Genomic DNA, 60948 nt, shown 5'->3' with positions numbered 1-60948 from the left:
CAATTATTATTATTATTATTATGTGAGGGTTGTGTCTTCTGCACTGCTCCTGTCCGGTGTTTGTCAGGCTCAGCAGAGACTCGGAGGCAGACTGTCTCAAAAGTTCACAATTTATTAATAAGCAGACACTACGTGCAGCTATATACAGGTGAAGGTCGCAGGTAGGGATCTCCGGGAAACACAGGCATGGCGAGGGAAACATAGGGGGCTATGTACAACGATCCTCCTCAGAACGCTCAGGTTTAGCTCTTGTACTCTGGCTCTTACGCTCACCGTAGCGGCGGTCCTCACGCTGGAAGGTTGGGTCTGACACAGGGAGAAAAGCACAGGTAAGTCACGGCACGAATGAAACTCCAGCGATGATGCATTCCCAGCGGCCGCCTTAAGTAGTTATTGTGATGATTAGATGATCGTTTGCAGGTGTCAAAGGCAGGGGCCGGAGTCGCCAAGACTCCGCCCCGGTAGAGCGCAGAGCGCGGGAGGAGACAGAGAGAGAGAGAGAGAGAGAGAGAGAGAGAGAGAGAGAGAGAGAGAGAGAGAGAGAGAGAGAGAGAGAGAGAGAGAGAGAGAGAGAGGGAGGCAGGGAGGCAGGCAGGCAGGCAGGCAGGCGCAACACACAAGAAAACACTTGTGGCCAAACTGAGTCAGCTGAGCAGGCACAGGGGCCATGACAGTGTTCCTTGTGTACTGGCAGGTGTGTATGGGTGTGAGCGTATGTGTGAGGGTGCGGCCGTGACTGGCACTTTCAGGCCTGGGTGGTGTGGCCCTGCCAGCTGACCGGTCAACCCAAGAATCTCCACACACACCTGGCACCGATCAAGCCTCGTCAGAGGAGCTACAAAACAGTGTGGCTGATTGTTGAGTAACTTCTCGTCAGTCTTAGTAATATGTGCAAGGTTAGTGCCAGTTTGCCGGTATGCTAAGTACTCACGGCTGCCTTTGTATGCATGTTTCCCCAGGAGGATTTGTGGTAGTGATGTGACGTTCTGTATCGAGGCTTCGAAGCGTGTGTCGAGTAATTGAGGGGACGTTTCCGCGAAGCGCGTATCGAGGCTTGCTTCATTTATGGGAGGAGCTGAAAATGATGACGTCCGAAGCCTCGCTGCCCGGCTGTACCACGTGACTGGTTCATGAAGCGGTTCAAACTTTGCCGCGAGATATGACAGCGATATGAACCCCTCAGACTTCATTCAGAAATGTAGGTGTTTGATGGAGAGTTGCGGTTAGTGAGAGTTAGAGACAGTTTGGAGAGAGTTAGGAGGTTTATGAGAGTGAGGAGAGAAAGTCAGGAGAGAATGGAGCCAGCTAAGAAGAGGAGGATGTCCTCCCCTGTGTGGGAACATTTTGATTTTATTCCTCCCAACAAGTTATGTAAATTTCTACAGAAGATGTATTTTCATAATACTGATGGTGCAATAAAACATATGTTAAGCTGTCTTTACTTTTGTACAAGTTGAAGTGTTTGCTATGTGCCAGGGAGCTGGGATATAACAACAACACCTCATCCATGCTTAGGCACTACAGAGCTTTGCATGAGATTAGGGGGAACACCGATTGTGGAGCAAGACCAGGTGAACCATCAAATGCCATGATAATATAGCATGCAGTAATGTTACTAAATGATATAACAATATTATACAATGCAATAAGTGACGTGTGTGATATTTATATTTGTGCTTTGTTTTTGTTGTCTTTCCTCAGGAGAACAATCTCAAATAGATGAAGACCTGGTTAGCATGGTGATTGAGGACTCCCAGCCATTTAGCATTGTGGAGGACAAAGGATTTAAAAGATTTGTTAAATCATTAAATCCTAGCTATGTTCTCCCCACTAAAAAGGTCATAAAAGCAGTGAAAATTTAGTTTTTACAGAATAAAATGTGGGCAGGACTGAGGCTCAAAGCCTCAGTGTGTAGCTGTCCATACCTGAACGTTACAAAAGCACAACCACTGTCCACACCCCAACCACACCTCACCTCACAGTAAATGATCATTTCCATTTTAAGCATTTCCAAATGATCATTTTCCATACTGCCAGCATAAATATACACAGTATACTGCCATCACTACAATATACATGTTTTACACACTCCTTTTGTTGTTGACATTTACAGGCTGTGTGCAAAAGGCCACACTCTTCAAATTCATGCCAACTAATATTTTTACGTCCAGTAGGTGTCCTACTAGAGCAAATGAAGCTTCAAGAAGCTTTGTGCTGGGGTGAACCAATTGGATGAAAAGCTTCAGTGCTTCATGAAGCTTCATCTGCCCATCACTAATTTGTGGGAACCAGGAAGCAGCACACAGACGGTACACAGGGAACGGAGACTGAGCACGGAGCACGGGAGTAGGGAGAAGACACGGAACGGGAGTTGGGATCGCACTGGGGATTTATTGTTGTTTGGATCTACACCACTGTAAATAAACGCACTGCCTTCATCAAGTCCGGCATTTTGGGTCCTCATTTCTCTCATCCCCACGGTTGGCCATCGCCAACCGTGACAACAGCTCCACAAAGGTAACTAGAAAGTGAGGTAAAGTGACATTTCTTTCTTTTTGTTTTTATGCTCACTTTTTCCTACAAAAATTGTTTGTAGCATAACTAACTTTCTTTAATTTATTTAAAAATGTAAATCAATTATTGTGAGTCTGTTGTTGTAATTCCAGGTTATTAATGCTTATCTGACAGTCTTGGTAAGCAAATTCAACCAAGACTGTACTCTAGTACTAAATGTTGAAGTACAGTAAAACTCTAGTACTTCAACATTTAGGTGATCAAACCTGGAGAAAAGAGAAGCGTGTTTCTCGATCCACTTGGTGAAAGCCAAAGGAGAGTCAAACAATGCCAGGACATTTCAAGGGAAATTTGTCTCTGAATATATGTTAACACAATGTAAACCCAGTAGAAGAAAAACATTTAAAACTCAGAAATTGTCATTTTAAGTTACCATAAAATTGTAGTAGTTGCAATGATCTTTAAAATAATCTGTCTAATGCATCCTCATCTGACATTTAGGAGCTGCTCGATGTTGCCAAAAATACACAACCTGACACATTCCATTTATTTTTAAGACTTTGATGTAGAAGTTATAAGCTCAAAGACAATCATTTTTTAAAATATAACATAAATAACATAAATCTGTCAATTAGAAAACTCAACTTTTTCTGTTTCGGAGCACTGCACCTTCTGTGTATACAGTATTTCAAAATGACTTATGTAATTACATTTGTAAGTTATGCCTCATTTAATCTAAAACGCAGTTTGTCGGGATCCTGGGTCTCTCGACCCAGTGTTTTGAGTTGTCTTGTGTCCCTGGGATTTTGTATTATGGTTTATGTTCAAAGCTCACTTTGTTACGCTTAGTTTATTCTATAGAGAAAAGTGTCATATTTTGGGTGTTTTATTTAGTAATTTCCTCTCGGTTTTCGTCCTGTGTTAACTTTAAGGTCCCAGTCTTGGGTCAATATTTTTATTTCAGTGTCCTCCCTGTCTTGTTATGTGTAATTGTTTCCATCTGTAGTCCCCGTACGTTCACACGTCCCTCATTACCTTCTGTGTATTTATGTCTGGATCTCTCTCTGTTCTGTGTGGCGTCATTGATGCGAGCGTTTCCTCGTGTTTTCCCTGTGTCTTAGCTTTATGTTGAAAGATTTTGAATTATATTACTTTATTATCTTTATTCAACTGTGATAATTGTTTATGTTTAGCTTTATTTGAATTGCACAGTAATGCCTGTACATAGCGTGTCAGCAAATTCTTTAGCTGCAACAAAGTGATCACATGAGGAAGTTGCTCAAGTTTAGACAACACCCACATGTATTGTTCTAACCCACTACAAGATCGTTAATCAACTTGTCCATCTTCGTCTTGCAAGGCTGCATCCTGTACAGCCTCGTATGCAATCAGCAGATAAGAAGTTGTTTTTTTCCTAACTTGTACTCCACCCATGAGTGTTACGTGAGTAAGGCAGTATATAATAAAGTCTGACCAGATGCCTGGGTGCTTTTCCTGCACAGGATTCGCCCATGTACATGAATTAACTCTGGGCCCGTGATTCTTTGCTTTCCTGAGGTTTTTTTCCTTACACTTTAGTTCATCCCAGTGAAGTTATTGGATCGCCGCTTGCCTTTCAGTTAATAAAGATGTGTTTTAAAGTTTACCCCGTGTGTTGTGAGTCCAGCGTTCGGGTCCTTGCCTGCCTACACACAGCTGCTTCCTTGACAGAGTTGTTATTTTATTATTCTCAAATGTCATTCTTCCTTTATTTGCAGTATTTATACATTTGATATAACCGTTTATGCTTGAAATTTTAATGTTATTTTTTAGAAGTAAAGTTTATGTGTTAACACACTAATTTTTATCTTGTTATTCTTTCAGCTTATTCATGTGGGGGTCAACACTTTGGATCATCTGCCTATATCTCATACTATCCCTACATATTTTTCTGTCACACCAACCCTCTGCATTCGCTTCTTTACCTCTCTTCTGCATTGTCTGTTGCTTTGGATGTTTAACCCCAAGTTAAATTCATAACTCTCCATCGCTACCTCTGTGGTCAGTCATTCACACATGAAAATTTTGTCTTACTGCCACTGAACTTATTCGTCTTCTCTCCAGGGCATACCTCCACCCCTCCAGGCTGTCTTTTAAAACATTAAAATTTGGTGGATTTTTAATTTCTATTCTCACAACCGATCACAATGTCATCTGTGAACATGACTCAGTGGAGATTCCTGCCTAACGTTATCTGTAAACCTAGAACCAAACATCAACATGGCGAAGAAGAATGGGTTTTGACACAATCAGTGATGTAATCCCACTGTCTTTCTCTTTACCAATCATACTGCGTACATTGAAATTCCCTATTCTGACCCCCACCGTATTGCATGTCTTTCTGTTATTGCCCCACTGGCACACTTCCCTGGAACATATATTCCCCCTCTCTTCCTCTGTGTTTACCCAACTGTAGCACAGTTTCCACCTTCTGGTCAACAACACTGGTGTTTTGTTTTGTTTTTCTAATTTGGCCAAGATGTCTGCTGGATGTCCTTCCCCTGGCTTGTACCAGTACCCCACACACACCTTACATGTCTAGGTTTAACATGTAAATTGTTTATACTGAACAACTTATGAATCCTTACTACATATGTCTTTCAGATTTTTCATGAGACACAGAGGGCTTAATGCATCAAGATGGGCATGTGACACACTGCCTCATCCTATTCAACAGGATGCAACTTCATGTGGTGCCTACGTATTGAAGGTATGTGTAAGAGCATGACTGAAATAAATATAATGTTAGTTTTTGAATAAAAGGCATGTAGAATCTGAAGCAATAAAGACCAGCTCTTGGATCACAAATTATGATAAATTATATGATCAAATATACATATCACAATTATTTACAGTAATTACCATATGGCAATGATGTTAACTACATAACTAATTAGCTGGTGTAAGAGTAAACGTTTCTAAGATTTCAGCTTTCAATATTTTATGTTCTGAGTATGTAACCATCCATGGACTTCAATTTTTCTTTTGAACTTCCTCAATTCTTGTTGAGAGATGCTCTATTGCCATCCCTGGTTGTACATGGTCAGTTATGTTGTGTTTATGTAGTCCTCCTACCAGCTGTAGCAGTCAATGCATTCTCTGGTATGTATCAGCTAGACAGTTTGTCCCAGAGAACTGCCACTCACTAAATTAATTGAGTTTTTGCAACCATTTTGTTGTGAGATGTTTGCGAAAATCTCAGTTGATCATTAGTTCCACAAATGCTCAGCCCAGCCTATCTGCAAGTAACAACAATGCTACGCTCAAATTCAATTCAGTCTACTTTTTTCCCATGCTGATGCTCAATGACAACCTCCGAACTTCATTTTGACCTTGTCTACATGCCGCAATGCATGTCTGCCATGTGAATGGCACATGATTAGGTATTTGTGTTAACGAGCAGTCTTTTAGGTGTAACTAATAAAGTGTCCAGTAAGTGTATATGCATATGTCAGCTACGATGTCTGAACATTTAGCATAAAGCTTTGTCTTTGAATTAGAATTAATCTTGTATTTTTTGAATTCTCATATTATATTAAAAATATGTTAAGTCCTGTGTTGGTAATGTCAGTTAGGAATTACTTGATTGATAATACTTTATTTATCCTGAAGGAAACTACTTGAGTGTTAGTTAATGTTATCATCTATATCCCATTGTGTAAGCCGGTTCTTGTCCTCTGAGTTAGTATGACATGTATTTCTTGTCTGTGTGTTTCATGTTGTCAAGCCTCCCTTGTTGGTTCGTGTCATGTCTGCATGTTGTTAAGCTTGCTGTTTTACTTTGAAAGTCCTGTGCTTCTTTGTTCTTAGTGTTTAATTTTACTCTGCTACTGTGATGTCATTATTTTCATTTCATTTAGCTGTTTCCCTGTATGTTTCCAATTTCCATCACCTACTGCCTGTATTTCAGACCTTTTTTTTTCTTCCTTTATTTTGCTGTCAAGTCATCGGTGTATTTTACCTTCACGTCTCATCACAATACTCATTGTACAGGGTGGGCCATTTATATGGATACACCGTAATAAAATGGGAATGGTTGGTGATATTAAAGTCCTGTTTGTGGCACATTAGTATATGTGAAGGGGCAAACTCCTCAAGATGGGTGGTGGCCATTTAAATTCGGCCATCTTGGATACAACTTTTGTTTTTTCAATAGGAAGAGGGCCATGTGACACATCAAACTTATTGGTAATGTCACAAGAAAAACAATGGTGTGCTTGGTTTCAACGTAACGTTATTCTTTCATGAGTTATTTACAAGTTTCTGACCACTTATAAAATGTGTTCAATGTGCTGCCCATTACATTGGATTGTCAATGCAACCCTCTTCTCCCACTCTTCACACACTGATAGCAACACCGCAGGAGAAATGCCAGCACAGGCATCCAGTATCCGTAGTTTCAGGTGCTGCACATATCGTATCTTCACACCATAGACAATTGCCTTCAGATGACCACAAAGATAAAAGTCTATGGGGGTCAGATTGGGAGACCTTGGGGGTCATTCAATTGGCCCACGACGACCAATCCACTTTCCAGGAAACTGTTCATCTAGGAATGCTTGGACCTGGCACCCATAATGTGGTGGTGTACCATCTTGCTGGAAAAACTCAGGGAACGTGCCAGTTTCAGTGCATGAAGAGGGAAACGCATCATCATGTAGCAATTTCAAATATCCAGTGGCCTTGAGGTTTCCATTGATGAAGAATGGACCCACTATCGTTGTACCCCATATACCACACCAAACCATCACTTTTGTTGTTTCAACAGTCTTGGAGGGATCCATCCAATGTGGGTTAGTGTCAGACCAATAGCGGTGGTTTTGTTTGTTAACTTCACCATTCACATAAAAGTTTGCCTCATCACTGAACAAAATCTTCTGCGTGAACCGAGTGTCCTGTTCCAATTTTTGTTTTGTCCATTCTGCAAATTCTGTGCGCCGATCTGGGTCATCCTCGTTGAAATGCTGCAGTAGCTGGAGTTTGTAAGGGTGCCATTTGTGAGTAGTGTTGTGAAATCAGTTTTACCCCGGTTCTTTTATTCGTCGAAACTTCCAGAGACGGCACCGGAACTCAGTAGCCTTTTATTCATCTTCATTTAAGCATGCACTTCTAGAAGGGAAGACGAGGCCGGTGTGTCCCTCTGCAAAATCTTCACCCCTTTGTTAGTTACAGCCAGCTTTATAGAGGCGACCCCATCATAAAACCCCCATGGTGTGCTCCAAACTCTGTGTCTGTGTGTATGCACGAGCACGTGAGTGCCTGTATGTGCGCGTACCCGTATGCCTATGTGAGCGCACGTGAGTGAATGTATGTGCGTACCTGTATGTGTGAGTGCATGTGAGTGAGTGTGCGTGTGGGTGCGGGTGCGTAACAGTTAAAGCACTGTGGGTGTAGGTGACTCCCTAGGTCATAAAAACCCATCTCCCTTCCAGACCACAGTTATCCAGTTACAAATGTTGAGACCCCCACCCAGATATCCTCTGGGGAATTTCCACTCAGCATTTACTCCCCTTTGTCTTAGTTTCACAGTCCAACTGGGGAGGGCCTCCTAAAATCTACTCCTAAGTTCATGACACAATCAGGCCTTTATTACATTGAGGGCAGTGTCAGTGTCTCTACAATAATTCTAGATTCTATGTTAACACATTTCTCAACTCTAAAACAGCTAAAGATTCCTACAGTAGCTAATATCCACCGAAGGGATGTTCGACTAATGCCACTCTCCAGTGACATGCGGCGAGTGCTATGCTGTTATGCATAGCACTCGCCGCATGAAACCGCCAAAGCGCTTTACAATGCCACTATTCATTCACTCTCACATTCACACATATTTACAAATGTCATGACATAGCAACAGTTTTTTTTTTAAAAACAGCTGTTAAGTGAAGAAAATGAATTATAGAAATTTTTTTTTTTTACAAGGTCAACAGTTGTCCATCTGTATGGTGAACATGAGATATTTGTTATTGTGGGGTTGTGTTTTGTGACATCATGAGCAAATGTTAGTGCAAAAAGTGGAAGAAAGAAAAATACCATATCATCAGGGGTCGGCAGCCTATCTATATCATTCCTGCACTGTAAGAATCAGGGAAATTTTCAGGTCTTTTGGGAAAATCTATGTAGGAGATTGGAAATGAAGCAGTTTGTTCTCTCGTCCTTAGTGTGAAATCACAGGAGGACAGATTTGGTACCCTGAAACAAACTTAATTTCCTAGCATACATAATATTTTTTACAATGGACGCACTTCTTAGACAACACAAAAAAATCAGAATAAAGAAAATTTCCATGTGAAAAATTCATGTCTTTCTGTTATACATGTAGCATACAAGTAGCCAACTTGTGATATGCTAAGGTTAATTGCCACTCTGTTTCCGCAGAACACTGAATGAGAGAGAGAAAGACGACAACAGAAGATAACGGTTCAATTTTAATGTAAGGACTGTTTGTTGGGCTTTTAAGTGGTTGAACATGTAAAACTTGCATGTGCCATTCTCCTCATTTTTAAATCACTTTTCTTTAAGTTTTTTTTTTTGGGGGGGGGGGGGGGTGGAAGCAAAGTTTGTGTGTGGATGTTTTGTTGTTGTTCTTTGTTTAGTTTATTTTGACAGTATGAGAAAACAAAGTGATATGAAGAGATTTTCTCTCTCACTCTTTGTACTTACAGTGCAAACAAGATGGAGAGAAACATTGTCTATTTCCTGCTTTGTAAAAAGCCCCAACAGTCCATTCGCATACACCTGAGCAGAGTGTGCTTGAAAGACTGCACACCACAGGAATGTGAGGAAGAAGCTTTGCTTCACAGAAGCTGTTTTCTACTGAAGGTAGTCTGGAACTTCTCAGAGCTCCAGGAGTACTGCAAGGATTAAGAATCTTGCATTAAACTCTGCACTCACCTTCAAACACGTGGCTTTATCATCACTGACAGTCCCCAAGCGTGCCCGACAGTCGTGCCAACAGCGAGGTATGATGACCTTATTGCCACTTCCACATATTGGATGACACATACACACTTTCAATAATGTTTTACCTCGGTCACATTTGCAATAAGGCTGATAAGAAGGAAATTCTTGCCGTGGCCAAGAAGGGCATTGAATATTTCCACGCAAGACTTTCAGGCGGTGATTGCATCCCCACATTTGCAATGACTACCTTCAGACAGTACTGCGAGGCCATCCTGATTCTACAACATGGACTGACAGCAAATGCTGTTCAAGAACTTTGTGTAAGTGCGCCGCCAACAATAAAAGTGCACGATAAGTGAAATGACAGTTGATGTAAGTCCGTATTTCTTTAAGCCCCCCCCTCTGGAGTTGTTGGACTGCTATTTTAAGAACATCCGTGCAGTGTCCTTGCAAAATCAAATTGCTGCAGCGATGACAGGGGCAAGTTCTTTCTAGGAGAATGTGGGGTCCCACTGTCCAACCCAGCATTAGATGTACAACGCCGGAGAGCAAGGTGAGTGCTTGACATAACTGGATCAAAAGCATATTAAGAAAGATTGTTTCTTTGATCTGATAGAGAAACCCTAACCCTGTACTCATAACAGTCAACCACATATGTTGCTGTATGTCAGATGTTCGCCCCTTGTATTTTGGCTTTTTCATCTCTCCTGGCTCTAATTCATTTGCATGCATTAAAAACCACAGATACCTGAGCACTGAACCCGAGGATGCCATGGCTGAGTCAGCATCAAGCTCAGTAGGAGGACTACAGACACCAGGACAGGCCAGGTACACTTTTTTTAAATTTAAAAAAAAAAAAAAAAAAGAAAATCACACACTACCACAAGTCAACCTGTGGTACAAGTTTCCACATTTAAAAACTTTTGATAGATTTCCATCCCCCTCCTCTACACCTTTCGTGTAGCGCATCATCTACGCACCTGCCACTCCAAGAATGGGATGCCTTCCTCCAGGCCTTTCCGGTCACCCTGAATGGAGAGCCACCATCCAAACGCCAGTGTGTACAGGCTGGCTTTCCACAGCACAGGTGCCACTACAAGAAATGGAGGGATATTCAGCTGAAGAAAAGGGTTGGGTACATTCTCGGTAAGGCCTGGGCATGTCATGTTAATGGAGCCTTTTCTGTTGCATTGATTTGTTTGTTTTGTGTGTATTTCAGAATGAAAATACTTTAATAATCTCTAAGAAAATTATGTGGGTTACACTTGTGTAGAGACAACAAGTAGCAGACTGAACTAATTAAATAATACAATAGATGTAAGTACAACCCACCCAATTTTTCAGTATATTAATGACTAACCAAGTTTATGGATGGATTATCTCAGCTGTTCTTCTCAATGAAGTTTGGTCCGTTTAAAGAATCCTGCCATGAGATTGCATTTGTCCCTAACCACCAGAAACCCTCACGTTAACTCAGTGTGTTTTTCAAAAAAAGTTAGCTTTCATCCTCTAGCTTCAGTGTGTTTATATAGCTCTGTAGCTAGCAACCACGTAGTACATCATTACAGGGTGGGCCATTTATATGGACACACCGTAATAACATGGGAATGGTTGGTGATATTAAAGTCCTGTCTGTGGCACATTAGTATATGTGAGGGGGCAAACTCCTCAAGATGGGTGGTGACCATGGTGGCCATTTAGAAGTCGGCCATCTTGGATACAACTTTTGCTTTTTCCATAGGAAGAGGGCCATGTGACACATCAAACTTATTGCTAATGTCACAAGAAAAACAATGGTGTGCTTGGTTTCAACGTAACTTTATTATTTCATTAGTTCACCACTTATAAAATGTCTTCAATGTGCTGCCCATTGGATTGTCAATGCAACCCTCTTCTCCCACTCTTCACACACTGATAGCAACACCACAGGAGAAATACCAGCACAGGCATCCAGTATCCGTAGTTTCAGGTGCTGCACATCTCATATCTTCACACCATAGACAATTGCCTTCAGATGACCACAAAGATAAAAGTCTAAGGGGGTCAGATCGGGAGACCTTGGGGGCCATTCAACTGGCCCACGATGACCAGTCCACTTTCCAGGAAACTGTTCATCTAGGTATGCTCGGACCTGGCACCCATAATGTGGTGGTGCACCATCTTGCTGGAAAAACTCAGGGAACGTGCCAGCTCCAGTGCATAAAGAGGGAAACACATCATCATGTAGCAATTTCAAATATTCAGTGGCCTTGGGGTTTCCATTGATGAAGAATGGACCCGCTATTGTTGTACCCCATATACCACACCAAACCATCACTTTTGTTGGTCCAACAGTCTTGGAGGGATCCATCCAATGTGGGTTAGTGTCAGACCAATAGTGGTAGTTTTGTTTGTTAACTTCCCCACTCACATAAAAGTTTGCCTCATCACTGAACAAAATCTTCTGCGTGAACCGAGTGTCCTGTTCCAATTTTTGTTTTGTCCATTCTGCAAATTCTGTGCGCCGATTTGGGTCATCCTCGTTGAGATGCTGCAGTAGCTGGAGTTTGTAAGGGTGCCATTTGTGAATAGCTAATATCCACTGAAGGGATGTTCGACTAATGCCACTCTCCAGTGACATGCGGCGAGTGCTACGCTGTGGGCTCTTGCTGAATGAAGCTAGGACAGCCACTGATGTTTCTTCATTAGTGACAGTTTTCTGCGTCCACATTTTGGCAAATCCAACACTGAACCAGTTTCACAAAACTTAGCTAGCAGTTTGCTAACTGTAGCATGGGAGATGGGTGGTGCCGTAGGGTGTCATTGAAATCTGCTGCAATGACCCGGTTACTGCCTTCACCAGATATCAACACAATTTTGATCCGCTCCTCACGCGTTAACCTCTTCGGCTTTATGGCTGTGAACAAAGAGAAACTTGTAAATAACTCATAGTTAACTCAAAGAATAAAGTTGAAACCAAGCACACCATTGTTTTTCTTGTGACATTACCAATAAGTTTGATGTGTCACATGGCCCTCTTCCTATTGAAAAAACAAAAGTTGTATCCAAGATGGCCGACTTCTAAATGGCCACCATGGTCACCACCCATCTTGAGGAGTTTGCCCCCTCACATATACTAATGTGCCACAGACAGGACTGTAATATCACCAACCATTCCCTTGTTATTACGGTGTATCCATATAAATGGCCCACCCTGTATACTAGCTAACCCAACTTCAATAACCTTACAAACGTCATTGCTGTTTAGTTTCCCGTCTTCCTTTATGTCAGAAGTGATAGCAGGACAGTATGTTTTTAATTTTTCAGAAATCCCTCAATCATTACATGATATATTATTTCATCTTAGAAATTTTTGGGAGACTTCCCGCATACCACTAGATGGATTCCACATAGTGAAACGCGTACCACAATTTGAGAACCACCTATCAAATATACACAGATAGCTCAATTATAAATATAAGCAATTTTTCAAGGTACAAATATGTGATTTTGGCATTTTCTGACAATGCATATGGTTGATTCTTCATTTTTAAGCTGCACTAATCACTTGCATTATTTCTTGGGACCACTTGAGCAGGTCAGTCAATTGCCAGAAGAGGTAACCCACCTAAACCTGCACGAGTACAGATGGCTTTGGACAAGGAGAAATGGCACACCAACAAGCCCACTGTCAATGCCATCTTGCAGGCCTGGATTGCTCCGCAACCCAGTATACAAGACAACGAGTCCCTCATGTCTTCGATTGCAGAGCAGAAGTGGAAGGGCCTGGCTTTGCAAGACTTTGGGGAATGGAAGGGCAAAGGTCAAATGCACACATCATTTAGACTACACGGTCTTTAAATTGCAAATGAACGTTTCTAAGAGCCCTGTCATGACCGATGGTCTCTTTCAACTTACAGGTGTGATCGCACTTATGCCTTTCTGCAAAGGGGATGTTGTGTGCGATTTCCACGGGACATACATCAGTGAAGCAGAAGGGAAACGGAGGCCCCAGTCGGGGTATCTGTTCTTCTTCAGGGACGAGTGTGACTGAGGTATGTGCATCGATGCCACTGCATTCCCCTATGCCTGTCATCCCGACATTGAAACCTATGGAATGCAAATGAACCAATCCTGGAAAAATCCCAACATCAAGCCCCAGAAGTTTACAATGAACTTCCCTGCAAGACCTTAGGAGACAATACTTTTCATTGCCCTGAAGGACATCACAGTTGGTGAGGAGTTGTTTTGGGACTACGGAGTAACTCACAAATCTTATGGTGGTGAAGGGGAAGACTTGGAGTGGCTGGACAGCTGGCTTTGATTTAATCTGTTCTTTTTTTTTCTTCTTTTTGCTTGGGTTTTTTGATGCAGTGATTTTATTCTTCCCTAAGATGGCAGTAGTTTGTTTAAAACAAACAAACAGCTGTTTTTACATCGTCTTGCCTGTAATTTAAATGTGGTTTGAGGGTTTTTGTTTGTTTTTTTTGTTTTTTTAAATTTACGTATTGAAATGAAAAGTGTCATGTTTCCAAATTTCACTCTGTTTTATATTGTATTATATACGTTCACCGTTTCGTGTTTTATTGTGAAGGTCTTGTGTTTCCATGTTCAGGTGTCTTGTTTTCCTTCCTTTGTGGCTCCATTTTAATTTCTCATCTGTGTTCCCCGCGTCCTGACGACTGCTGAAGAGCATGATGATTAACATAGCCAAGGCGATTATGAAACACGTCAGGTTTACAGCTGAATAATAATAATAATAATAAAAATAAATGTGAGATACTAGCTCTACATGAGTGTCTCCTGCAGTCAATATGTAATATACAGATGAAAGATGAGGTGAGATATCTAGGCATTATCTCTTGTCATTTGAAAGATTAACTATTAACAGAAAATAAGAATATCTCAAGAATAGACTTAGAATAGAAAATTCTAAGTCAATTTTAAACAGGTAGTTGCAGATTGTTTGGGAGAATTTGGACAGTCTGTCTGACCTCGGCATTGACTCATACTTGTTTAACAGCCCGGGTCTGTGCTCAGGTGTTGCACTTTGGATAAATAAGAGCCGCTAAGCAGCTTAGCAGTAAATGAAATGCGCAGGTAAGTCTGACGTGAAAGCAGTTTCTCAGTAGTCAAGTACACGAGTCTGTACAGTGCAATCGTTTGACAGTGTACTTGATGACATCTCCGTCATAGAGTTTTTACTGCCACCCCCTCTTAATTTAAATATGAACAGAAATTACACAGATAATTTTAAAAAAGTATCTTAAGCACGTTGGGATCATTCGCTTACATGTATTATGAAACAGATGGTTTGGCGACAGTGATCCAGGTAAATGATAGATGGACACCTGATCAGAGGAGAAGGCCTTAAAAGGTGTCTGTATGTTTATGTAATTGTATATATGGAGGACAGATAGCCGCAGCGATATGTTGCTCATCAATGACCAGCAATTAAGGGAGAGCTACCAAATGACAGTTTGCACAAAGATGGCATTACATCCCAAGCCTCCACCGTCCCGGTAACAACAGATTACCATGGAGAATATGGTTTTCAGCTGAGATTTTAGAAGGCTGGTAAAGCAAAAATAAATACATAAATAAATAAAAATAATAATAATGAAAATGTCATTCTGCTGCATTCAAAACTTCCTTAAACTATACTGGCTGATCAGTTACTGTACAGTGACAAACTGTTTTCTTACTCAAGTACATAAAGGTTGACTAGATTATAAGAGTTAAAGGTGATCAGTCAAGCTGTTAGCATGTTATTTGAAATCATAACAAATGCACTTTATAAAATAAATACCTAAAGGTTTTTCAGAAATTATTACATAGGATAACAAAGCCATACTTTTACATATATTGAAAACAAAGAAGCTTTATATTAAATGTACATAGTATTGGGGTAGGGGAGCTTGAAAAGAGCATGAAGGGTTTTTGATATGCATGTGTCTTTTTTCACTAAACCAAACATGGCCGTATTTATATTCTCGATTTATTGGTCCTTTCCCAGTGGAAGCAATGTTAAATCCTGTTAGCGTTTGGCTGGTTCTGCCTCTTAACATGAAGATGCATAATATTTTTCATGTCTCCCAGGTGAGGAGAGTTCACACCAGGCCTTTGAAAGATATAATAATTCTGTCATACACTACAACTTATTTCTGCACAATTATTGTTTATTCTGTTCATTATACAATCAGCTACTGTTCTGTCAGACCTGAGAAACATGTTTTGTCCCATCCTTTGTGTTCCGATTTGGCATATCTCCAGAACCTCAAGAGTCATCAAAATTGACCGGTCCTTGTTAACTGCTCCTAAATTAGCACAAAAACCATTTTCAACACCAATGTTATATTCAGCCTTGTTTAGCTGTGAACAATATCTCAAAGTAGTGTTTAACATGAATAAATAGAATTCGACATAAAAAAAAAAAAAACTACAGTGAAAATACAAATAGGCACTGAAAGGGTATTACAAAATGAACAATGTAAAAAAATTAATTTATAAAAAATAAATTGAAAACCAAAGACCAAACTCAACATGAAGGTAGGTGTGTGTGTGTGTATTCATGCGTGTGTGTGTGTGTGTGTGTGTGTGTGTGTGTATTCATGCACATGAGACACATGTGACACTCAAGTGACAGTGAGCCTTGCAAACATAGGCATCACATTTTCAGCATCTCAGGCTTCTTTTGTTGTCTCTAGGGGCACAGAGGATAGGCACATGGGAAAGACATGTGTACCTGTGTTTGTTCATTCAATGGCTATTCAGTGGGTGTCGTTCACTGGCTCATTCAATGGGTCGTTCAGTGGCTAATTCAGTGAGTGTTGTTCAGTAGCCCATTCACTGAACGACCCATTCAGTGGGATACCATTAATTTCCTATGGCGATAACTTTTGACCGGGACGTTTTTCAAAAGGTATTTCTTACACTTACTAAACAGACCCTATATAAAGGGGAGGAGTGCTCAGCTCAGTCATTCGGGCCCTGAAACTCAGAGGACCAGTGTCTCTTGATTTATGACCACAGTGTCTTGGTTAACTAAGACAACTTTTTTTATCTGCTGTCTTGAAAGACTGTATTTACAGTACAGGTAATATTTTTGCATATTCTTAACTGTGGCAAATTGCAATTTCCTGTTCTTTACTTATTTGATTTTAATGTGTTTTACTTACCTGATTACACTTTGTGTTCTTTCCAGAACACAACAGCCATGGAGGACATTGGTGTCAAAAATATGAAGGGTTTGGTGGATGCTTTCCGCAGATCTCAAAGTGTTGAGTATTTCCTCCTGGACCCCAACATTTTCATTCCACTGAAGGCAACGACGGTTGATCATCCCACGAGACTTACGATTGAATTTGATGACGACGGAGTGGTGGTGGAACTAAAAACATTGGAAGGCCTGAATATACCCTTTTCTAGGTTGAACATGGCACCCTTCAAAATGCACCAGCTGAAAAACACCTGGCACACCATAAAGAAACACTTTGACCTTAGTAAGGTGTCTGCGGAGGGCTTAAAAGTGTTCCGAAAGGTAAGAGGCTTTGATTTTGCCTACCTGGACGGGGGATTCAAGTTAGAAGCTATAGTAATTCCCAAATCCCTTGTGGTGGTGGACAGAGTCTGTAAAATGCCTGACTACTTACCAAGGCACACGGTGGACCTTGTTAATGGCATCTTAAAAAAAAAAAATTGGTTGAGTTGCTCAAAGACCTTCCAATGGAAGACCTGACCCGACCCACGCTGCAGAAGACCATCATTCAAAACAAGGGTACCATGAACGTATTGTCGCAGGATCAAGCGTTCACGCTCTCCAAACTTGATGAAGCGAAGAGGATGTTTCGGAGCATCCAACGTTGGAAGTCCGGTTCTTCGTCTATAAATTTGGACACAAGACAAAGGACCCTTCAATTTGTGGGAAATGCTGACCCTGACGACATCGTACGATGTTCTCTGCACGTGGCCTGCAACCTGATACCACTGGACCCTCACACAACACTTTTCTGGTCAAGAGCAGGACTGGAAAGGATGCTCTTCACGTGCATGTCCATGCACGAGTGTGTTAACGTGCAGACAGAACTCGACCAGCACCCACCGGACATCTTGCCAGCTTTGGCAGAGATTGCCACTAGGCCTTATGTCACCATCTGGCAATTTTATGTGGACAGCCCACACACGCATTATATGTCCACATTCTGGCACCCCATTAGTGGCTTGATCGTCACTGATGGCCTCAGACACCCGAATTATGTTCAGGCGGTGGCCACCAGAGCTGAGGACTAATATGTCCACATGATGGACTTGGCCAGGAAGGCAGCAGGTAATTATAACCTGAGAATAGAAATTGTGGAGGGGAAAGAAGGGGAGGAACTGGCAGACTTCCCACACATAGTTGAGGCATGTTCATTCTTCAACATGAGGACATTGCAGAAGTGCCTGACGGACTTCCCCCTCGTTGTCCCCTTTAAACGGGAACAGGAACAGCCAAGCGTGAATGAGATACTGTCTCGCTGTCTAAAGCATATGGCTGACCAGCTCCGGCAACGCAGGGAAAAGCACACAGGCAAAGGCGGCTTCCTCCCAGTGTGGAAGGCATTCCAGCTGGAGCTTGCGCTGGAGGAGGCATTATACGGGCACCCCTTGTCCAACATGGACAGACAGTACTTGGCATCACTGGGGACCAGCTCGCTGCACGAGTTCAGTGCAACCAACATGAGGGGCTTCATGGGCCTGGGTGCAGCAACTGGTGCAGCTATTGACAGAAGCTTTACAAGGACTTGAACTTTGAAAGCTTCTGCTGAAAGACGGCATCTTTATCTCAGAGCTGCAAGGGGAAAAATGCCCAGAGAATCTCAAGGGACACATTAATCTGACTGCACTGATGAAGAACTTGGCCACCAGAGACTCCTTCCCGACCCCATTCACCTTTGCCCGGGCAAGGAAGCTTGTTGAAGAGGAAGGCAAGAACGTACAAGAATGCCTGAGAGCAGGATTCCTCGAGCTGAAGATCAGGTGGTTCCTGGACAATAAGTACTGTGACATAAAGGGAACAAGGAGGGCTTCTTGGAACTTGATGGATTATGTAAAGATACATAATGACAACAGGGAGCCTTCCATCGAGTCCCAGGCCATTGCCATAGGGGGGGAGATGGAGTGCCGTGGACTGTGCTACGCCAGGACCCTTGAAAGGTACAGAGAGCATGGAATGCCACGGCTGCCCCAAGTGATGAAGAGGATTCCGGGGAAGACTGAAAAGCACACGTGGAACAAGGTCTTAGTGCTGGTCAGCTCAGTGGGACTTATGAATAAGGATTTTGTGTCCTATGAGAAACGGAAGGACCTACTCCTGAAGCTGAAGATGACACAGGCAGAGCTCCAAAAGTACAGGATCCTTTCGACATCAGTTTGTGAAAAAGTTTTCGGCTTCATTCTCTATAAGCTCCACTACGATATCCTTTATTGAATGCGGAAGATCTGAAAACAGCTGTTCACAAACGCAGTCCATCTAATCTGACTGAGCTGGAGCTGTTTTGCAAAGTAGAACGGGCAAGGATTTCAGTTTCTAGATGTGCAAAGCTGGTAGAAACATACCCTAAAAGACTGGAAGCTGTAATTGCAGCAAAAGCTGGTTCTACAAAGTATTGACTCAGGAGGCTGAATAATTACGCACACCCCACTTTTCAGTTATTCATTTGTAAATAAAATTAAAAAAAGACTTCTCACGTGTACACCACTTTGTATTGGTCTTTCACGTGGAATTCCAATAAAATTGATTCATGTTTGTGGCTGTAATGTGACAAAATGTGGAAAAGTTCAAGGGGGCTGAATACTTTTGCAAGCCACTGTAGATGCTGCCCTCTCAGTCCTGAGACCAGATCCAAACCTGCACCAGGTTAAAGAGTCAATAAGGCTTAAAAAGTCCTTATGTATACATATAGGGCCTCAGGGCTGGGCACACTGAACGGCTCCTGTTCATTACTCTTATTACTATTCCTCTTTTACTCCTTACATTTTAAAACAAATATCTGAACTTTGTATTCAGAACAGGCTTGTTACTTCAGGTTTAACTCATTTGGCTCGAGTTGTCATTTCATGTCACTGCAAGCCTCCAAACCGATCTGAGCCTAAACAGAAATCCTGTTCATTCATTAATCACCAGGAGATGGAGCATGAAAAGAGATGTGTGCCAAAATCAGGGATTAAAGTGGGACAGTGTTGTTTTTTTAAATTCTTTTTTCCCCACAACATCTGAAGGACTGCAGGTGTTAAGTTGTGTTTGTGGTATTTCGGCATCCAGCCAGCCCTACAGAAGGAGGGAGTGCCAGGTAGTTTTAAATACAGCGTTTCTATCAGCTCTACAAAGATCAGCAAACACACAAATTGTTTGTGTGCAGTTTGTCTCGCAGTGTGTTGCAGCTAAAGGTCCAACTGCTTATTTCACAGGGTGAGAAAAGAAAGAGCGAACTTCTTCAAAGTTCTTCGAACTTTATTAATCCCTCGGGTGGGTTCCTCCAGGAAATTCGGTTTCCAATAGCACAGCACCGACAGAAGTTACAGGATGCATGTGAGCAGAAATATACCATATATACACACATATATAAATACAGAGTATATGAAAGGAATAAATAGGAGTAGGAATACAAGGGAATTGCTCATTTCAAGTATTGTGAGTCTAGTGGACCGTTGGATATTAACAAAAGTATTGTACAGTAAAAAAAAGCACTACAGCTCAGTTGTTCCCCCCTCCTTTGTCCTCCTGTCTCCCCTCCCTCTCCCCTCCAGAGTGGAGTTAAACAGATTGATGGCATGTGGGACAAAAGAGTTTAAGTCTGTTGGTTCTTGTCTTTGGGAAAAGCAACCTGTCACTGAACAGACTCCTCTGGTTGTTGATGGCCGTGTGCAGAGGATGCCCAGCATTATCCATAATGTCCAGCAGTTTTAGTGTCCTTTTCTCTGCTACTGTCACCAGAGTGTCCAGCTTCATGCTAACAGCAGCCATCCTTCCTGATCAGTTTTTCCACCTTTTAAAGCTCACATGTCCTCATGTTTTCAAATCTGTACATGTCACATTATGTTTGTTCATACTGTGAAATCAAACTGAGGCGACGGTGACATTTAAAGCCTGCATGAAAATCCTCTGCAGGTTAGTGCAGGATAAACAGGTTAGTTTGCTGTGATGGTTTAAAGTAAAGAACAGTGTGTGACTGCTGCACAGTGGCTGTGGATGCGCACAGGTAGCTTACATCATGTGTAGCAGAGATTCAGCCGACTTAGCTGATGATGGTTGTATAGTGTTTAATATAAAGACAGCATAAACTGTGTACAGTCAGTGTGGAGGATGAAATCAGGACAACTCATGAAACATCTGCTCACATCTGGTTGGATTCAGGTGTGTCCATCCACAGAGAGCAGCAGGTCACCTGATCACACTACGAAAATCTACTGGAGCTATGAATAGGTTCCGTGAGCTCTGAACTAAAGTAGAAACATCCTGCAAACAGCTTCTTTTACTTTCTTTCTCCAAATACATTTCAGTACTTTTACTTGAGTAATGAAGTTGAATCAGTACTTCAGATTCTACTACAGCACTTTAGTACAGAACATGTGTATTTTTGCCTATGCTGGTATGGGGAGTGTATTCAGTCCTTTAACAGTAGTATGTGTACTGAAGTTACAACCTCTGTCTGAGACCTCCTTCAGTGTCCACCTGCAGCTCTCAGTCTGCTGTGGAAAAAGGAAATCCAGGTGAGTTTCTCCTGATCACCTGAGGCCATCATTACTGTGTGAACGTTACCCACACACATTGTTGGGAAGGTTACTTTTAAAATGTATTCCACTACAGATCACATGCCCCAGAATGTATTTTGTAACGTATTCTGTTACGTTACTCAATGACAGTAATGAATTCTGAATACTTTGGATTACCTATAATACTATCATGCCTTTTACAACTACATGAATGTACTATTGCTGTGTGAATTATGACTTTTACTGAAGATTACTCGCCATACCTGACTACATTTTAAAATCTTAATATAAATGAGTACCAGTAGGGTGGACATTAGGTAAGGCTGCACTTTTTGCAGCGATCTCGTATAGAAAACTATTCCACGCGTATATTAAACAGGTCCGCGGCTCCGAACCGTAGTAAAGGGACCTGGCTAATACGGTGGGTTCGTGTCGGGCTTGTAGCCGAAAACTAGCTTTACTTTGTTGTCTGGGTCAACTTTGCTAGCAAGAGACAGAGAGGCGTTGAAAGGCTGCTCCAACAGAACTTATTGTTTGGGAGGAAAACACGAACACAGTGTACAGTCGAGTCTTTTGGCTGCAGTGATTGTTATTATATTTGCATGCTTCCAGCTCCCATTTCTGCTCAGGTACAGCTCGTACTTTTCCTTTTTCCTCACTCCCTCGCTCACAGACACATAATGGGTATGGCAGTCCATTCTCCCTGCAGCATGGACTACAGTGCCCATGAAGCTACATTCTTTAGTGCGATGCCTGTAACACTCTTCATATTGCCTTCATATTAAATAATTTTTGAGAATAATTTTTAAAAATATTTCTTCAAGTCATTATACGGGGGGGGGGGGGGGGGGGGGGGGAGTAGAGGTGACATGGCCACGAGATTGAGACACAGGCCTCTTAATGCGTGTTTTGTTTGGGGCGTGGAAACCAAAAATAGCGAGGGCACAGCCGTACATATGAAACACAAAAAGACCGCTGTGTAATCACTTTGGTGTGTCCAAATTCATGGACTGCATCCTCCTGAGGACCCGGTCTTCGCGGTCTATGTGGGTTGGGTGCTCAGAAGGTTGGGTAGGCCGGAAGTAAACGGCTGGGGAAATTGGACGGTCTAGCCTTCTGATTAGCGTCACCGCTGTCTCGGTGGAGTTTAATAACTCGGCCGTCTGCTCCTAAAATATAACAGCTTCTCACACTTCTGTTTGACGTTTATTCAGCTTTGTAAAAACCACCTGGGGGATTAATAAAGTTTTATTTTCTCTAATCTCATAACGTTAATCTCAGCCAAAACAATTTACTCACGAACAAATTAAACAGAAAAAAAGCCAAACAATAACATTTTTAGGTTGTCTAAGTGCCTTATATATTACATTTAACCTGAGTAGCAAAAGACCGCGGTGATCTGAAAAATATGTGCCGGGAGTTGCGCTGTTCTCGGCGGCTTCAGTGACCCTCCAGCTCCCGAGCCGGTGGGTAGCAGACGTCTCCGAAAACGTCGAAGCACTTTCGCAAATATGTGATATCTTGATAAACAGAGCAGATATTTAATGTTAACACAGCTATATTCTCGCCTGAAAATATGATAAAAGTTTATTTTGTGACAATTTTATTTATTTTTTTTGATGGGGAGGGGGGGGGGTGGAAGCAAAGTTTGTGTGTGGATGTTTTGTTGTTGTTCTTTGTTTAGTTTATTTTGACAGTATGAGAAAACAAAATGATATGAAGAGATTTTCTCTCTCACTCTTTGTACTTACAGTGCAAACAAGATGGAGAGAAACGTTGTCTATTGCCCGTAGTACATCATTACAGGGTGGGCCATTTATATGGACACACCGTAATAACATGGGAATGGTTGGTGATATTAAAGTCCTGTCTGTGGCACATTAGTATATGTGAGGGGGCAAACTCCTCAAGATGGGTGGTGACCATGGTGGCCATTTAGAAGTCGGCCATCTTGGATACAACTTTTGTTTTTTCCAATAGGAAGAGGGCCATGTGACACATCAAACTTATTGGTAATGTCACAAGAAAAACAATGGTGTGCTTGGTTTCAACGTAACTTTATTCTTTCATGAGTTATTTACAAGTTTCTGACCCACTTATAAAATGTCTTCAATGTGCTGCCCATTGGATTGTCAATGCAACCCTCTTCTCCCACTCTTCACACACTGATAGCAACACCACAGGAGAAATGCCAGCACAGGCATCCAGTATCCGTAGTTTCAGGTGCTGCACATATCGTATCTTCACACCATAGACAATTGCCTTCAGATAACCCCAAAGATAAAAGTCTAAGGGGGTCAGATCGGGAGACCTTGGGGGCCATTCAACTGGCCCACGACAACCAATCCACTTTCCAGGAAACTGTTCATCTAGGTATGCTCGGACCTGGCACCCATAATGTGGTGGTGCACCATCTTGCTGGAAAAACTCAGGGAACGTGCCAGCTTCAGTGCATAAAGAGGGAAACACATCATGTAGCAATTTCAAATATCCAGTGGCCTTGAGGTTTCCATTGATGAAGAATGGACCCAGTATCGTTGTACCCCATATACCACACCAAACCATCACTTTTGTTGGTCCAACAGTCTTGGAGGGATCCATCCAATGTGGGTTAGTGTCAGACCAATAGCGGTGGTTTTGTTTGTTAACTTCACCATTCACATAAAAGTTTGCCTCATCACTGAACAAAATCTTCTGCGTGAACTGAGGGTCCTGTTCCAATTTTTGTTTTGTCCATTCTGCAAATTCTGTGCGCCGATCTGGGTCATCCTCGTTGAGATGCTGCAGTAGCTGGAGTTTGTAAGGGTGCCATTTGTGAGTAGCTAATATCCACCGAAGGGATGTTCGACTAATGCCACTCTCCAGTGACATGCGGCGAGTGCTACTCTGTGGGCTCTTGCTGAATGAAGCTAGGACAGCCACTGATGTTTCTTCATTAGTGACAGTTTTCTTGCGTCCACATTTTGGCAAATCCAACACTGAACCAGTTTCACAAAACTTAGGTAGCAGTTTGCTAACTGTAGCATGGGAGATGGGTGGTGTCGTAGGGTGCCATTGAAATCTGCTGCAATGACCCGGTTACTGCCTTTACCAGATATCAACACAATTTTGATCCGCTCCTCACGTGTTAACCTCTTCGACATGTCAATGGCTGTGAACAAAAAGAAACTTGTAAATAACTCATGAAAGAATAAAGTTATGTTGAAACCAAGCACACCATTGTTTTTCTTGTGACATTACCAATAAGTTTGATGTGTCACATGGCCCTCTTCCTATTGAAAAAACAAAAGTTTTATTCAAGATGGCCGACTTCTAAATGGCCACCATGGTCACCACCCATCTTGAGGAGTTTGCCCCCTCACATATACTAATGTGCCACAAACAGGACTTTAATATCACCAACCATTCCCATTTTATTAAGGTGTATCCATATAAATGGCCCACCCTGTATACTAGCTAACCCAACTTCAATAACGTTACAAACGTCATTGCTGTTTGGGTTTCCCGTCTTCCTTTATGTCAGAAGTGATAGCAGGACAGTATGTTTTTAATTTTTCAGAAATCCTTCAATCATTACATGATATATTATTTCATCTTAGAAATTTTTGGGAGACTTCCCGCATACCACTAGATGGATTCCACATAGTGAAACGCGTACCACAATTTGAGAACCACTTATCAAATATACACAGATAGCTCAATTATAAATATAAGGAATTTTTTAATGTACAAAAATGTTTCATTTTTAAGCTGCACTAATCACTTGCATTATTTCTTAGGACCACTTGAGCAGGTCAGTCAGTTGCCAGAAGAGGTAACCCACCTAAGCCTGCACGAGTACAGATGGCTTTGGACAAGGAGAAATGGCACACCAACAAGCCCACTGTGTTAGGGTCCCTGGGTCGTCGACCCAGTGTTTTGTGTTTTTGGTTCTTTGATTTTGTTATTTCATTATATTCTAGCTTTGCTTTATGGGTTTTAGGATTATTCTTAGTTTAGGTTCTCTGGGTGGGGTTTTGTTAGAGTTTTAGTGTTCTGGTTTTCTGTCTGTGTTCCATAGTTGCTGTCTCCCCTGTCTGCTGTATCCCGTGGGACCAGTCAGTGTCTGTGTCTGCCCTGGTCCCACGTCTCTGTTCCCTTTGTTATAGTGCCTGCCTGTGAGTCTGTTATGTTAACTGTTTTACTTTGAAAGTCCATGTCTGATGTTAACGTGTCTGGTTTTGCTTCCCCTTGTCTCGTTAGGCCTGATTTGCCCCTGCTGTGTTTCCCTCCTGTTACCCATTCCCTGATTGCTCCCTCTGTGTATTTAAGCCCTGTGTTTCTTTGTGTCTGTGTCGTGATCTACCCTCATTTATGCTGTGTGTTCTGGCTGTCTGCCTGTGTAAGTTTATTTTGTATTTTTTGGGTTTTTGTTACGTTTTGCCATCCAGCAATAAAGCTGAGTTTTGGAAGTACACTTTGTGTGTTCATGCACATGAGTGACAGTGGGCCTTGCAAACATAGGCTTGATGCCTATGTTTGGGCCTTGCAAACATAGGCATCAAATTTTCAACATCTAAGGCTTCTTTTGTTCATTTCCTATGGCGATAACAGACAAAGGAGTGAAGATTTTGCAGAGGGACACTGGCCTGGCAAGTCTTCCCTTCTAGGAGAATGCATGCTTGAATAAAGTTTTTGTGAAAATGGCTACTGAGTCTGGTGCATCTCTGGAGGCCCGAGGAATAAAAAAAGAACTGGGGTAAAACTGATTTCCCAACACATCTTAACAAAATTTGTTGAGTTGCTCAAAGACCTTCCAATGGAAGACCTGACCAGACCCACGCTGCAGAAGACCATCATTCAAAACAAGGGGACCATGAACGTATTGTCGCAGGATCAAGCGTTCGCGCTCTCCAAACTTGATGAAGCGAATAGGATGTTTTGGAGCATCCAACATTGGAAGTCCGGTTCTTCGTCTAAAAATTTGGACACAAGACAAAGGAACCCTTCCATTTGTGGGAAATACCTGACGACATCGTACGATGTTCTCTGCACGTAGCCTGCAACCTGATACCACTGGACCCTCACACCACACTTTTCTGGTCAAGAGCAGGACTGGAAAGGATGCTCTTCACGTGCATGTCCATGCACGAGTGTGTTAACGTGCAGACAGAACTCGACCAGCACCCACCGGACATCTTGCCAGCTTTGGCAGAGATTGCCACTAGGCCTTATGTCACCTTCTGGCAATTTTATGTGGACAGCCCACACACGCATTATATGTCCACATTCTGGCACCCCATTAGTGGCTTGATCGTCACTGATGGCCTCAGACACCCGAATTATGTCCAGGCGGTGGCCACCAGAGCTGAGGACTACAATGTCCACATGATGGACTTGGCCAGGAAGGCAGCAGGTAATTATAACCTGAGAATAGAGATTGTGGAGGGGATAGAAGGGGAGGAACTGGCAGACTTTCCACACATAGTTGAGGCATGTTCATTCTTCAACATGAGGACATTGCAGAAGTGCCTGACGGACTTCCCCCTCATTGTCCCCTTTAAACGGGAACAGGAACAGCCAAGCGTGAATGAGATACTGTCTCGCTGTCTAAAGCATATGGCAACGCGGGGAAAAGCACACAGGCAAAGGCGGCTTTCTCCCAGTGTGGAAGGCATTCCAGCTGGAGCTTGCGCTGGAGGAGGCATTATACAGGCACCCCTTGTCCAACATGGACAGACAGTACTCGGCATCACTGGGGACCAGCACAAGTTCAGTGCAACCAACATGAGGGGCTTCATGGGCGTGGGCGCATGCAGCAACTGGTGCAGCTATTGATGACTGCCCACCTCCTCTGGCACACTGGACAAGGGACACACTCCAAATGAAAAGAATCGAGAGGCTATTTGCTCTCACATTGAGTCTCAAGTGCGAGCCTTCCATGCTGGGACCTGAACTTGGAAAGCTTCTGCTGAAAGACCTCTTCAGGAGGAACGACGGAACGCAAGGGGAAAATTGCCCAGAGAATCTCAAGGGACACATTAATCTGGCTGTACTGACGGAGAACCTGGCCACCAGAGACTCCTTCCCAACCCCATTCACATTTGCCCGGGCAAGGAAGCTTGTTGAAGGTGAAGGCAAGAATGTACAAGAATGCCTGAGAGCAGGATTCCTCGAGCTGAAGATCAGGTGGTTCCTGGATATTAAGGGAACAAGGAGGGCTTCTTGGAACTTGATGGATTATGTAAAGATACATAATGACAACAGGGAGCCTTCCATCGAGTCCCAGGCCATTGCCATAGTGGGGGATGTGGCCATGGAGATGGAGCGCCGTGGACTGTGCTACGCCAGGACCCTTGAAAGGTACAGAGAGCATGGAATGCCATGGCTGCCCCAAGTGATGAAGAGGATTCCGGGGAAGACTGAAAAGCACACGTGGAACAAGGTCTTAGTGCTGGTCAGCTCAGTGGGACTTATGAATAAGGATTTTGTGTCCTATGAGAAACGGAAGGACCTACTCCTGAAGCTAAAGATGACACAGGCAGAGCTCCAAAAGTACAGAATCCTTTCGACATCAGTTTGTGAAAAAGTTTTCAGCTTCACTCTCTCTAAGCTCCACTATGATATCCTTTATTGAATGGGGAAGATCTGAAAACTGCTGTTCACAAACACTGTCCATCTAATCTGACTGAGCTGGAGCTGTTTTGCAAAGAAGAATTGGCAAGGATTTCAGTCTCTAGGTGTGCAAAGATGTGGCAGCTGTAATTGCAGCAAAAGGTGGTTGTACAAAGTATTGACTCAGGGGGCTAAATAATTACGCACACCCCACTTTTCAGTTATTTATTTGTAAAAAAAATGTTTGGAATCATGTATGATTTTTGTTCCACTTCTCACGTGTACACCACTTTGTATTGGTCTTTCACGTGGAATTCCAATAAAATTGATTTATGTTTGTGGCTGTAATGTGACAAAATGTGGAAAAGTTTAAGGGGGCTGAATACTTTTGCAAGCCACTGTAGATGCTGCCCTCTCAGTCCTGAGACCAGATCCAAACCTGCACCAGGGGTTTGTTTCAGAAAGCGGGTTTAGAAAACTCAGAGTTAAAAATGATACTCAGGGTTGAGTAACCCCGAACTGTCCAACTCAGAATATTCGGTTTCAGAAAGGCTGATAACAATTAGTTCAATCAACGCGGAGTTGCTTTAACCCCAAGTTAAGCGCGCGCACGAGGATACATAAAGCCCTGATTAGTGGAGCACAGATTAAGCGAGTCACCATGGAGACGGAGGGAAAGAAGGCGCGGTCAATGTATTTTACAGCGCTTGAGGCCAAAATTCTGATGGCAGCATATGCCGATAACATGTGTTGAGAATAGATTCCTTAATGTACATCAACGTTAAAGAGAATATAGTTGTGATTGCTTGCAACATTATAATATTGTGTAAGGATACAAAATAGAAAATAGGCCTGGGATGGGAACAAAGAACTGAGGTGCAGGGCAGAAGGACAATCAACCCCCACCCCCAGGACGGTAGCAAGAGTTACTGAGGGTGAGAAGCAGACAAAGGGCAAACGGGCACTACCATAAAAAGAGATGGGGGTCAGGGTGTCAGCACCCTTGGCCACTGTACTAGTGTATTTCCATTGTGGGGGTGTTTACTGTAGGGGGGAGGAGACCAGAGATTATAACTGTTGTGTGGAGTTCTTTAGATCAGCCTTTAGCATAGGACTGCATAGAAATGCAGTGTGCTGATCTCCAGATGCATCTGTAAGAATAATGGGTAATAAAAGGATTGTGTAAAACATGGAAACATCTCAGCGTGATCTCTACCAGGACCAAAAGAATCGCAGAGACCGGCGTTGTCTCAACACATGCAAATTTTGCGGGAAAAAAGTAACACAGCCTCAGCTGCAAAAGAAAGGGAGCATGCATGGCAAAACATAGCCGACAGAGTCAATGCGTGAGTGTTAATTTAAACATTGATCTAGGGATTTCCACCCATTTAACACGTTATTTTATTATATTTTATTTTATTTTATACATTTCATTTTGTGATGTGAGCGCAGGTGCAACCCAACAGGCCCCAAACGTTCCTGGCAGCAAGTAAAAATGAAATATAAAATATAGTCCAAACAGGTAAGGTGTAATTGTATTATGAGCCATAGTGCTTGGTCTGTTTGTCCTATGTAAATCAATTGCAGTTAGAGGCTACATTAATTTTCTTTCTGTAAGCACTTATTGAAATTATCTGAGCACATTACAAGTACATACAGTGGGGCAAAAAAGTATTTAGTCAGCCACCGATTGTGCAAGTTCCCCCACTTAAAATGATGACAGAGGTCAGTAATTTGCACCAGAGGTACACTTCAACTGTGAGAGACAGAATGTGAAAAAAAAATCCATGAATTCACATGGTAGGATTTATAAAGAATTTATTCGTAAATCAGGGTGGAAAATAAGTATTTGGTCACCTCAAACAAGGAAAATCCCTGGCTCTCACAGACCTGTAACGACTTCTGTAAGAAGCTTTTCTGTCCCCCACTCGTTACCTGTATGAATGGCACCTGTTTGACCTCATCATCTGTATAAAAGACACCTGTCCACAGCCTCAACCAGTCAGACTCCAAACTCCGCCATGGCCAAGACCAAAGAGCTTTCGAAGGACACCAGGAAAAGAATTGTAGACCTGCACCAGACTGGGAAGAGTGAATCTACAATAGGCAAGCAGCTTGGTGTGAAAAAAATCAACTGTGGGAGCAATCATCAGAAAATGGAAGACATACAAGACCACTGATAATCTCCCTCGATCTGGGGCTCCACGCAAGATCTCATCCCGTGGGGTCAAAATGATCATGAGAACGGTGAGCAAAGATCCCAGAACCACACGGGGGGACCTGGTGAATGACCTGCAGAGAGCTGGGACCAAAGTAACAAGGGTCACCATCAGTAACACACTACAACGGCAGGGAATCAAATCCCGCAGTGCCAGACGTGTTCCGCTGCTGAAGCCAGTGCATGTCCAGGCCCATCTGAAGTTTGCCAGAGAGCACATGGATGATACAGCAGAGGATTGGGAGAATGTCATGTGGTCAGATGAAACCAAAGTAGAACTCTTTGGTATAAACTCAACTCGTCGTGTTTGGAGGAAGAAGAATACTGAGTTGCATCCCAAGAACACCATACCTACTGTGAAGCATGGGGGTGGAAACATCATGCTATGGGGCTGTTTTTCTGCCAAGGGGACAGGACGACTGATCCGTGTTAAGGACAGAATGAATGGGGCCAAGTATCGTGAGATTTTGAGCCAAAACCTCCTTCCATCAGTGAGAACTTTGAAGATGAAACGAGGCTGGGTCTTCCAACATGACAATGATCCAAAACACACCGCCCGGGCAACAAAGGAGTGGCTCCGTAAGAAGCATTTGAAAGTCCTGGAGTGGCCTAGCCAGTCTCCAGACCTCAACCCCATAGAAAATCTGTGGCGGGAGTTGAAAGTCCGTGTTGCTCGGCGACAGCCCCAAAACATCACTGCTCTTGAGAAGATCTGCATGGAGGAATGGGCCAAAATACCAGCTACTGTGTGTGCAAACCTGGCAAAGACCTATAGTAAACTCTTGACCTCTGTTATTGCCAACAAAGGTTATGTTACAAAGTATTGAGTTGTATTTGTGTTATTGACCAAATACTTATTTTCCACCCTGATTTACGAATAAATTCTTTACAAATCCTACCATGTGAATTCATGGATTTTTTTTTCACATTCTGTCTCTGAAAGTTGAAGTGTACCTCTGGTGCAAATTACTGACCTCTGTCATCATTTTAAGTGGGGGAACTTGCACAATCGGTGGCTGACTAAATACTTTTTTGCCCCACTGTATTTGCTTACTCTGTATGCTCAAATGTGACCCGTTATAGCCAACAGAAAAAAAGCGGAGGCCCGAAAAACAGGTGGGGGTCCTCCACCACCACCACTCAGAGGCTGAGCAGTTGGCCCTCAGCCAAAACAGTGGGCGCCCTGTGGCTGAAGGCATCCCTGCGGGGACATCCTCTGAGTCAATAACCCCGCAAGACACAAGTGCCTACATAAGAGGTAAATTCAAAATAATACATGATGTGCATACATCCTTTCTTCACAGTCACCTTTGCAGTGCTACTCATTCATTTGATAAACTCTTTACCATAATGAATTATTTTGTAGTGAAGTTATTTTCCTACTGATTTTGCCTTCCCTCAGTCTTGGTTGTCTTTGAGAGCATAATGACAATGAAGTGTAAGGTGATTGGTATATGTTTGTTAATTGCCATTTGTTCCCCTGTAAGTTATAAGTGACCTGTATAAACCTCATATTCTATCAGTTGATGGTGATGGTGTACTGCATCTGGTGCAGCCTCCTGTTGAGCCAGACCAACATGCAGTTGTGAGTACTCTTAATACTCCACAGATTATATGAGTTTACAGTAGAACAGCAATGTTGTTAATTTCTTTACTACAGGAAAATAATGAAGAAACATTGACAGCTGTTACAGAGGAGGAAGCAACAGAGACACTTAATGAGGTTTACATCTTACAATGGAAAATATAACAATTGAATAAAATGTGGTACTATAATAAAACCATGGACTTTCTATGCCTCTAACAGAGTGATGATGGAAATGAAGAGGAAGAGGGTCCAGCCACTTCTCCAACAAACCTTTCCTCAGTAAGATGTTCAGCACTGATTTACAACCAACCTAAGTAGGCATGTACTATGAATGTCAATGCTATTTTCTGTGTTTCAATAGCTCCCTGTAAAGCAGCTGTACAAGACCTATTTGATCAAGAAAATAAAAAAAAATGCGACTTGGAAATGGAACACTTCAAGCAGCAGATCCAAAAGACCAAGATTGAGATTTTACTGCTGGATCATCAGTTAAGGGTGGGTGAAGTGGTCAGAGATGGACGAATTATTTCAGTGTTTGAACAACATAATAATATACTTATTAATACTTTGTGTACAGGAAATACAGGCGACCAATAAAGCCAATTGAACAAAAAATCTGTTTATTCTTCTTTCAACATGTGGAGGTGATGGGTCAAAGGAAATGATTGTGACATATGGTGTCTCTGACAAATTTCCCAGAGGAACCTACCATAGGGATTAATAAAGTTTTATCTATCTATCTGACTGCTCTTCCATCTTGTATGTCCGTGGGAGGGTCAGGATGTTCATGGTTTGGATCACTGCTGATGTTTGGTTCAGAAGGACAGTGTTCTCCTCTAATTGTGGCAATGTTGTGAAGAATCACACATGCCACAATAATTTCACATGCCCTTTCTGGGGTGACCCTGAGTCTTTGAAGGCACTGGAACCGGGCCTTAAGCATTCCGATAGTCATTTCAACTCTGGCTCTTGTCCTGCAATGAGCCAGATTATATCGCTGCTGTGGGCCCGGTTCAGGGTCAGGGTAAGGGGTAAGCAAATAGGGTAAACATGGATACCCCCTATCACCAAGCAAGTAGCCAGTGAACTCTCCTAAGACAGAAGGATACACTTCAGTTCAAATGTCCCTGTAGCAATTGGTCTTTATATATTTTAAAGTATTTTCAACTCACCATGTCCAAATTTTGTGCTCAGTGTACATTCACGAAAAATTTGTGAGTCATGAACAGAGCCTGGCCACTTGGCTTCCACATTTGTGATAATGTTGGCAGCATCACATATGATCTTCACAGTGCAGAGAACACAAATTAGCATCCATTACTATAATGAAATAATTTGTTAGTTTGAAATGCTACAGGGAACTATGTACCTGTACATTAATGCTGTGGAAAGACTTTCTGTTCACATAGTCTCCTTCATTTACTGAAGGAGCAATGATTGGAATGTGAGTGCCATCTCTACAGCCAATCACGCCTGGGAACCCTGAAAATAAATGTAAAATTTAAGTAGTAGTTCAAGTATCACCACATCATGAATTAAGTTTTGTTCATCCCTCTTTGATAAATCTTGTGGGTCTATGACCGGGGAACACCACAAATGAGTACAGGAGACGTTTCAGTGCAACTGTAACATTCCTGACTGCCCGACAGACGGTAGTCTTGGAAACGTGCTCAGCGTCACCAATATTATACAGAAAGCTCCCGTTTGCAAAAAAACAAAGTGCAATACAAATAATATGTACAGAACTGAGAGAGTGTCCGCGATGTGTCACATGAGCAATATTACGCCTGAGGATGTTATTCAAATAAATTATAGATTGTGCTGAAAAACGGTAACGTTCACACAGAAAATCATCAGGAAATGATAAAATGTCCAAACGCGCTCTAATCACTATCTCCCAGTGGAGAGCTCTGCGGAGAATTTGGGCTTCAACATCTACTGGCTCTTCAAGGAAGGGGCACGCCATGTCTGACACTTCCTACAGTCAGGTTTCCGACAAAGAGGCGGAGAAAGTCAGGGTTAGTTGAAGTAAACCTGCTAGGGGGCAGGTTAGCTTCACGGAGTGTGTCGTCATAGTAACTCACTCAGAATTAATCTAAACTCGCTTTGTGAAACCAAAAACCCAGTGTTTTCGTTAACTCAGGGTATACTTACTCAGAGTTTGCACTAAACCGGCTTTCTGAAACAGGGCCCAGGTTCAAGAGTCAATAAGGCTTAAAAAGACCTTATGTATACATATAGGGCCTCAAGGCTGGGCACACTGAACGGCGCCTGTTCATTACTCTTATCACTATTCCTCTTTTACTCCTTACATTTTTAAACAAATATCTGAACTTTGTACTCCTCACATTTTCAGAACAGGCTTGTTACTTCAGGTTTAACTCATTTGGCTCGAGTTGTCATTTCATGTCACTGCGAGCCTCCAAACCAATCTGAGCCTAAACAGAAATCCTGTTCAATCATTAATCACCAGGAGATGGAGCATGAAAAGACATGACGTGTGCCAAAGTCAGGGATTAAAGTGGGACAGTATTTTTTTTTTTAATTCTTTTTTCCCCCCACAACATCTGAAGGACTGCAGGTGTTAAGTTGTGTTTGTGGTACTTCGGCATCCAGCCAGCCCTACAGAAGGAGGGAGTGCCAGGTAGTTTTAAATACAGCGTTTCTATCAGCTCTACAAAGATCAGCAAACACACAAATTGTTTGTGTGCAGTTTGTCTCGCAGTGTGTTGGAGCTAAAGGTCCAGCTGCTTATTTCACAGGGTGAGAAAAGAAAGAGCGAACTTCTTCGAACTTTATTAATCCCTCGGGTGGGTTCCTCCGGGAAATTCGGTTTCCAATAGCACAGCACCGACAGAAGTTACAGGATGCATGTGAGCAGAAATATACCATATATACACATATATAAATACAGAGTATACGAAAGGAATAAATAGTAGGAATACAAGGGAATTGCACATTTCAAGTATTGTGAGTCTAGTGGACCGTTGGATATTAACAAAAGTATTGTACAGTGAAAAAGCACTACAGCTCAGTTGTTCCCCCCTCCTTTGTCCTCCTGTCTCCCCTCCCTCTCCCCTCCAGAGAGGAGTTAAACAGTTTGATGGCATGTGGGACAAAAGAGTTTAAGTCTGTTGGTTCTTGTCTTTGGGAAAAGCAACCTGTCACTGAACAGACTCCTCTGGTTGTTGATGGCCGTGTGCAGAGGATGCCCAGCATTGTCCATAATGGCCAGTGTTTCTTTAGTGTCCTTTTCTCTGCTACTGTCACCAGAGTGTCCAGCTTCATGCTAACAGCAGCCATCCTTCCTGATCAGTTTTTCCAGCTTTTAAAGCTCACATGTCCTCATGTTTTCAAATCTGTACATGTCACATTATGTTTGTTCATACTGTGAAATCAAACTGAGGCGACTGTGACATTTAAAGGCTGCATGAAAATCCTCTGCAGGTTAGTGCAGGATAAACAGGTTAGTTTGCTGTGATGGTTTAAAGTAAAGAACAGTGTGTGACTGCTGCACAGTGGCTGTGGATGCGCACAGGTAGCTTACATCATGTGTAGCAGAGATTCAGCCGACTTAGCTGATGATGGTTGTATAGTGTTTAATATAAAGACAGCATAAACTGTGTACGGTCAGTGTGGAGGATGAAATCAGGACAACTCATGAAACATCTGCTCACATCTGGTTGGATTCAGGTGTGTCCATCCACAGAGAGCAGCAGGTCACCTGATCACACTACGAAAATCTACTGGAGCTATTAAAAGGTTCAGTGAGCTCTGAACTAAAGTAGAAACATCCTGCAAACAGCTTCTTTTACTTTCTTTCTCCGAGTACATTTCAGTACTTTTACTTGAGTAAAGAAGTTGAATCAGTACTTCAGATTCTACTACAGCACTTTAGTACAGAACATGTGTATTTTTGCCTATGCTGGTATGGGGAGTGTATTCAGTCTTTTAACAGTAGTATGTGTACTGACGTTACAACCTCTGTCTGAGACCTCCTTCAGTGTCCACCTGCAGCTCTCAGTCTGTGGAAAAAGGAAATCCAGGTGAGTTTCTCCTGATCACCTGAGGCCATCATTACTGTGTGAACGTTACCCACACACATTGTTGGGAAGGTTACTTTTAGAATGTATTCCACTACAGATTACATGCCCCAGAATGTATTTTGTAACGTATTCTGTTACGTTACTCAATGACAGTAATGAATTCTGAATCCTTTGGATTACCTATAATACTATCATGCCTTTTACAACTACATGAATGTACTATTGCTGTGTGAATTATGACTTTTACTGAAGGTTACTCACCATACCAATACTGACTACATTTTAAAATCTTAATAGAAATGAGTAACAGTAGGGTGGACATTAGGTAAGGCTGCACTTTTTGCAGCGATCTCGTATAGAAAACTATTCCACATGTATATAAAACCGGTCCGCGGCTCCGAACCGTAGTAAAGGGACCTCTGGCTAATACGGCGGGTTCGTGTCGGGCTTGTAGCTGAAAACTAGCTTTACTTCGGGGTGTAGTAGAGGTGACCTGGGCCACGAGATTGAGACACAGGCCTCTTAATGTGTGTTTTGTTTGGGGTGTGGAAACCAAAAATAGAGAGGGCATAGCCGAACATATGAAACAGGAAAAGACCGCTGTGTAATCACTTTGGTCGTGTCCAAATTCATGGGCTGCGGTCTACATGGTCTGGGACCTCAGAAGGTCGGATAGGCCGGAAGTAAACGGTTGGGGAAATTGGACGGTCTAGCCTTCTGTTTAGCGTCACCGCCGTCTCGGTGGAGTTTATAAACTTGGCCATCTGCTCCTAAAATATAACAGGGCACAGGCGTAAATTCTCGACCATCTCACACTTCTGTTTGACGTTTATTCAGCTGTGTAAAAACCACCCGGGGGATTAATAAAGTTTTATTTTATCTAATCTCATAACTTTAATCTCAGCCAAAACAATTTACTCATGAACAAATAAAACACAGAAAAAAGCCCAACAATAACATTTTTAGGTTGTCTAAGTGACTTATATATTACGTTTAACCTGAGTAGTGAAACTCCGCGCTGATCTGAAAAATGTGTGCCGGGAGTTGTGCCGTTCTCGGCGGTTTCAGTGACCCTCCAGCTCCTGAGCCGGTGGGTAGCAGACGTCTCCGAAAACGTCGAAGCACTTTTGCAAATATGTGATATCTTGATAAACCGAGCAGATATTTGATGTTAACACACATACATTCTCGCCTGAAAATATGATTAAAGTTTCTTTTGTGACCCAGAAAGATTAGTAAGAGTAATTTTAAAACTTAGTAGCTGCCGCCATTGTTGGAAATTGGAGTTTGGCTGGGCCGCGCTATGAATTCACGAAGGACACACCCGACCCATCCTTCAAATTCGGGGAAAAGGAGGACGCATTTGTCGGCTGCATTCGGAGGATTCTACAAATTTGGACAGCCTTCGGCGCGTCGCTGTGACGCAATCAGTCTACAAATGCGTCTCAGGAGGATGCAGCCCATGAATTTGGACACGACTTTTATTTCAGCAAAGTAAGTGTATTCTAAATACCACCTTTTTAAATGGTAACTGTAACGGAATTCAGTTACTCATATTTGTATTTTAAATACGTAACACTGGTACTTGTATTCTGTTACTCCCCAAACACTACCCACACACCACTCCTCACTCCTTCCACCCGCTGTACACTGCGGCTTTGTCCAAATTCAGGGGTTGCATACTTCGATGGCCGCATTTGTGGGCAATGATGTCAAAGCAACGCGACAAAGGCTGTCCAAATTCGAAGAGTCCTCCAAATGAGTCCTTGTTTTCCATGAATTTGAAGGATGGGTCCGGTGTATCCTTCGTGTCCCACCATATCCCAGGATTTATTGCAGGCCATACAGGAAATTTTTTTCTGATAGTGATGGCGGTTGAAGCGGAAGAGGAAATCATTTTCAAATGTAAATATATGAAAATCTGGTGTTAAAGTTAAGTATTTATAGGAGTTGTGTTGTTAGGTTTTGGGCAGTTGGACATTTAATAGAGATTATGTATCAAATTTCAGGAGCAGGACCACGCCTCCAAACACGCTCCTTCTGGTTGTCATCTAAAGGTTGGGCCATTTATATGGATACACTGTAATAAAATGGGAGTGGTTGGTGATATGAAAGTCCTTTTTGTGGCACATTAGTATATGTGAGGGGGCAAACTCCTCAAGATGGGTGGTGACCATGGTGGCCATTTAGAAGTCGGCCATCTTGGATACAACTTTTGCTTTTCCAATAGGAATAGGGCCACGTGACACATCAAACTTATTGCTAATGTCACAAGAAAAAACAATGGTGTACTTGGTTTCAACGTAACTTTATTCTTTCATGAGTTATTTACAAGTTTCTGACCACTTATAAAATGTCTTCAATGTGCTGTCCATTGTGTTGGATTGTCAATGCAACCCTCTTCTCCCACTCTTCACACACTGATAGCAACACCACAGGAGAAATGCCAGCACAGGCATCCAGTATCCGTAGTTTCAGGTGTTGCACATCTCTTATCTTCACACCATAGACAATTGCCTTCAGATGACCACAGTGATGCGGCCGATCAATGATCGGTGACTGATTGTGATAATCCTCAGTGTCACCTGCTAAATTGCGGCTAACACAGATCATCCCCACCCACAGATACTGTAACGGCCACGTGTTTGAAACGCACTCATGTACTCTGATCTCCACAAAGTCAATCACTTAAACATTTACAAAATCCAAATCCTGCTTTTTGTTAGGGTGTCTTGGTCAAAATTTCGAGTTGGCTCTGCCAATCAGTAATCTGCGTGAATGAGGTCACTTTCTTTTTACCCAGAAGCATATGGCGCAGAGGAACGCGCACTCAAAACCAGATTGCAACAAATTGGCTCTTTCATGAGTACGTTTGCTGATAGTAATGCCATGTGATTCAGCTAATAACATAAGGACTTCATCATTTGTGAAGCCACGCTGAAAATACTCAGCAATCTGTGCATTCATGACTGGATGTAATACCGGTAGCTTAGCTGTAGCATTTGGAGCTGAGGGCTTTGTTAATCAATTGGAAAATCTAAATTGCCCATAGGTGTGAATGTGGGAGCGAATGTGAGCGCGAATGGTTGTCTGTCTCTGTATGTTGGCCCTGCGACAAACTAGCGACCTGTCCAGGGTATCCTTATCCAGGATAAGCGGACAGACATTTATTTATGATGTTAGCTCACTCATGTGTCCCTGGTTCCAGGGACTCTGGGTCCGTGAGCAGTATGGACTATGATTATTATCATTATATGGGTGTATTTGCATCGCAGAGTCCTGCATCTTGGGTCCTCCTTCCCCACACACCCCACACATTTCCAAGGTTTACTCTGTGTGTGGTTCACTTTGTGAGGGTTGAAAAAAAATACTGAAGTAGCAAAGATTTAGAGGTATGTAAAAATTGAAAGCAAAAGCATTAAGAGGTGAATGTAAGAGGTGAATAATTTCTTTGCTGATATCAAAATGCAAAAAGATTACATGAAAGTAACAGGTGTTATTGTATTATATTACAAGTGAATCCAGCAAAATGTATTAACCTGTTAATGTGTTTGTGTTACTTTGTTGTTTTCAGAATGACGTTGAGAAAATTAATTGTCAGTCGGCCTGACACCCCTTATTTCCGCCCCCACCGTTGCAAATTTGAGTTTTGAAAATGGGCGACCAGGTCAGAGTGATCACCTTTGATGTAAAAGAGGGAGTGGCTAAACCACTCATCACAAAGTACAATAAGCTGGCAGCTATCACCGATGGGGAGATGATAATAAAAATAACAATATTTGAGTTCTCCTCAAAAGTCCATGAGGAGGTGTCATATGTGATGAGGGGGCATGAAGTGAGAGGGATAGCTTCACCTTATGTCATAAACGTGACTGCAAGGAGACAGTTTTTCAGGGCACCTGTCCTTCCAGTTGCAGAAAGTCTTTTTGCATAAGGAGAGGATGCTCTGCATCCTCCTGCCCCTGTAACAACTGTGAGGATGAGCTCAACCATGGGTGCGCTTATGACAGTAGAAGGGGAAATCGTTGAGGTTTTTGTGGTTCCATCAGAATTGATATTGCTTCAGCTTTGCAAGGAAAGCATCAGTGGTTTTATGTATATAAATAATAATATCTGTTGTTGTCAAACAAACAGTAAATAGTGGGAACATGATCAACCACTATTATTCTGTAATTAGTATTTGGAAGTGTTTGTGGTATTTATGCAGTCCATGGTCATCATGCCTGCATTTGCTTTGCATGGGCTGGATTACAATGAACAGTTTGTACTGTATATATCCTGTAGTCGCTAATAACAATTGAATGATGGGTTTATACAGCTTCGCATATAAATTTAGAGACAAAGGGGTTTAGTGAATGTAATGTTAAAATAAAATAAAAATATGAGGTGCAACGGAGGTAGTCAACATTTGGCTGAATCTATGGCAAGTGTAATTTCATACCTGACAGTGGCAAACTGGACATTGATGTTGGTGTCACTGCATACTTTACTTTAAAACCCGTGATTCAATGTATGAAATGTAAAGTTTCTGTATTAGTTACAAACAAATGTGGTGCTGTGTAATTTGTTTGATCTCAGGATGGTTGTACCATGCGAGTGTGTCTGTGGAGGGAGGCAGCCACTGAGCAGTTTCCTGTGGGAGACCAAATAATGGTGTCTGAAGGTGAAACAGTCGAGTTATGGATCAGAGCTGCACTCGATGTCCTTGACAAAGATTGAGGTATGAAGAAGCTGTATGTGTGTATCAACAGCAATGTGATGTGAACAAATGTTTACAATCATAGGTTTGGAAATGTAAATACACACACACACACACACACACACACACACACACACACACACACACACACACACACACGAGATGTGTGGATTTTGGGAAACCGTGATGGCCACATTGTAAATTTTGTTTCATGCAAAAACAACCCCAACTAGGAAATTAATTGGAAATCAGCCTGACACCCCTTATGCTAAGTAGTTGCTTGTTGTGTATCGACAGACCAAAGACGACAGAGTGCAGGTGCATGTGATTGCCGTTATAACCACTGACATGTCCAACCAGATGGAGCTACTGTTAGAAAGTGGAGAAACTGTATATTGAAATGGACATGTAGAAGCCATTTGATAAAGACCTGGAAAAGCCCACAGTTTGTGTAACGATCAAAGTGAAAGGCAAGCATATTACTGAAACAGAAAAACAGATCGTCAGTAGTGAAAGAAAAGCATTGATTTGTGTGTGTTGTTAAAATGTTCTGAAAAAAAGATGGTAGTGATAGATTAAAAATGACAAAAAGTTGACAACGGTTTGAAAAAGTTAGTTTACAGAGGTATTAAATGTGTATTTTTTTTATCTGAAAACATTAAGAGTTGTAAATACATACAGTGTCATGTTTATGAAAGAATCTGAGAAGCAGGCTTAATAAGACGGGTTTCAATTAAGAGTTATATTCCAGGTTGTGTACATATTAATTAATGATTAATTAATGGATTGGATTTATATAGCGCTTTTCAAGGCACCCAAAGCGCTTTACAATGCCACTATTCATTCACTCTCACATTCACACATATTTACAAATGTCATGACATAGCAACAGTTTTTTTTAAAAACAGCTGTTAAGTGAAGAAAATGAATTATAGAAAACTTTTTTTTACAAGGTCAACAGTTGTCCATCTGTATGGTGAACATGAGATATTTGTTATTTTTCGGGTTGTGTTTTGTGACATCATGAGCAAATGTTAGTGCAAAAAGTGGAAGAAAGAAAAATACCATATCATCAGAGGTCGGCAGCCTATCTATATCATTCCTGCACTGTAAGAATCAGGGAAATTTTCAGGTCTTTTGGGAAAATCTTTGTAGGAGATTGGAAATGAAGCAGTTTGTTCTCTCGTCTTTAGTGTGAAATCACAGGAGGACAGATTTGGTACCCTGAAACAAACGTAATTTCCTAGCATACATAATATTTTTACAATGGACGCACCTCTTAGACAACACAAAAAAAATCAGAATAAAGAAAATTTCCATGTGAAAAATTCATGTCTTTCTGTTATACATGTAGCATACAAGTAGCCAACTTGTGATATGCTAAGGTTAATTGCCACTCTGTTTCCGCAGAACACTGAATGAGAGAGAGAAAGACGACAACAGAAGATAACGGTTCAATTTTAAAGTAAGGACTGTTTGTTGGGCTTTTAAGTGGTTGAACATGTAAAACTTGCATGTGCCATTCTCCTCATTTTTAAATCACTTTTCTTTCTTTAAGTTTTTTTTTTTTTTTGAGGGGGGGGGGGTGGAAGCAAAGTTTGTGTGTGGATGTTTTGTTGTTGTTCTTTGTTTAGTTTATTTTGACAGTATGAGAAAACAAAGTGATATGAAGAGATTTTCTCTCTCACTCTTTGTACTTACAGTGCAAACAAGATGGAGAGAAACATTGTCTATTTCCTGCTTTGTAAAAAGCCCCAACAGTCCATTCGCATACACCTGAGCAGAGTGTGCTTGAAAGACTGCACACCACAGGAATGTGAGGAAGAAGCTTCAAGAGCCATTGCTTCACAGAAGCAGTTTTCTACTGAAGGTAGTCTGGAACTTCTCAGAGCTCCAGGAGTACTGCAAGGATTAAGAATCTTGCATTAAACGCTGCACTCACCTTCAAACACGTGGCTTTATCATCACTGACAGTCCCCAAGCGTGCCCGACAGTTGTGCCAACAGCGAGGTATGATGACCTTATTGCCACTTCCACATATTGGATGACACATACACACTTTCAATAATGTTTTACCTTGGTCACATTTGCAATAAGTCTGATAAGAAGGAAATTCTTGCCGTGGCCAAAAAGGACATCGAATATTTCCACGCAAGACTTTCAGGCGGTGATTGCATCCCCACATTTGCAATGACTACCTTCAGACAGTACTGCGAGGCCATCCTGATTCTACAACATGGACTGCAAATGCTGTTCAAGAACTTTGTGTAAGTGCGCCGCCAACAATAAAAGTGCACGATAAGTGAAATGACAGTTGATGTAAGTCCGTATTTCTTTAAGCCCCCCCTCTGGAGTTGTTGGACTGCTATTTTAAGAACATCCGTGCAGTGTCCTTGCAAAATCAAATTGCTGCAGCGATGACAGGGGCAAGTTCTTTCTAGGAGAATGTGGGGTCCCACTGTCCAACCCAGCATTAGATGTACAACGCCGGAGAGCAAGGTGAGTGCTTGACATAACTGGATCAAAAGCATATTAAGAAAGATTGTTTCTTTGATCTGACAGAGAAACCCTAACCCTGTACTCATAACACTCAACCACATATGTTGCTGTATGTCAGAGATGTTCGCCCCTTGTATTTTGGCTTTTTCATCTCTCCTGGCTGTAATTCATTTGCATGCATTAAAAACCACAGATACCTGAGCACTGAACCCGAGGATGCCATGGCTGAGTTAGCATCAAGCTCAGTAGGAGGACTACAGACACCAGGACAGGCCAGGTACACTTTTTTTTTAAATTAAAAAAAAAATATATATATAAAATAAAAAAAAATCACACACTACCACAAGTCAACCTGTGGTACAAGTTTCCACATTTAAAAACTTTTGATGGATTTCCATCCCCCTCCTCTACACCTTTCGTGTAGCGCATCATCTACGCACCTGCCACTTCAAGAATGGGATGCCTTCCTCCAGGCTTTTCCGGTCACCCTGAATGGAGAGCCACCATCCAAACGCCAGTGTGTACAGGCTGGCTTTCCACAGCACCGGTGCCACTACAAGAAATGGAGGGATATTCAGCTGAAGAAAAGGGTTGGGTACATTCTCGGTAAGGCCTGGGCATGTCATGTTAATGGAGCCTTTTCTGTTGCATTGATTTGTTTGTTTTGTGTGTATTTCAGAATGAAAATACTTTAATAATCTCTAAGAAAATTATGTGGGTTACACTTGTGTAGAGACAACAAGTAGCAGACTGAACTAATTAAATAATACAATAGATGTAAGTACAACCCACCCAATGTTTCAGTATATTATTGACTAACCAAGTTTATGGATGGATTATCTCAGCTGTTCTTCTCAATGAAGTTTGGTCCATTTAAAGGATCCTGCCATGCGATTGCATTTGTCCCTAACCACCAGAAACCCTCACGTTAACCGAGTGCGTTTTTCAAAAAAAGTTAGCGTTCATCCTCTAGCTTCAGTGTGTTTATATAGCTCTGTAGCTAGCAACCACGTAGTACATCATTACAGGGTGGGCCATTTATATGGACACACCGTAATAACATAGGAATGGTTGGTGATATTAAAGTCCTGTCTGTGGCACATTAGTATATGTGAGGGGGCAAACTCCTCAAGATGGGTGGTGACCATGGTGGCCATTTAGAAGTCGGCCATCTTGGATACAACTTTTGCTTTTTCAATAGGAATAGGGCCATGTGCCATATCAAACTTATTGGTAATGTCACAAGAAAAACAATGGTGTGCTTGGTTTCAACGTAACTTTATTATTTCATGAGTTATTTACAAGTTTCTGACCACTTATAAAATGTCTTCAATGTGCTGCCCATTTGATTGTCAATGCAACCCTCTTCTCCCACTCTTCACACACTGATAGCAACACCACAGGAGAAATGCCAGCACAGGCATCCAGTATCCGTAGTTTCAGGTGCTGCACATCTCATATCTTCACACCATAGACAATTGCCTTCAGATGAAGATAAAAGTCTAAGGGGGTCAGATCGGGAGACCTTGGGGGCCATTCAACTGGCCCACGACGACCAATCTACTTTCCAGGAAACTGTTCATCTAGGTATGCTCGAACCTGGCACCCATAATGTGGTGGTGCACCATCTTGCTGGAAAAACTCAGGGAACGTGCCAGCTCCAGTGCATAAAGAGGGAAACACATCATCATGTAGCAATTTCAAATATCCAGTGGCCTTGGGGTTTCCATTGATGAAGAATGGACCCGCTATTGTTGTACCCCATATACCACACCAAACCATCACTTTTGTTGGTCCAACAGTCTTGGAGGGATCCATCCAATGTGGGTTAGTGTCAGACCAATAGTGGTAGTTTTGTTTGTTAACTTCACCATTCACATAAAAGTTTGCCTCATCACTGAACAAAATCTTCTGTGTGAACTGAGGGTCCTGTTCCAATTTTTGTTTTGTCCATTCTGCAAATTCTGTGCGCCGATCTGGGTCATCCTCGTTGAGATGCTGCAGTAGCTGGAGTTTGTAAGGGTGCCATTTGTGAATAGCTAATATCCACTGAAGGGATGTTCGACTCATGCCACTCTCCAGTGACATGCGGCGAGTGCTATGCTGTGGGCTCTTGCTGAATGAAGCTAGGACAGCCACTGATGTTTCTTCATTAGTGACAGTTTTCTTGCGTTCACATTTTGGCAAATCCAACACTGAACCAGTTTCACGAAACTTAGCTAGCAGTTTGCTAACTGTAGCATGGGAGATGGGTGGTGTCGTAGGGTGTCATTGAAATCTGCTGCAATGACCCGGTTACTGCCTTCACCAGATATCAACACAATTTTGATCCGCTCCTCACGTGTTAACCTCTTTGACATGTTAATGGCTGTGAACAAAGAGAAACTTGTAAATAACTCATAGTTAACTCAAAGAATAAAGTTGAAACCAAGCACACCATTGTTTTTCTTGTGACATTACCAATAAGTTTTATGTGTCACATGGCCCTCTTCCTATTGAAAAAACAAAAGTTGTATCCAAGATGGCCGACTTCTAAATGGCCACCATGGTCACCACCCATCTTGAGGAGTTTGCCCCCTCACATATACTAATGTGCCACAAACAGGACTTTAATATCACCAACCATTCCCTTGTTATTACGGTGTATCCATATAAATGGCCCACCCTGTATACTAGCTAACCCAACTTCAATAACCTTACAAACGTCATTGCTGTTTAGTTTCCCGTCTTCCTTTATGTCAGAAGTGATAGCAGGACAGTATGTTTTTAATTTTTCAGAAATCCCTCAATCAATACATGATATATTATTTCATCTTAGAAATTTTTGGGAGACTTCCCGCATACCACTAGATGGATTCCACATAGTGAAACACGTACCACAATTTGAGAACCACCTATCAAATATACACAGATAGCTCAATTATAAATATAAGCAATTTTTCAAGGTACAAATATGTGATTTTGGCATTTTCTGACAATGCATATGGTTGATTTTTCATTTTTAAGCTGCACTAATCACTTGCATTATTTCTTGGGACCACTTGAGCAGGTCAGTCAATTGCCAGAAGAGGTAACCCACCTAAACCTGCACGAGTACAGATGGCACACCAACAAGCCCACTGTCAATGCCATCTTGCAGGCCTGGATTGCTCCGCAACCCAGTATACAAGACAACGAGTCCCTCATGTCTTCGATTGCAGAGCAGAAGTGGAAGGGCCTGGCTTTGCAAGACTTTGGGGAATGGAAGGGCAAAGGTCAAATGCACACATTTACACTACACGGTCTTTAAATTGCAAGTGAACGTTTCTAAGAGCCCTGTCATGACCAATGGTCTCTTTCAACTTACAGGTGTGATCGCACTTATGCCTTTCTGCAAAGGGGATGTTGTGTGCGATTTCCACGGGACATACATCAGTGAAGCAGAAGGGAAACGGAGGCCCCAGTCGGGGTATCTGTTCTTCTTCAGGGACGAGTGTGACCGAGGTATGTGCATCGATGCCACTGCATTCCCCTGTGCCTGTCATCCCGACATTGAAACCTATGGAATGCAAATGAACCATTCCTGGAAAAATCCCAACATCAAGCCCCAGAAGTTTACAATGAACTTCCCTGCAAGACCTTAGGAGACAATACTTTTCATTGCCCTGAAGGACATCACAGTTGGTGAGGAGTTGTTATGGGACTACGGAGTAACTCACAAATCTTATGGTGGTGAAGGGGAAGACTTGGAGTGGCTGGACAGCTGACTTTGATTTTATCTGTTCTTTTTTTTTTTCTCTTTGCTTGGGTTTTTTTGATGCAGTGATTTTGTTCTTCCCTAAGATGGCAGTAGTTTGTTTAAAACAAACAAACAGCTGTTTTTACATTGTCTTGCCTGTAATTTAAATGTGGTTTGAGGGTTTTTTTTTTTTTTTTTAAATTTACGTATTGAAATGAAAAGTGTCATGTTTCCAAATTTCACTCTGTTTTATATTGTATTATATACGTTCACCGTTTCGTGTTTTATTGTGAAGGTCTTGTGTTTCCATGTTCAGGTGTCTTGTTTTGCTTCCTTTGTGGCTCCATTTTAATTTCTCATCTGTGTTCCCCGCGTCCTGACGACTGCTGAAGAGCATGATGATTAACATAGCCAAGGCGATTATGAAACACGTCAGGTTTACAGCTGAATAATAATAATAATAATAATAAAAATAAATGCGAGATACTAGCTCTACATGAGTGTCTCCTGCAGTCAATATGTAATATACAGATGAAAGATGAGGTGAGATATCTAGGCATTATCTCTTGTCATTTGAAAGATTAACTATTAACAGAAAATAAGAATATCTCAAGAATAGACTTAGAATAGAAAATTCTAAGTCAATTTTAAACAGGTGGTTGCAGATTGTTTGGGAGAATTTGGACAGTCTGTCTGACCTCGGCATTGACTCATACTTGTTTAACAGCCCGAGTCTGTGCTCAGGTGTCGCACTTTGGATAAATAAGAGCCGCTAAGCAGCTTAGCAGTAAATGAAATGCACAGATAAGTCTGAGGTGAAAGCAGTTTCTCAGTAGTCAAGTACACGAGTCTGTACAGTGCAATCATTTGACAGTGTACTTGATGACATCTCTGTTATAGAGTTTTTACTGCCACCCCCTCTTAATTTAAATATGAACAGAAATTACACAGATAATTTTAAAAAAGTATCTTAAGCATGTTGGGATCATTCGCTTACATGTATTATGAAACAGATGGTTTGGCGACAGTGATCCAGGTAAATGATAGATGGACACCTGATCAGAGGAGAAGGGCTTAAAAAGGTGTCTGTATGTTTATGTAATTGTATATATGGAGGACAGATAGCCGCAGCGATATGTTGCTCATCAATGACCAGCAATTAAGGGAGAGCTACCAAATGACAGTTTGCACAAAGATGGCATTACATCCCAAGCCTCCACCGTCCCGGTAACAACAGATTACCATGGAGAATATGGTTTTCAGCTGAGATTTTAGAAGGCTGGTAAAGCAAAAATAAATACATAAATAAAAATAATAATAATGAAAATGTCATTCTGCTGCATTCAAAACTTAAACTATACTGGCTGATCAGTTACTGTACAGTGACAAACTGTTTTCTTACTCAAGTACATAAAGGTTGACTAGATTATAAGAGTTAAAGGTGATCAGTCAAGCTGTTAGCGTGTTATTTGAAATCATAACAAATGCACTTTATAAAATAAATACCTAAAGGTTTTTCAGAAATTATTACATAGGATAACAAAGCCATACTTTTACATATATTGAAAACAAAAGAAGCTTTATATTAAATGTACATAGTATTGGGGTAGGGGAGCTTGAAAAGAGCATGAAGGGTTTTTGATATGCATGTGTCTTTTTTCACTAAGCCAAACATGGCCGTATTTATATTCTCGATTTATTGGTCCTTTCCCAGTGGAAGCAATGTTAAATCCTGTTAGCGTTTGGCTGGTTCTGCCTCTTAACATGAAGATGCATAATATTTTTCATGTCTCCCAGGGAGTAGAGTTCACACCAGGCCTTTGAAAGATATAATAATTCTGTCATACACTACAACTTATTTCTGCACAGTTATTGTTTATTCTGTTCATTATACAATCAGCTACTGTTCTGTCAGACCTGAGAAACATGTTTTGTCCCATCCTTTGTGTTCCGATTTGGCATATCTCCAGAACCTCAAGAGTCATCAAAATTGACCGGTCCTTGTTAACTGCTCCTAAATTAGCACAAAAACCATTTTCAACACCAATGTTATATTCAGCCTTGTTTAGCTGTAACAATATCTCAAAGTAGTGTTTAACATGAATAAATAGAATTCGACATAAAAAAAAACTACAGTGAAAATACAAATAGGCACTGAAAGGGTATTACAAAATGAACAATGTAAAAAAATAAATTTATAAAAAATAAATTGAAAACCAAAGACCAAACTCAACATGAAGGTAGGTGTGTGTGTGTGTGTGTGTGTGTGTGTGTGTATGCACATGAGTGACATGTGACACTCAAGTGACAGTGAGCCTTGCAAACATAGGCATCACATTTTCAGCATCTCAGGCTTCTTTTGTTGTCTCTAGGGGCACAGACGATAGGCACATGGGAAAGACATGTGTACCTGTGTTTGTTCATTCAATGGCTATTCAGTGGGTGTCGTTCACTGGCTCATTCAATGGGTCGTTCAGTGGCTAATTCAGTGAGTGTTGTTCAGTAGCCCATTCACTGAACGACCCATTCAGTGGGATACCATTAATTTCCTATGGCGATAACTTTTGACCGGGACGTTTTTCAAAAGGTATTTCTTACACTTACTAAACAGACCCTATATAAGGGGAGGAGTGCTCAGCTCAGTCATTCGGGCCCTGAAACTCAGAGGACCAGTGTCTCTTGATTTATGACCACAGTGTCTTGGTTAACTAAGACAACTTTTTTTTATCTGCTGTCTTGAAAGACTGTATTTACAGTACAGGTAATATTTTTGCATATTCTTAACTGTGGCAAATTGCAATTTCTTGTTCTTTACTTATTTGATTTTAATGTGTTTTACTTACCTGATTACACTTTGTGTTCTTTCCAGAACACAACAGCCATGGAGGACATTGGTGTCAAAAATATGAAGGGTTTGGCGGATGCTTTCCGCAGATCTCAAAGTGTTTAGTATTTCCTCCTGGACCCCAACATTTTCATTCCACTGAAGGCAACGACGGTTGATCATCCCACGAGACTTACGATTGAATTTGATTACGACGGAGTGGTGGTGGAACTAAAAACATTGGAAGGCCTGAATATACCCTTTTCTAGGTTGAACATGGCACCCTTCAAAATGCACCAGCTGAAAAACACCTGGCACACCATAAAGAAACACTTTGACCTTAGTAAGGTGTCTGCGGAGGGCTTAAAAGTGTTCCGAAAGGTAAGAGGCTTTGATTTTGCCTACCTGGACGGGGGATTCAAGTTAGAAGCTATAGTAATTCCCAAATCCCTTGTGGTGGTGGACAGAGTCTGTAAAATGCCTGACTACTTACCAAGGCACACGGTGGACCTTGTTAATGGCATCTTAAAAAAAAAAAATTGGTTGAGTTGCTCAAAGACCTTCCAATGGAAGACCTGACCCGACCCACGCAGCAGAAGACCATCATTCAAAACAAGGGTACCATGAACGTATTGTCGCAGGATCAAGCGTTCACGCTCTCCAAACTTGATGAAGCGAAGAGGATGTTTCGGAGCATCCAACGTTGGAAGTCCGGTTCTTCGTCTATAAATTTGGACACAAGACAAAGGACCCTTCAATTTGTGGGAAATGCTGACCCTGACGACATCGTACGATGTTCTCTGCACGTGGCCTGCAACCTGATACCACTGGACCCTCACACAACACTTTTCTGGTCAAGAGCAGGACTGGAAAGGATGCTCTTCACGTGCATGTCCATGCACGAGTGTGTTAACGTGCAGACAGAACTCGACCAGCACCCACCGGACATCTTGCCAGCTTTGGCAGAGATTGCCACTAGGCCTTATGTCACCTTCTGGCAATTTTATGTGGACAGCCCACACACGCATTATATGTCCACATTCCGGCACCCCATTAGTGGCTTGATCGTCACTGATGGCCTCAGACACCCGAATTATGTCCAGGCGGTGGCCACCAGAGCTGAGGACTACAATGTCCACATGATGGACTTGGCCAGGAAGGCAGCAGGTAATTATAACCTGAGAATAGAAATTGTGGAGGGGAAAGAAGGGGAGGAACTGGCAGACTTTGAACATGCCTCAACTATGTGTGGATTCTTCAACATGAGGACATTGCAGAAGTGCCTGACGGACTTCCCCCTCATTGTCCCCTTTAAACGGGAACAGGAACAGCCAAGCGTGAATGAGATACTGTCTCGCTGTCTAAAGCATATGGCTGACCAGCTCCGGCAACTCGGGGAAAAGCACACAGGCAAAGGCAGCTTTCTCCCAGTGTGGAAGGCATTCCAGCTGGAGCTGGCATTATACAGGCACCCCTTGTCCAACATGGACAGACAGTACTCGGCCTCATTGGGGACCAGCTCGCTGCACGAGTTCAGTGCAACCAACATGAGGGGCTTCATGGGCCTGGGTGCAGCAACTGGTGCAGCTATTGACGACAGAAGCTTTACAAGGACTTGAACTTGGAAAGCTTCTGCTGAAAGATGGCATCTTTATCTCAGAGCTGCAAGGGGGAAAATGCCCAGAGAATCTCAAGGGACACAATCTGACTGCACTGATGGAGAACTTGGCCACCAGAGACTCCTTCCCAACCCCATTCACCTTTGCCCGGGCAAGGAAGCTTGTTGAAGGGGAAGGCAAGAACGTACAAGAATGCCTGAGAGCAGGATTCCTCGAGCTGAAGATCAGGTGGTTCCTGGACAATAAGTACTGTGACATAAAGGGAACAAGGAGGGCTTCTTGGAACTTGATGGATTATGTAAAGATACATAATGACAACAGGGAGCCTTCCATCGAGTCCCAGGCCATTGCCATAGTGGGGGAGATGGAGTGCCGTGGACTGTGCTACGCCAGGACCCTTGAAAGGTACAGAGAGCATGGAATGCCATGGCTGCCCCAAGTGATGAAGAGGATTCCGGGGAAGACTGAAAAGCACACGTGGAACAAGGTCTTAGTGCTGGTCAGCTCAGTGGGACTTATGAATAAGGATTTTGTGTCCTATGAGAAACGGAAGGACCTACTCCTGAAGCTGAAGATGACACAGGCAGAGCTCCAAAAGTACAGGATCCTTTCGACATCAGTTTGTGAAAAAGTTTCCGGCTTCATTCTCTATAAGCTCCACTACGATATCCTTTATCGAATGGGGAAGATCTGAAAACAGCTGTTCACAAACGCAGTCCATCTAATCTGACTGAGCTGGAGCTGTTTTGCAAAGTAGAACGGGCAAGGATTTCAGTCTCTAGATGTGCAAAGCTGGTAGAAACATACCCTAAAAGACTGGAAGCTGTAATTACAGCAAAAGCTGGTTCTACAAAGTATTGACTCAGGGGGCTGAATAATTACGCACACCCCACTTTTCAGTCATTCATTTGTTTAAAAAATAAAAATAAAAAAAAAATGTGTGGAATCATGTATGATTTTCGTTCCACTTCTCACGTGTACACCACTTTGTATTGGTCTTTCACGTGGAATTCCAATAAAATTGATTCATGTTTGTGGCTGTAATGTGACAAAATGTGGAAAAGTTCAAGGGGGCTGAATACTTTTGCAAGCCACTGTAGATGCTGCCCTCTCAGTCCTGAGACCAGATCCAAACCTGCACCAGGTTAAAGAGTCAATAAGGCTTAAAAAGTCCTTATGTATACATATTGGGCCTCAGGGCTGGGCACACTTAACGGCTCCTGTTCATTACTCTTATTACTATTCCTCTTTTACTCCTTACATTTTAAAACAAATATCTGAACTTTGTATTCAGAACAGGCTTGTTACTTCAGGTTTAACTCATTTGGCTCGAGTTGTCATTTCATGTCACTGCAAGCCTCCAAACCGATCTGAGCCTAAACAGAAATCCTGTTCATTCATTAATCACCAGGAGATGGAGCATGAAAAGAGATGTGTGCCAAAGTCAGGGATTAAAGTGGGACAGTGTTGTTTTTTTAAATTCTTTTCCCCCCCCACAACATCTGAAGGACTGCAGGTGTTAAGTTGTGTTTGTGGTACTTCGGCATCCAGCCAGCCCTACAGAAGGAGGGAGTGCCAGGTAGTTTTAAATACAGCGTTTCTATCAGCTCTACAAAGATCAGCAAACACACAAATTGTTTGTGTGCAGTTTGTCTCGCAGTGTGTTGGAGCTAAAGGTCCAGCTGCTTATTTCACAGGGTGAGAAAAGAAAGAGCGAACTTCTTCGAACTTTATTAATCCCTCGGGTGGGTTCCTCCAGGAAATTTGGTTTCCAATAGCACAGCACCGACAGAAGTTACAGGATGCATGTGAGCAGAAATATACCATATATACACATATATAAATACAGAGTATATGAAAGGAATAAATAGGAGTAGGAATACAAGGGAATTGCTCATTTCAAGTATTGTGAGTCTAGTGGACCGTTGGATATTAACAAAAGTATTGTACAGTAAAAAAAGCACTACAGCTCAGTAGTTCCCCCCTCCCTTGTCCTCCTGTCTCCCCTCCCTCTCCCCTCCAGAGAGGAGTTAAACAGATTGATGGCATGTGGGACAAAAGAGTTTAAGTCTGTTGGTTCTTGTCTTTGAGAAAAGCAACCTGTCACTGAACAGACTCCTCTGGTTGTTGATGGCCGTGTGCAGAGTATGCCCAGCATTGTCCATAATGTCCAGCAGTTTTAGTGTCCTTTTCTCTGCTACTGTCACCAGAGTGTCCAGCTTCATGCTAACAGCAGCCATCCTTCCTGATCAGTTTTTCCAGCTTTTAAAGCTCACATGTCCTCATGTTTTCAAATCTGTACATGTCACATTATGTTTGTTCATACTGTGACATTTAAAGGCTGCATGAAAATCCTCTGCAGGTTAGTGCAGGATAAACAGGTTAGTTTGCTGTGATGGTTTAAAGTAAAGAACAGTGTGTGACTGCTGCACAGTGGCTGTGGATGCGCACAGGTAGCTTACATCATGTGTAGCAGAGATTCAGCCGACTTAGCTGATGATGGTTGTATAGTGTTTAATATAAAGACAGCATAAACTGTGTACGGTCAGTGTGGAGGATGAAATCAGGACAACTCATGAAACATCTGGTTGGATTCAGGTGTGTCCATCCACAGAGAGCAGCAGGTCACCTGATCACACTACGAAAATCTACTGGAGCTATTAATAGGTTCAGTGAGCTCTGAACTAAAGTAGAAACATCCTGCAAACAGCTTCTTTTACTTTCTTTCTCCGAGTACATTTCAGTACTTTTACTTGAGTAACGAAGTTGAATCAGTACTTCATATTCTACTACAGCACTTTAGTACAGATAAAATAATTATTGTGGGTGATTTTAACATCCATGTTGATGCTAAAAATGACAGCCTCAACATGGCATTTAATCTGTTGTTAGACTCAATTGGTTTCTCTCAAAATGTAAAAGAACCCACCCACCACTTTAATCACACTCTAGATCTTGTTTTAACATATGGCATAGAAACTGAACATTTAACAGTGTTTCCTGAAAACCCTCTCCTGCCTGATCATTTCTTGATAATATTTACATTTACAATAAGTGATTACGCAGCAGTGGAGAGTGGACTTTATTAAAGTAGATGTCTTTCTGAAAGCGCTGTAACTAAGTTTAAGAAGATAATCCAGCCACTGTTATCATCGTCAATGCCCTGTACCAACACAGAGCAGAGCAGCTATCTGAACGCTACCCCAACAGAGGTCGATTATCTTGTTAATAATTTCACCTCCTCACTACGTACGACTCTGGATACTGTAGCTCCAGTGAAAACTAAGGTCTCTAATCAGAAGTACCTGACCCCATGGTATAATTCTCAAACACGTACCCTAAAGCAGATGAGTCGTAATCTGGAGAGGAAATGGCGTGTCACAAATTTAGAGGATCATCATTTAGCCTGGAGAAATAGTTTGTTGCTTTATAAGAAAGCCCTCCGCAAAGCCAGAACAGCTTACTACTCATCACTGATTGAAGAAAATAAGAACAACCCCAGGTTTCTCTTCAGCACTGTAGCCAGGCTGACAAAAAGTCAGAGCTCTTTTGAGCCAAACATCCCTTTAACGTTAACTAGTGATGACTTCATGAACTTCTTCACAAATAAAATTTTTATCATTAGAGAAAAAAATTACCAATAATCATCCCACAGATGTAATATTAGTGCCAAATCACAACAAATGTCGCCTCAAGGCGCTTCATAGATACAGAGAAAAGCCCAACAATCATATGACCCCCTATGAGCAAGCACTTTAGCGACAGTGGGAAGGACAAACTCCCTTTTAACAGGAAGAAACCTCCGGCAGAACCAGGCTCAGGGAGGGGCGGCCATCTGCTGCGACCGGTTGGGGTGAGAGAAGGAAGACAGAATAAAAGACATGCTGTGGAAGAGAGACAGAGATTAATAACAGATATGATTCAATACAGAGAGGTCTATTAACACATAGTGAGTGAGAAAGGTGACTGGAAAGGAAAAACTCAATGCATCATGGGAATCCCCCGGCAGCCTACATCTATTGCAGCATAACTAAGGGAGGATTCAGGGTCACCTGGTCCAGCCCTAACTATATGCTTTAGCAAAAAGGAAAGTTTTAAGCCTAATCTTAAAAGTAGAGATAGTGTCTGTCTCCCGAATCCAAACTGGAAGCTGGTTCCACAGAAGAGGGGCCTGAAAACTGAAGGCTCTCCCTCCCATTCTACTTTTAAATACTCTAGGAACAACAAGTAGGCCTGCAGAGCGGGAGCGAAGTGCTCTAATAGGGTAATATGGTACTACAAGGTCATTAAGATAAGATGGGGCCTGATTATTTAAGACCTTGTATGTGAGGAGCAGGATTTTGAATTCAATTCTGGATTTAACAGGAAGCCAATGAAGGGAAGCCAAAACAGGAGAAATATGCTCTCTCTTTCTAGTCCTTGTCAGTACTCTTGCTGCAGCATTTTGGATTAACTGAAGGCTTTTCAGTGAGTTTTTTTGGACATCCTGATAATAATGAATTGCAGTAGTCCAGCCTGGAAGTAATAAATGCATGAACTAGTTTTTCAGCGTCACTCTGAGACAGGATATTTCTAATTTTAGAGATGTTGCGCAAATGGAAGAACGCAGTCTTACATATTTGTTTAATATGTGCGTTGAAGGACATATCCTGGTCAAAAATGACTCCAAGGTTCCTCACAGTGTTACTGGAGGCCAAGGTAATGCCATCCAGAGTAAGAATCTGGTTAGATACCATATTTCTAAGCTTTTCAGCGCCGAGTACAATGACCTCAGTTTTATCTGAGTTAAGAAGCAGAAAGTTAGTGGCCATCCAAGTCTTTATGTCTTTAAGACATTCCTGCAGTTTAACTAATTGGTGTGTGTTATCTGGCTTTATGGACAGATAGAGCTGGGTGTCATCTGCATAGCAGTGAAAATGTATGCTATGTCTTCTAATGATGCTGCCTAGGGGAAGCATGTATAATGTAAACAGAATTGGTCCTAGCACTGAACCCTGTGAAACTCCATAATTAACCTCAGTGTGTGAAGAGGACTCTCCATTTACATGCACAAATTGGAGTCTATTAGATAGATATGATACAAACCACTGCAGTGCAATACCTGTAATACCTACAGCATGTTCTAATCGCTCTAACAGGATATTATGGTCAAAAGTATCGAATGCTGCACTAAGGTCAAGAAGGACAAGCACAGAGATGAGTCCACTGTCAGAGGCCATAAGAAGATCATTTGTAACCTTCACTAAAGCTGTTTCTGTGCTGTGATGAACTCTGAAACCTGACTGAAACTCTTCAAATAAACCATTCCTCTGCAGATGATCTGTTAGCTGTTTGACAACTACTCTTTCAAGGATTTTTGATATGAAAGGAAGGTTGGAGATTGGCCTATAATTAGCTAAGACTGCTGGGTCTAGAGATGGCTTTTTGAGTAAAGGTTTAACTGCAGCCACCTTGAAGGCCTGTGGTACATAGCCGATTATTAGAGATAGGTTGATCATATATAAGATCGAAGAATTAATCAATGGCAGGACTTCTTTGAGCAGTTTTGTAGGAATGGGGTCTAAAAGACACGTTGATGGTTTGGAGGAAGTAATTATTGAAGTTAACTCAGAAAGATCGATTGGAGAAAAAGAATCAGTCTACAAATGCGTCTCAGGAGGATGCAGCCCATGAATTTGGACACGACTTTTATTTCAGCAAAGTAAGTGTATTCTAAATACCACCTTTTTAAATGGTAACTGTAACGGAATTCAGTTACTCATATTTGTATTTTAAATACGTAACACTGGTACTTGTATTCTGTTACTCCCCAAACACTACCCACACACCACTCCTCACTCCTCCCACCCGCTGTACACTGCGGCTGTATCCAAATTCAGGGGTTGCATACTTCGATGGCCGCATTTGTGGGCAGTGATGTCAAAGCAATGCGACAAAGGCTGTCCAAATTCGAAGAGTCCTCCAAATGCGTCCTTGTTTTCCATGAATTTGAAGGATGGGTCCGGTGTATCCTTCATGTCCCACCATATCCCAGAATTTATTGCAGGCCATACAGGAGATTTTTTTCTGATAGTGATGGCGGTCGAAGCGGAAGAGGAAATCACTTTCAAGTGCAAATATATGAAAATCTTTTGTTAAAGTTAAGTATTTATAGGTGTTGTTTTGTTAGGTTTTGGGCAGTTGGACATTTAATAGAGATTATGTATCAAATTTCAGGAGCAGGACCACGCCTCCAAACACGCTCCTTCTGGTTGTCATCTAAAGGTTGGGCCATTTATATGGATACACCGTAATAAAATGGGAGTGGTTGGTGATATGAAAGTCCTTTTTGTGGCACATTAGTATATGTGAGGGGGCAAACTCCTCAAGATGGGTGGTGACCATGGTGGCCATTTAGAAGTCGGCCATCTTGGATACAACTTTTGCTTTTCCAATAGGAAGACGGCCACGTGACACATCAAACTTATTGCTAATGTCAGAAGAAAAACAATGGTGTACTTGGTTTCAACGTAACTTTATTCTTTCATGAGTTATTTACAAGTTTCTGACCACTTATAAAATGTCTTCAATGTGCTGCCCATTGTGTTGGATTGTCAATGCAACCCTCTTCTCCCACTCTTCACACACTAATAGCAACACCGCAGGAGAAATGCCAGCACAGGCATCCAGTATCCATAGTTTCAGGTGCTGCACATATCGTATCTTCACACCATAGACAATTGCCTTCAGATGACCACAGTGATGCGGCCGATCAATGTTTGGTGACTGATTGTGATAATCCTCAGTGTCACCTTCTAAATTGTGGCTGACACAGATCATCCCCACCCACAGATACTGTAACGGCCACGTGTTTGAAACACACTCATGTACTCTGATCTCCACAAAGTCAATCACTTAAACATTTACAAAATCCAAATCCTGCTTTTTGTTAGGGTGTCTTGGTCAAAATTTCAAGTTGGCTCTGCCAATCAGAAATCTGCGTGAATGAGGTCACTTTCTTTTTACCCGGAAGCATATGGCGCACTCAAAACCAGATCGCAACAAATTGGCTCTTTTGCAAGTAAGTTTGCTGATAGTAATGCCATGTGATTCAGCTAATAACACAAGGACTTCATCATTTGTGAAGCCACGCTGAAAATACTCAGCAATCTGTGCATTCATGACTGGATGTAATACCGGTAGCTTAGCTGTAGCATTTGTAGCTGAGGGCTTCGTTAACCAATTGGAAAATCTAAATTGCCCATAGGTGTGAATGTGGGAGAGAATGTGAGCGCGAATGGTTGTCTGCCTCTGTGTGTTGGCCCTGCGACAGACTAGCGACCTGTCCAGGGTATCCTTATCCAGGATAAGCGGAAGCAAATGGATGGACGGACGGACATTTATTTATGATGTGAGCTCACTCATGTGTCCCCGGTTCCAGGGACTCTGGGTCCGTGAGCAGTATGGACTGATGATTATTATGATTATTATGATTATTATGATTATGATTATGATTATTATCATCATCATCATCATCATCATCATCTTATATGGGTGTATTTGCATCGCGTCCTGCATCTTGGGTGCTCCTTCCCCACACATCTCCAAGGTTTACTATGTTTGTGTTTCACTTTGTGGGTTGAAAAAAAATATATAAAATACTGAATTAGCAAAGATTTAGAGGTATGTAAAAATTGAAAGCAAAAGCATTAAGAGGTGAATGTAAGAGGTGAATAATTTCTTTGCTGATATCAAAATGCAAAGAGATTACATGAAAGTAACAGGTGTTATTGTATTATATCACAAGTGAATCCAGCAAAATTCAATTCAATTTTATTTATATAGCGCCAAATAAAAAAAGTCACCTCAAGGCGCTTCATAGATACAGAGAAAAACCCAACAATCATATGACCCCTATGAGCAAGCACTTTGGCGACAGTGGGAAGGAAAAACTCCCTTTTAACAGGAAGAAACCTCCGGCAGAACCAGGCTCAGGGAGGGGCGGTCATCTGCTGCGACCGGTTGGGGTGAGAGAAGGAAGACAAGATAAAAGACATGCTGTGGAAGAGAGACAGAGGTTAATAAAAGATATGATTCAATACAGAGAGGTCTGTTAATACCTAGTGAGTGAGAAAGGTGACTGGAAAGGAAAAACTCAATGCATCATGGGAATCCCCCGGCAGCCTACATCTATTGCAGCATAACTAAGGGAGGATTCAGGGTCACCTGGTCCAGCCCTAACTATATGCTTTAGCCAAAAGGAAAGTTTTAAGCCTAATCTTAAAAGTAGAGATAGTGTCTGTCTCCCGAATCCAAACTGGAAGCTGGTTCCATAGAAGAGGGGCCTGAAAACTGAAGGCTCTCCCTCCCATTCTACTTTTAAATACTCTAGGAACAACAAGTAGGCCTGCAGAGCGCGAGCGAAGTGCTCTAATAGGGTGATATGGTACTACAAGGTCATTAAGATAAGATGGGGCCTGATTATTTAAGACCTTGTATGTGAGGAGCAGGATTTTGAATTCAATTCTGGATTTAACAGGAAGCCAATGAAGAGAAGCCAAAACAGGAGAAATATGCTCTCTCTTTCTAGTCCCTGTCAGTACTCTTGCTGCAGCATTTTGGATTAGCTGAAGGCTTTTCAGTGAGTTTTTTGGACATCCTGATAATAATGAATTGCAGTAGTCCAGCCTGGAAGTAATAAATGCATGAACAAGTTTTTCAGCGTCACTCTGAGACAGGATATTTCTAATTTTAGAGATGTTGCGCAAATGGAAGAACGCAGTCTTACATATTTGTTTAATATGTGCGTTGAAGGACATATCCTGGTCAAAAATGACTCCAAGGTTCCTCACAGTGTTACTGGAGGCCAAGGTAATGCCATCCAGAGTAAGAATCTGGTTAGATACCATATTTCTAAGCTTTTCAGCGCCGAGTACAATGACCTCAGTTTTATCTGAATTAAGCAGCAGAAAGTTAGTGGCCATCCAAGTCTTTATGTCTTTAAGACATTCCTGCAGTTTAACTAATTGGTGTGTGTTATCTGGCTTTATGGACAGATAGAGCTGGGTGTCATCTGCATAGCAGTGAAAATGTATGCTGTGTCTTCTAATGATGCTGCCTAGGGGAAGCATGTATAATGTAAACAGAATTGGTCCTAGCACTGAACCCTGTGGAACTCCATAATTAACCTCAGTGTGTGAAGAGGACTCTCCATTTACATGCACAAATTGGAGTCTATTAGATAGATATGATACAAACCACTGCAGTGCAGTACCTGTAATACCTACAGCATGTTCTAATCGCTCTAATAGGATATTATGGTCAACAGTATCGAATGCTGCACTAAGGTCTAGAACATAGGTGTCAAACTCTGGACCGCGGGCCACATTTGGACCGCAGCCTAATTACATTTGGCCCGTGAAGCCATACCAAATTACTATCACAGCTGGCCTACTGGTATTATACAGCTTTTTTGTGTATATATATATATATATATATATATATATATATATATATATATATATATATATATATATATATATATATATATATATATATATATATATATATATATATATATATATATATATATATATATATAGTTTATTATTAAGCTTTGCTTGTTCCATATTCAGTTATTCAACAAGACTTGTTTGAGTCCATAAGAAAAGATTCATTCTTGTATCTAGAGGAAGATTTTTTTTTGAATAAATATTAATGTTAGCCCGCGACTTTGTTCCAGTTTTGAATTTTGGCCCACTGTGTATTTGAGTTTGACACCCCTGGTCTAGAAGGACAAGCACAGAGATGAGTCCACTGTCAGAGGCCATAAGAAGATCATTTGTAACCTTCACTAAAGCAGTTTCTGTGCTGTGATGAACTCTGAAACCTGACTGAAACTCTTCAAATAAACCATTCCTCTGCAGATTATCTTTTAGCTGTTTGACAACTACTCTTTCAACAATTTTTGATATG

General features: G+C 41.9%; 1 protein-coding gene and 1 pseudogene across 3 annotated transcripts; both read left to right on the top strand.

Moving 5' to 3' along the window:
• The first annotated feature begins 9430 nt into the window (after nucleotides 1–9430).
• On the top strand, nucleotides 9431–14872 carry LOC146494692 (uncharacterized). Of its 2 annotated transcripts, XM_085146384.1 has the most exons (5): nucleotides 9431–10009; nucleotides 10201–10284; nucleotides 10421–10602; nucleotides 13034–13258; nucleotides 13356–14872. In XM_085146384.1, exons 2-5 carry the CDS (start codon nucleotides 10229–10231, stop codon nucleotides 13487–13489), a joined length of 597 nt encoding a protein of 198 aa, XP_085002510.1. In that variant the 5' UTR covers nucleotides 9431–10009; nucleotides 10201–10228; the 3' UTR covers nucleotides 13490–14872. The 2 variants fall into 2 exon arrangements, with proteins under 2 accessions (XP_085002510.1, XP_085002509.1); XM_085146383.1 differs by having other exon boundaries at nucleotides 9431–10284.
• A 28288-nt stretch (nucleotides 14873–43160) lies between these two features.
• Nucleotides 43161–47566, top strand: LOC146494691 (uncharacterized; annotated as a pseudogene). Its single transcript, XR_014871532.1, has 3 exons — nucleotides 43161–43525; nucleotides 45883–46087; nucleotides 46182–47566. The product of XR_014871532.1 is annotated as an uncharacterized LOC146494691 (transcript).
• Nucleotides 47567–60948: the final 13382 nt, after the last annotated feature.

Source organism: Neolamprologus multifasciatus, chromosome 20 (assembly GCF_963576455.1).
Source record: "Neolamprologus multifasciatus chromosome 20, fNeoMul1.2, whole genome shotgun sequence".
NCBI lineage: Eukaryota > Metazoa > Chordata > Actinopteri > Cichliformes > Cichlidae > Neolamprologus > Neolamprologus multifasciatus.
Note: the sequence above shows the minus strand (reverse complement) of the source record. Positions and strands in the feature narration are given on the sequence as shown.

Coding starts and splice junctions, on each gene's coding strand:
- LOC146494692 (XM_085146383.1), top strand. CDS start 10,121: ATGTCAGATGTTCGCCCCTTGTATTTTGGCTTTTTCATCTCTCCTGGC. Junction 10,603..13,033: donor AAGGGTTGGGTACATTCTCG/GTAAGGCCTGGG, acceptor CCACTTGAGCAG/GTCAGTCAATTGCCAGAAGA. Junction 13,259..13,355: donor TGGGGAATGGAAGGGCAAAG/GTCAAATGCACA, acceptor TTCAACTTACAG/GTGTGATCGCACTTATGCCT.